Genomic DNA, 72,089 nt, shown 5'->3' with positions numbered 1-72,089 from the left:
CTCATTTTTTTCAAGTCGAAACAAAATTAAATTCGACTTTAAAAAGTTGGGCACATTTTTTAATGCACGAAACTTGACCTTTTGTAATGAAATAGGCCACGTAGCCACTGGAGAGATCTTCGTGCGAGAGATGTTTGTATGATGCATCGAAGACGCTGCAGCCAGCGTTTCCAACTAACGACAACTAAATTTATTCCGCTCAAAAGTTTCCTAGCCCCATCCCGACAGTAAAACCTCTCATTTTACATTGATTCAGCGTCTGCAAACGTTGATAAAAATGCCGGATTTTGCTGTCTGAAATACTACACATTTCCTTAACTTTTCTCACTACAAAAGAAGAAGGACTGGCTAATAGCTTTAATCCGCTTTTTAGCGATATTTGTCCGTTGTCTGTCGACGCTGCATCGTTGCAAAAACGTACGGTACCTTTTGTCTGTTTGGATTAAATTTAATCTCAATTGTTTTTGAGAACTTGCTCAGAGTGATTTAAAAATGGCCATTGTAATAGATAATTTAGGAATAAACTCAGTTGATGAAAAACCTTTGATGCAAATAAAAAAGTAGTAGATTCTAGGCACAATTTTTTTTTCTTAGCATGTGCTGCAAGGCACTCTAAAAACATCGTTTCACTTACAGAGATAGTAGCAATTGATTTCGTTGACCCTTTGGTCGTTCGTTGTCATCCAAGTAGGCCTACCTGCATGTTCATATTTGTCAGAATATTGTATTGTTAATGTAGTTTACTTGAAAATATGAATTGCCAATTCAACAACACTTTTATAAATAAAAAAATTTTCAATTTGTTCTCTACCTGAGGTACCAGTGTACAGTACAAACCTGCTTGAATTAAATTATCAAATTTCGTTCTCAATTCCGAGATGAACGTTCTCAGAACCAAGCAATCAATAACAATTTTATTTTGCAGATTTAAAAATGTTGTCAGGCTTTTTATGTTTTCTGCTGTTCGGAGTATGTGTACGGACGGGGCTGGACGCATGTTGGATGCCTAGAGTTGTCCCACATGGCATGGGTATGTCCCAGCTTTCATGGGACAGTTACAGAGAACAGCAATTGGCACAACACCCCTGTGGGGACTCAAGCAGCCAGGTATGTCGCTCAGCGTTCTTTAATGCATGAAAGCGTAATTATGTTCATTTTAATTGAAAAATTCTAGAAAAGGCGGAAATCCGATCTTGGCATCCAGGCTACGTTGTACAACGTTTAGCGATAAAGCCGGACCCCGGTTAAGTAAACAGTAAGAAATTCAAGATGATTTATCAAAGCAAAAAAATCGATCAGAAAATACGAAGCAGAAAGGTTACGTTTTTGTTGTCTTAGAAGTAAAATTCTGGTTTTGCCGTGATTTGCAGCTATAGGAAAGTGTAGCCCAGTGCTGGTCTTTGTGGTGTGCAAGCCGTGCGATCGCACAGGGCTCGCAATTTACTCAGAAAATGCAGTAGCCTACTGTTTGTTTTTGACGTATTTGATGCATGCTTTTTATGCATATTTATGCAACCAAGTAAAAGTAAACCGATTTTCTTAAAACAAATTGAATCAGTAGCGTAGCCAAGTGAGGGTTTGGGGGTTACCCCCCCACCCTTTTGAAACACGTGTGATGTCACGATATTGAGAATGATACTTTTAGTGTTTTGTGCTTTCCAATTTTCTAATGAACACTAAATTAGTATCGTATAGGATCTATAATGCTCTATACAACTGTTTAGTATCCATAGTAGTCTGCAGCTAACTCGTGCAGTCCATGGAAACACTGCAATATCCATAGCTGTGAAAAATTGCACTGACCTTTCATATATAGCTGATTCCATCAGTGATTCGTTATGCAAAACTTGAATATATCAGAAATGAAGTAAGTTCACTGTCTTAAAGCTTTTTGTCTGACACTCATCAAGATGTATGACGTCTATAACGTTACATTTTCTAAACTTTGGGTTAACTTTAAAGCATAAAACTTAGTGACTTACCGGAATACGATCGTTTTTTTTTTTTTGATCGACCAAGGACAAAATTAATCAATAATAAAACTGTAATAATCTGGCAAAAAAAGCAATCAACCTATGTCTCTCAAACAAAGTTTGCCTAATTTTAAACGAAACGACATTAAAGGAGCGAGTTTTGCCAATGATACCAAACATTCAAATATCTCAGCCAGGAATTAGCAAAAAGAAAACATAGAGACTCAGATTTATTTCCGAAAAATGCCGAAGAAAACATGATCTTATCCTTTTGCTATGCCACCAGACAGCACCATTTTACAGTAATATTTATACCCAAATTTTTGTTGAACATGCTTTCAGAATGCACCAAATTCAAAGTAATTTTTCACAATTTTCTGGGGAGGCCCCCAGACCCCTCCCCGCCGCTGGGTGTGGCCTTAGGTGAACACGTCAGGCTTCGCCCGCCGGCCGTCAACCCCTCCTCCCCTTTCAAAATACCTAGTTACGCTACTGAATTGGATCATTGTCATTGGGGCCCGCAAAGCATATTTTGCACAGAGCCCGAAATACCCTAAAACCGGCACTGGTGTAGCCTAAATATATTTGTGAAGCCATAAAACGATGTTTAGTTATTTTGTACATGACTTCATTGCTGTAATGCATATTTATACAACATAGACGCCAAGACCGAAATATCCTCTCTTCTATAGTGGCTACATCGGATTTCCGCCTTTTGTACATCGGCATTAATTCTTTACTTCTGCGGACAATGCGCCATTCTACGCTAGGAAAATCTTCCGCATTTTCGCGTTTCCGTCTTTTAGTGGTGGTTTTCTGCTTCAAATAAAAAAATTTCTATTCACCTAGTGTTTATTATTTTTATTTTTGATAAAATGAAAGCAAGAAAAATATCTCTTGTTAATCTCTTCCAAGACAGCAAAATCCGTCATTCTACAGACGTTTAATCAATGTAAAAACAACGTATTGTGCTGCTTGGGTTATTTCGGACAACAGTCCTCACATTGATTTGTTTCTAAAAGTACAACTGCTTGGTGTTTGATGTTTCATTAAACAACGTCAGTTTAACGTCTATATACGCAATAGCGGGAGAATCAGGAGAACCCGGTGACGTGTAGGGGAAGTAAGAAGATCATTGAAGTTGTGGATGGCATGTGTGTCCGAGAAACTTGCAGATGGAAAGGATATGATACCCGGTAAGCTGTGTTTACATGATAATCAGGCCCGGATTTAGGGGGGGGCAGAAGGGGCAGTTGCCCCGGGCCCCCCGACTTTTGAAGGGCCCCTCTATGTGGAAAAAAATGTGATTTTGTATTATTTTTTTCCTTTTGGCCTTTAAAGTTTCTGCAAAATGCTGTGCAGTACTGGACTGATGCTACTGTAGACGTAGAGATGGTTTTTCGCACGGGGGCCCCCCGATCTAAAAGTGCCCCGGGCCCCCCATCAGCTAAATCCGGCCCTGATAATAATGTCACTTGTTTGCGGGTTAGAACAATCGACTACTGTTTCCGAAAAGCTTGCAATCACTAATGTTGTGTAAAATAAACATACAGTAGGCTACTTACCAAGAATAGGACTCAAAACTGAAAACAACATAAAAAAAATTACAACTTGAAAATATAAAACAAAGCAAAAAGTTTTGATTCGTTTTCTCTTCCACAAGTCTTAATGAGTAGCCTACAGCGGTATAATTTAGATTGAAACATATAAAGTTATATGACTATATGATGTGAAAATAAAGATATTTCAATTTATCAAATTTCTTCCAACAGGACCAATATTCGTAAACTTTCGTTTAAGGCAGAGCCTGGCCATTATGCTTGTAGGGTTGAAAATGCCCGGCGTGGCTTGCGTGGGAGCGGAGTAAGAAGCACTCCCGGGGAAGCAGATGCCACATGGATACGAAATAATGCAGGTGAAATTTAGAAAGAATTGCACTTTATAGTAAATTACGGCAGGTAGGTTAATAAGATCTACAAATCTACGTGAATGACCGAGGTCTAAGAATAACGCATATCAACAGCGGATGCCAAGCTATATGTTATACTAAAAGACAATTTATTGTCAAGTGATCATAGATATAGCCATTGACATGAGGATGGGTTACTACAAATGACCAGCCGACAACTAACTGATCATCGCTTGGGAAGTCCCAGCAGCCAGGGGCGTAACCAGCACAATATTTCGAAGGGGAAACTGCACCCTTTGTCCCCCCTGACTATGATCTTGCCAGTAGCTCACTTTGTCAATACTTTGGGAACTAACACAATCAACCACACAGTACGGATTTGATTAGATCTGGTGATGTGTACCAGATAGTGGTTGTCTAGGAATAAACTACAAGATCAAGCGACGCTGGTTCTACTCTGGGTGCGTGTGTGTGCTTGAGCAGTGTATTTCATAGACAACTCCCCAATCAGCGGCACTTCATAAATGAAATCATTACAGACAATAACACTTCAACAATCGGAAATTTCACTGTGTTAATCTCAACCAGTGGTTTAAAGCTCTTACAGGTATGCGACACTGCCAGAATTAATTAGATTCCAAAAAGAATTTCTCAGTCCGAGGATGTACTCTCAATCAATCGAATAATAAATTAGTCCAAACATTTGTTGAATTTAAGAGCTTCATGAAGTAATCTTGTCGGGTTAATATTAGTTGTGCAAACACTGGAACATAATTATGAAAAGGCATTTAATACTTTTCACATTATGTATACTTTAGAGCCTTCATTAGCCCCAAATAGATGTCGCATGAGAAGAATAATAACAGTTAACACAGTTGGAAAATGCATCTATATGCAAACTACCACTCAAAACGTCTATGGCTGCTTTATCGACTCTGAAAATCAAACCATTCCATACCACGAACACTGCATGGGTTTATCCGGGAGACGACCTGCTTTGTAACAACATTGCTTTTAACCAAAAATGTCTTGTATTTTGATGTTTATCGGCTATAAAGAATTTTGACAAGCGCAGTCTTGGCTTTCAGTCTGATACTGTACAGTGTACAGTGTGTAGACGCCACAGCTACAAAATACAGCGAAATTACAAGACTTAAAAGACACGCCTTTTGTTTGAAAATTGCTTATATAAACGCTAATCGTCAAATTTGACTTAAAAAGACGAAAAGCTGGAAAAAAAACTTGGAAATGTTTCAATGAAACTGCTTGTCATTCTGCTTGACTCGTACGTGATACTTTGCTTATACAAATTGCTTACACAAAATGCTGTAACCTATTGCTGTCGTTTGCTTAATTGCTATAGGCCTACGTATGGCTGGTTTTACAAAAACATTGGCCACTGCTTGTTTGCAAGACACTTGCAGCAAAAGAAATCTATAAAATCTGAATTGTTTTTCATAACCAGACAGCACATCAACCGTTTTTTTACATTGATTTGACGTCTGCAGACGATTGATTTACTATCTGGCAAGTATCCGGATAAAACCACCCGTCCCTTTTCCACTGATTCCTCATCGTTTGCACTGCGCAAAGTCATGAGAGCTGTTCATGTTTAAATTTCAATACATTACGTCTTTCATGCATCTCGAAGTATTTTTGCTTCTGCATTTTTCAACAAGGTGAAAACTAAAGTATCCATAAGGTGAAAGCAAGTGCATTTGAAAATTTACAGGTGTAACTTGTAAAAGTGTATTTGTGTGCCTATCGCTTAATATAATAAGCTTTGATTCACAAATTAATACAATCCTTTCAAACCAACGAGAAGAATAATAACTCGTAAGTGGTGCAGTCTAGACTGAAATACGATAATTTAAGATGCAAAAAAAAACATTATGTTTTCTTGTGTCTTATTCGATATTGTTGCTTTTGCTTTGCTGCGTGTAACTTAATATGGCGTTAAGGAAGTAGATTACAGTAGACAACGTTTAATTTATTGTGAGTAAAAAGTTTTTTAGTGCATATTTTCATGGACCATATATTGCATTCACTTCTTGGGTAAACTTTATAACATCGATTCTTGCAAATAAAATTTCTTTCTGCAAATAATTTAATTTCTTTTCAAGAAGAAGAATATTTCATTATATTTCATTCTTATGACGCCAATAGAAAATGCCATGGGTTATTTTTAGTACCATCAGGAGCGTAGCCAGAAGGGTAATTCTCCCTTCCCGAAATATTTTGGATGAACATTTCACCTTCTGCTACAGCATCACTCAACATAGTTTTACTATGGACTTAGGCTAAAAGTAGCCTACTCTTACAGTAGAAAGCGTAATTTTAAGATATTTTTTAATTTTCTGAATAAAAAGTTAAATTAGGCCGTTTCTGTTCTACTCAAATCAGATTAAAAAAGTTTAAGACTTTGTGAGTAAGGCTGCAGTTGCGAAAGTGTGGTTAATGTAGTTTTCTTGCAAATAAGATTCAAGATGAAAACGCCAAGAAAGATCAACGCACAAAAAGGCCTAGTTTGACAGCATTGTAGGCTGCTAAGGCAAGATTTCCTGCATGTTTTTTAACGCTTCGGGGACTGTGCCTCCCCTAAAACCTCCCCGTTTTGTCAAGTATGCATTCAGTATTTATCCATATGTAATGACAATATCTGATTACATTTGGTATGAATGTGGCACATGGACACATCCTGCATATTACTGAAAAAAATTATGCAATCTTATATGAAGCCACTAGCCACAGGTTTACGTGTTTGGGCGGAGCTTATGTCATTACAGCAGGGTTACTCAACTAATTTTAACAAAGGTCCGGTTTGACAAATTGTTTAGCGGTCCGGTGAATAAGTTATTTCACATTGTTAGGGAGTCGAAGCCCCCCAGCAACTGGGATATTCACAGTAAAAATGGCTTACTCCTGGCAGAAGTCTGTTTAAAGAAGCCCTGGCTGAAACGTGGCAATGACGTTATTCTTCCAAAAGCTCAAGGTCCACCATCAACACCCAGAAGGTCCGGATTCGGACTTCGATCCGCCAGTTTAGCCCTGCATCACAGTAGTCTTGTTAGAGATCTCTATAAAGCAAATATCGAGCTGTGGAATTGGATGTTATGGAACTGGTGCTTATAAAATAGCCTATCACTTTATACGGTTTGAGCAAATATCACTCACGGTAAATTGGCCCAACGTCTGAAAAATATTTTAAGTGGAAGAGTATATTCAATATTTGTGAAACGAATGAAACAAAAAAATATTTTCACTGGACCCTCTATGCATGGTCACAACGGTAAACCATAATCTCTTCGTGGGAAAATTGTAACATAAGATTCCCAGATTCGTTCGTCTGTATGCAATGACCGAAAGAAACACTTTTTTAAAAACGTCTGATCGAAAAGTGTATTTCTGTAAAAATAGCCAAAGGCTGTCAAAATTGGGGTGCAACGCGATACACCACTAAACTAGTCACTACAATGCAAATTACTTGGGTAAAGACGGAAATTTCGTCCAGCTGGCAAGCACTAAGCAAAACAGTTACATATGCGACCAACTCTCAAGTAACAATTTTAAGAATGACGAGAATACATTGCAGGGTTGCCAGACTGAAATTTGAAAAAAAGGCCAAACTCAACAAGAAAAAAGGCCAAAAATAAGCCAAACTTCAGTTCAGTTCAGTTGTTTTTTTATTTCTGACCATCATATCAAAACAATACACATCAACATAGCAAAGGTCAAGAAAAAGGTAGAAGCGACAAAACGCGAACGTTAAAACGTGCTTGTGATCGAAGTAAGTTATTGAGTTGAAAAAAATTTGGCACGGTCGCAACACCTTCAGAAAAATTTAAGATATAAAGGGAAAATAAAAAATGTTACAAAACAAATAAACATATAGCCTATAGGCTATAACTTTATTAGCCTACATAACTTTAGCTGATATATTGAAGATTTGTATGGACAGTTGCTATGAAGATCGGCCATGGTGCGTTATCAAGAGTGCTGATGGTCGTAAGGGGAACACGTCTTGATGCGTTTAGCTCATAGCAAACTTAAACAAGATAAAATAAGCATTGTAATCAGGGTTGTCAGACTGTGAAAAGGTCTTAATGCCAAAATAATACAAGAAAAATCCGGTGGAAAATTTTCTTAGGAGGTGTTGCGCATTTGACACATGCTGCCAGGCCCGTAGCCAGGGGGGCCTCGCCCCCCTGAAAAAAATGTTGCCCCCCCTGGCAAAATCCCAACATTCTCGAGCAACAGCCACAATTATAATGATTTTGCCAATTTAAATTTTTTCTGCCTTTCCTAAAAACAATTGGACCTCCTTGCTCTGCGGTCTGGCTACGGCCCTGCATGCTGCATTGCTTGAAGCAATAAGCCCCTTTAAATCAATCGTTCAGCGTTAAACACAGTCGGTTTGTGAGTTTCCAGTATGGTTTCTGTCGGCCAGTTGTGTGGTGCCTTATTTGCTCAGACAGTTTGTCACGGATGCCTTTCTCGGTAGTCACGGTGTTAGTTAAATTATGGTTGTAGTGTAGTTTTTTTATGTTCTGAATTAGTTTAGCTCGTTCTATTTGAATTCAAGGCATTATTTGGCTACAACGTTCCGACGTGGAAGTTCATTCATTTCTTTGTAATAAACTCCTACTCGCAAAAAAGCAAGGTATTGTTCTCAAGATCATCCCCACTACACGCTAGTACCCGGGATGTTGCTGTAGCAGCTACAGCTAGGTATGGGCGGATGTTCAGACCACTCGACGTCCGCTACAAAGGCAATACCTTAGCAAGGTATGAAAGGAATGGTCCAACAGGAAAGAGTCTTACTGTAGTGTCGAACAGAGCTGAACACTTTTCATAAGAAGGTCAAATATGAAGGCAATCAATATTAAAATGTCGTCAGTGAATAAAGCTAAATTCATATCGTCATAATTTATGTTCATGTCCTCTAAATTCCTCAATCGTCGTAGGCTACTGCGTGATGTGCAGTCTGACCATGGGAAGAGCTCAACACTTTGCTCTCCTGGGCCGCATCTAAAAGGGCTTTTGCCTAAGGATGGGTTTCTTTTATGTCCGGTTTTCTTTCTCCATCCTATTTTTATTATGATGACTGCTCATCCACATCAATATTGGAACTGGCAAATGCGAACCACAACACTTTTCATTAGGCTATCATTTATTGCTACATGTGTGCTTCTGTTTGTTTTTGGGTTTTGTGGCGTGCTAACTACAGACATACAGGCTACTACATGATTTACTATTCAGGCACGTTTTAAACCTTTCAAGGTTTTGCCACCATTTCCCGTTCATTAACGTCCTGGTAGGCCTATATCGACTATTGTAGTTACTATACTTAGTTAGTATCTTTTTCGTCCCTGACACGTTAATGACTAAAAATAAATGAATGATGTATGTAGGTTGTAACAAGTCTATGATCAATAATATATTTGCTCATCACAAATTTATTTATAACATCACAAAGCATCACAAAAATGGTAGTTTGAAACGCACTCAATTGCACAACCACGAATCACTTGTATTGCTCAACAACTGAATTTCTGAAAGCATGCTCTGCTGGCAAGCCAGCGGTTGTGTTGGACTACCGATCGATCGAAAATGCAGCTGACTTTAGTGACCTTTTGGTCTTTCGCTGCCAGCTTTGTTGTGCGAATTATTTGTGTTTACTGTGTTTTTGTATATTTTTGTTTTTTTCTTACTTTTTCGCCAACAAAACAAAAATAAATTGAACTGAAAAGTGAACACGTTAGTCGTTACATTTCTGTGTAGGCTAGGCCACCTTACTTTTGAGCGTTAACATTATAATTCCAAAATAATGTCTATAACATTCATATTTATCGATATCTTATGACTTGTAGCGGATTTTAATAAATTATAGCAAAAATAATTCTGAAAGTAGCAAGTATATAATAATAAAAGGACTGTAGCAGATGAGTTTTAATCCGCTACAGTGATGACATCTGGCACCACTGGCTGGCTTAGAGGGGAGCGCAGTCTGACTCGGCGTCACATTACAAGTATTTAACAAGTATAGAACATGTATTGAACAATGGTGAATACGGTTTTCATCTGGTAGCCTAAAGTTACGATATATGGGAAATATTGATTATTATGCATTTTGAGGATTAAATTTAAAAAAGGCCAAATTTAAGGCCAAATCTAGAAAAAGGCCAAACGTATAATTTCTAAGGCCAAACGGCTTTAAAAAAAGCCAAATTCGAGAAATTTGGCCTTAAAAAGGCCAATCTGGTAACCCTGATACATTGCAATATCTCAAACGCACGTAGGCAGCTACTGTGACGTAATAATGATAAGCAATGATAAGTTATTCAAGCACCTGTTCAAGTTTGGCTGACACCTGTTCAAGTAATTAAAGATTTAACGATGATGTAATGTTATGCTGCAGCTGCAATGTTTTACAGGTCTTGCAAGCGATAATGCAATCTGCTCATTTTTTAGAAATATTCCATTACGTAATACGCTAAGATTCAGTAGACCTGAACGGTTTTACATGACGTTTGATTTGGTGAACAATTGTCTGGAACAATACATAGCCCAATGTTGCATATTTGCAACAAATTAGGCTATACCACTGAATATTCTGTTTTGGTTGTATCAAGCCTTTTTGAATAAAAAAATCATAAATGTTGTGTTTTTTTCTTGGGCGCTAGGGTTTACAAGTAGAACGAACATAGAGAATATAAGGCTCTCATTAGATTTCAGATTAACGAGAGTAGGGAAGCACGTCCTTTTCATTTGAAAGCCTTTGTATTAACAGCTTCGCCCATCTAGTTTGTGACATCTAGGGTGGAGGTGAGCTGCGTTTGTCAATAACGCAGAAACTGAACCACGTTGGTTTACCGCGTTCATGATCGTTTTGGTTCACTTTTCGATTCAATAAGAAGACAAACCAGGGGCGTATTCTCCATGCATGCACGATGCAGTAGGCACTTTTACGTATTACACTGCCCGAAGAGATATCCGCAACCAAGCGTATCGTATATGAGTATGACATTACTGGTGTTTTAGTCACAACTTTTCTCATAAACTCCATTGTTTGCAGTTGCTTCTTGCACTCAGTTCAGTTGCAGAAAAAATAGTATTAGCAGAGGGTGGGAATCGAACCCATGCAATCGAAATTACTATTCCTCTGCCCTAACCATAGGCAACGTTGGTTGTGGCGATGCATTCAGTTAAATTTCTTTGTATCAAAATCTTTCGATAAAGATGACCAGTTAATCACGTGTTGAGTCATGTCACGCATGATAGCGCTACCAACATCAGCGATGTCGTATGTCACGCATGGTTGCGGTTACCTTTTCGGGCAGTGTAATACGTAAAAGTGCCTATCGCACGATGCACTGCATGGCTTACAATTTTGATGAAATCAGAAATTTTTCAGAAACAACGAATTTATGCGTAGAAATTGAAAATGTTAAAAGCAGAACTTCCTCGCTGTCTGAATTTCAATATTCTAAGCAACTGCTTGTTTTCAAAATTTGGCAACTTTGCTGACGTTGATAATACAATTTGCCTATTTGCTGTTCTTTTACCACACTGTGGCGCAAATGGGACCAAGGCATGCAGATTTGAAATTGCATGTAAAACAAAAATCACTGTCTGGGGATATTCCAATTATGAAAGTTGTAAGTTATTACTGACACTAGCAACGTGTTTGTTCTTTTAATTTAGACCAGGGGTTCCCAACCTGGCGGCCATGTCCCCCTAGTGGGCCATGAGCCTTTTTCAAGGGGGCCATGGAAAATTTTGAAAAATAATAATGTTTTTAATTTATCAAATCTAAGTGCACTCCAACACTATATAACAAAAGAAATAAATTAGAGTTTAATAAAAATACTAGTAGCCTACATTTTGCCCAAATCTTCATGAAATGGCCTTTAATTCCCGGTTGCTTCAAAAATAATAATATAAGATTTCTATGTAAAGTTGTAAACCCCTGTATTTCCCTGACATACCAGATCAAGCTGCTACACTAGTAAAAGATCCTTTGCATTGTCCTGTCACTAATATTCCAGACACTAATGATGGTGCGCAAAGCGAACTTTTGAAGCTGCAAGAAGAGACGGCAATTCGATTGAGCTTTGAGAAAGATAGCTTGACCACATTTTGGGCAAAACTAAGCAAATCGTACCCTAAGCTTAATGAAATTGTCTTGCCATTGCTGTTGCCTTTCCCATCAACATATCGTTGTGAATGTGGGTTTTCAACAATGTTACTTTTGAAGACAAAGCAGCGCAGTGTCTTGAATATTCAATATGACATGCGCCTTGCTCTTTCCACCACCAAACCAGCAATTAAGACATTGTCAGAGCAAAAACAAACTCAACCATCACATTAACTGCCTATGTAATAACTAATTAATGTACTATCATGTTTATTGTGTGTTGTATTTATATCATTTTATCATTCTAACTACCGGTTACTGTATAAACAAGCTTTTTAATTAAAATGATGTTTCTTAATTTTTTCAAAAGGTTGAAAAATATAGAGGGCCATTGCAGGGGCGCCGGAAGCGGGGAGGCAGGGGGGACGATCGCCCCCTGCCCTCAAATTTTCTCTGGGTGGGGGGAAGGGGGGGGGGGGCAAAGGTGCCCTTTCAAGGTCATGTGAGTTACTGAAAATTTTTCAATATAACAATTTCTGCTATTCGCTTTTAGCCTAACTACAATCTTTCATTTTTGTCTCAAAATAATATCCACACACAAAATTCTGTATCACTGTAGGTTACATCATTATAACATAGCATTATGCCCTTCGGTGTCGTTGTTCTTCGTATACCAGTATGTAGTTCTTGTATCATTACTCGATAATGAGCTATTGTGTAAGTCACAAACATAACTTTTTGAAATTCTACCACTCCTTTGCTTCTTCAAAGACGGTTTTGTCACAACTATGTTTGATGTTTACCACCAGCTGTGAAAATCAAACGCCAATGATTCCAGGCACCTCTAAGGACCGTTTTGCATTGCATAGGACCAGTCCAAAGGTTGGGCTGGATGGCCGCGTATTGTTGATGGCTGATTTATGAGAAAAGAAAATGTTCCTAGTGGTCTTGATTTTAGTTAGAAAAAAGATCTGAGTGATACAGAATTGCAGGAAAGTTAAGGAATGGTTGCCTATAAACGTCTTAGCATAGCAAAGAGTGTGAGAACCTGGAAGTTAAAATTTTTTAGAAGGAAAAGAGTAAGTAGCCTAAAGCCGTTATGACATAGAGTCAAATTAGGAAAGGTGAATGCTGAACGCAGTTTTAGCGCCATGAGGAGAGTAAAAATGTGGCTTCGTACCACAATGACAGACAACAGTCAACCGAGTGTTTGCGACTATTAACAAACAGGTGATGGACACCATTGACTTAGAAGCTGTTGAAAATGAGTTCATTCGAGCAACCGACGCGCGTAAAATGTACTTTGGATTGGTTTGATATTTGTCTATATACAATACACAAATTACACATACAGTATACAAATTATCCGTGGACACATTTTATACTTTGCAGCAGATTGTGACGCTATGAATGTGAAATTTATCTTTCGTTTGTTCTTGTTCAAGCTATTTCAATATATTTATTCATTTATCTTCATCTGTCTCACATTGCGATTATATGGCTAATAGGGGTAAAAACGATTAACGAACTGCCCAGCATTATCTCTATATCTTATCTTAAAACTTTAAAAAAGTGCCCTTTTTTCATAATCCTGCCTCCCAGTCAAAAATCGTTCCGGCGCCCCATTGATTTTACAAAATTTTCAAAGGGGACCACAGTGTAAAAAAGGTTGGGAACCCCTGATTTAGACAATGATTTTTTTAGACTATTCCAGTAGCCTATTAGGTTATCGATAAAAAACAGATAAAGGTGGCATTAACTAAGTAAAAATGGTTAACTGCCAGCTCATCTCATTTACTGATACACTAATACTCAAGTTTTAAGAGGCAATGTGTAATTCTATGTTATTATTCAGCTGTTGAGTAATTTTCTAAGCAATATTGTACTAATGAGAAAGTAATATGTGTGAATGCAGGATAAAGATATAAAATTAAGACGTTGCATTGGATTCATGGTGAGTTCCAAACCTCATTTTTTTGCAAAACAGCTCAAACAATTATCAGCTAAGTAAGGCTCAGATTGCAAGAAAACCTATAAAACCTAAGGCAGATTTGCAAACTTTTACTGGGGGGCATGCCCCTAGACCCCACTACGCTGGCTATGACCCTCCATCCATTGCATGCCTCCGAAAATCAACCAGGATTCACCACTGAGACAAACCCATAACTAACCTGAAAAATGGCATATTTCTAAAATAAAAGAACCAAACGTATTGGAGTCCTTAAATGAACTAGCCTATATCAAGTAAACACTTTCAAAACGTATGCACGTATTTTTGTGTATTGGAACATTAGATATGCACGGTATATAAAGCGTCCGCAAAAATAACGTTGCACGGAAGAACTTAACATTTACAGTAGAAGCAGAATGTTCGGAGAGCCGGGTCAATCTAACATAAAAATAAAGAGCCAACAACGTGGATACTGAACTCATGTTCACGTAATAAACTTATGATCACGTTCATGGTTCAATCCTTCAGAAGATAAAAACAATCTAGTTTTTATTCTTTAAAGCACATAAGAAACTGCGACAATATTTTATACCATGCATATCGAATTTCGAATGTTGAAAAATAAATTCCAAGGGCGAGAAAAAAAGTGTTTCCAATTAAATAAAAAAATATCCAAATAGAACCCTAAAAATTTGCCAAAAAAAAAACATCTCACCCGAAGAAGAGTTGTTAAACAATATTAGTTGAAGATAAATCATGTGACATATGTGTTAAATTGTAAGCTACTTCTTTGGGCATTTTGGAAAAGGATTTTCTCCCATAAAGTGATTTATGCTCACACTGTAGACTTTGAGCATGTGTGGCTACGCCCCCCAGACCCCTCATTGTAGCATCAGCTTCATTGATCATCCACATGCATAGGGTTTCCAATTCGTTTCAGAAAGTATGTTTCGGAAGGCAGTGATGCCGAAGTAGGGGGGAGGGGGATATATTCCCCAATATTTTAGCAGCATCCCCTCCCAATAATTCATAAAAAAATATTTGCTATGAAGTTGTAGGCTACTTCGATCTAGTTGTTTATAAGCATCTCGAATTGCTGTTGTTTTTCTTTTATTGATGTTTGATCACACTTCTAAGTTGTCTTGGATTTGACGCTAGACAATGCAGGACCTTCATTGAAGGTATTAAGGACGAGTTGGACCAGGCCACTGGCCACGGCACTGCAGTAATGAAGAAACTGCACAAACATATTTGGGACTTGCGCTAATTTTGAAGCCTTTGGCACTTATAGAGCAATTTAGTATCACGTTGCAAGAAAAGCTTGACATTGATTCTTGTGAAGAGCTGTTTCAAACCTTGAAAATCACTCGAGAGAAATATCGTGATTTGGAGTTTGAGAACAATTACAAAAATGCAGTTTCACTTTCGGAAAAATTTGTTGCTTATTTTATCACGCCTTTGCAAGCACCACGGCAAAGAAGAGTCCCTGAAAGATTGGGTGGAGGCTCGGTGGCAACTACTGCAGACACTCAACTGCATTATAAAATACTTTACAATCAGTTTATGGACAGAGTTATCTCTAAACTGACCGAACGGTTTAAAAGTAGCCTGAATTCCGATTCGGCAAAGTATAAAGAACTTACACGAATTTTCAAGACCGGCTTAGTTCCTGAAATAGTCAAAAATTATCCAGAGCTGAATAGACAATTGATGAGTTATCAAGTTGATTCATTCAGCAAGGCAACAGGAGCAAAATTTCTGTACGATGCTAAAAGAGCTTACCAGGCATTGTCCGAGTTGGAAAAATCTCTCTATACTCAAATACTCCACATGATTAACATCCTCTTAATTTGTCCGGTAAGCTCTGCTGCTTGTGAGAGGTTGTTTTCCACCTGGCTGAGATATAGCCTACTTTGGGACAGGAAAGGTTGAATGCTAGCACTGTTTGCAACATTCACCAAAATATTCTTAATGACATCAGCATAAATGACAGTGCTAATGAGTTTTCAATGCGCACTACCGTAAGACGCAATATGTTCGCCTGTTCGGTTGTAACAAGTTCTTGTGATGTGTTTGAAAGTTATTATTTTTGTCATAAATTTGCAGATGTTCTTCTGTAGCTTCGATTGTTTTCAGTCTCCTGACTAGTGACTTTGTCGTATAGTGCACTAAGTGTAGTGATTCTAGTGAAGGAGAAGGCAAGAAGAAAAGTATCTTACGTTTTTTTTTTGGAAAAACTAAGTAGGCCTATTCATTGGAAGGTCATAGGTTCGAATCCCGCTGGAGGTACCAATTTTTCTTTGCTTGTTTCTTAATCTTGCAGCAGTCATTCACAAGGGCACTGGTAGCGCTTTTATCTCTATGATGTCTTATATGTATATTATGCTGTTAGCAGCTAATTTACCGAGGTCCGGTGATTGTTTAATAAATTTAATAGTAAATACCAGTAGCCTACCACTAAAATTGTGTATAAAAGTATGCATCCCCCCCTCAATGTTCAAAATCGTCTAAAATTTGATAAAGTTGTGATTTATCCTCTCCCCCCCCCAATTCTCAAATAACTTCGGCATCACTGTCGGAAGGGCATTTTTGGGTAAGCAAACTAAGTTAAAACTCCACAGTGTAAACGCCTGGCTCGTAGTTCAGGGTTGTCAAATCAAAAATTCAAAAAAGTGGTAACAGCCGAAATATTTTTTTCAAAATTCAATCAATAAAATATCACAATCCTTTTCAAAGCCAAATGAGTAACAACAGCCGAATAGTAACAGCCAAAATATACATTTTTTAAATTCGATCAATAAAATATCACACAACCTTTTCAAAGTCAAATGAGTGGGGGGGGGGGGGTGATTTTGCATTGCTCACCCCCCACTACAATGAGTGGGGGGGTGATCACCCCCCTTACCCCCCCCCCCCCCTTGGATAGAGCTCATGCTTCCCGTCATCCAAACATTGATTTTTGCACTGAGACGTGCACGACTTGACGCTTCGTGGTTTAATTGGAGACGTGCACACTCGCTAGGTGACCTCACAATCTTTTGTGCTGCGCAAACCACTCTTCTGTGTTTGTGACCAGGCCCGCATTTCGCATTGCACTAAAAATTAACGTAAAAGTTGACTTAAGTTGCACAGTTAAAGTTGTAATCTATCATCGCTATAAGCTACCAAGTACAACCAGGGGCCGCTCGCTAGTGTGTGTTCTGCGGTATGCTACAGCACTCCCTTGAAAGTTTTCAAAAAAAGTTTCTCAAATATCTTAGCGTTTCTTTTGCCCAAAATGTATTTTATGTTCTCTGTTCACAGAATTGCTGACTGTTATAAGTGTAAACTATATTTGGAAACTCTCCGTGCTGTGAAATATTTTTGCGCAAGGTTACAACTAAAGAGACACTCGATTGTGACTTCGTAGAGCCGCGAGTTTTCTTGAATTGGCAATACAAACGAATAGCAAAACGATGTGCTGTTTTAAAACACACACCAGCAGAGAGACGAGTGTTGAAGAAAAAAAGCAGTGTGAAAAGTCGATGGTTAATTAGTATTACGGTAGTCTTAGTTACAGAAGAACGCAAATAGGGAGGCACTAAAAAAACTGACACTTTTTGGGATAGGTGATTAGGTCTAACTTACTCCCCATCCTTGGAAAAAACTGCTTGAATTAAATATGTCATGCAATAAGCAACGTGTCTACATCCAAAATGTAAAGTGACATAGGCCACCGGAGAATTTTTTTGGAGTGGGTAATGAACAAAAACAAGCGTTTTCTCTTTTATCATTAGAACGTGTTATTTACATATGTTTGTTGATCGTCCCCTTTAAAATATTACACATTTGCGAAACTCTTAAATAAGTCAAGTTTTACTTAAACTTTTATCACAATTTAGAACTAAAATATGCTCAGAATGCACCAAATCAAATGTAATTTTTCTGAGGGAGACTCCCCCTTCCGCTGTTGCATTCGCCTTCGGCGGACACGTGGCCAAGCTTCGCCCGTCCGCAGCATCCCCATTTCTAGGACTCATCAGCAGTGTTGTACGTTGACGGCGCCAACTTTTTGTTGACGCTGAGGCTAGCGCCGTCAGTTTATTTTTCAGTTGACGGAAGTGATAGCGCCGTCAACTATTTGCCGATTTTAAGCGTCAAGCGCTATGCGTCATTTTTTATTTTCATGGAAAAAAAATGAAAAATCTCGTTTCACAATTAGAGTTTCACCTATGGTTTCACAATGTATTCTGGCCAGCGCGACTCATCCGAATTACCGGCTTTTGCGTTAGTTGGAATGGCTCCCTGGAATACACCCGGAAGAAGTTCGCCAAATGATGATCAGTCTAGGGCCATTTTTATTTTGACCTAAAAAAAAATTTTTTTGACTTTATTTTTATCAAATTTTGACTTTATTTTGACCAAACGAAATTGCTTATTTGTAAAGGTCACATTTCTTCCTTGAATTGATACTAGTTATCCAAACATAATATTTTGTCGATTTCAGACCCAAACGTAATATTTTGTCGAAACGTCAAGGTTTTTATGGATTATAAAAAGTGCGTCGTGTTTTTCGCCGATAGGAAAATCTCCACAAATCTGTCTAACTTTTGCTGAAGAGGATTTAGCTTGGCTATTCCTAAAATCCAAACTGTTGATTTTCGAAAAGACTACGTTTGTGAAGATGGAGCTTTTTATAAAAAATATTTAAATACGTAACAATGAATAAACAATGGGCAATTTGCGATAAAAGGTACTGCTGATCCGTCAGCATTGTGACATATTTCCTGCTTTATAGGTTAATATGGTTTAATTGTGTCGCAGTTCCTGATTTACAATGCTTCCACGAGGATTTTGACAAAAATTACTTTCAAGAAACACAAAAGTTTGTCAAAAGCCATAATTTGACAAATTTTGACTTTATTGAAAATTTTGACTTTATTGTCAATTTTGACTTTATTTTGACCTATAAACTTCTTAGAAACAGTCCCCTAGGTGCTAAAAATAACTTTATTCTTGGATTCGTGGATAGACGAGGTCCTTAAAAATTTTTGACTTTATTGACTTTTGCGGGCCCTAGTGATCACCCATGTATTGAGAACGAGAGATCAGAGACAGAAAGCGAAAAATCCATGATCGGCTTCGCGGAACGTTGAAGATACTTTATTTCAAGAGCTTTGTGCCTCTGAAAAGAGCGATGTTGGTGCAGTGAACCTGGTTAAAAGATTTATACATGCTAAACTATCACAGCACGTTAGGAACAGTGATACCTTTCCGAGTAAACGTTTTCAATTTATTCTTGAAATACAACACACCAATACCAACCAGCGCTGCTGTGGAACGCATGTTTTCACTTGGAAAGGACAATAGCTTAGGCTATGCGTCCCAAACGCAGCAAATTGTCAGACAAACGTTTTGAAATGCTTGCTTTTTCTGTAAGGAAATAACTAATAGGCTAAGCAGCTAATTACAATACAGTCTCAAAACATAATATCTGCTCTTTATTTTTAGCTATTGTTAGCCTAAACTTGGTTGAAATATTTCCGTTTTATGAGACGCTGGCAAAAAATAGCGCTAGAAATTAGCGCTGACGCTGACACCGTCAATTTCTTTAAGAGCTTACGCAGTACTTTACGCGGTAAAGTTTTTAGGCAATTCGCGCTGACGCTGACGCCGTCAATTTATTTCAATGACGCGTACAACACTGCTCATCAGCCGTCACTGAATACAACCCTTTTTTCAAATTGCTGTTACATCTACTTGGTGCTTATACTTTCGTGTGAGACAGAAGTGCTTGGCAAATATAAATGAAATATCACAGCAAAAACATTCCAAATTGGCTTACCGCTCCCCATTTTCCAACATGCCATCTCGCCGGCGGACAGGTATGGTTGCTGCAACGACGCTTTGTATCTGGTTTCAACTGGCTGTCGCATTTGCTCGCATTGGTATATCTTAACCTTTTATTGTTCGACATGCAGGAGACCACTCTCGTTTTGAATCCATTTCCACAGCTAGGTTTGCACTGTAAGTATGGAGCATAAGCAATGTTTACTTTGTGAATTCTTTTTATTCAGGTATTTAGTTTTTTGTATTTGAAGATACTGTTAATGAAGCCAAATATAAACTCAGTACCACTGAAACGGGCATGTCTTCGCATTGCAAATCTTACTCGCCGGCGGACGTTTGTCTGTACAATAACTTCGATTGACGAATTTGTCTTTGGTTTGAGTTAACTTTCTCATGCATACCACGCTTCGTGTGCGATGACCGCTTCCGCATGTTCGACTGCAATCAGACCATGATCCTGCTGACCACCTGAAAGTAAAAAAGAAGTTTTTGATTAAAAGAATCGGCTGGGTGTGCACAGACAAATGCATATTATGTAATAAAACCGTTAAAGTAAACACTAGCGCAGTGTTTCTTAACCTTTTTAGCGCTCGTACCCTTTAAGTTTTCATGAAATTTTCTCGTACCCTCTGTCAGTGCCGGTCTTATGGTATTTCGGGCCTTGTGTGGAATATGCTTTGCGAGCCCCGATGACAATGATCCAATTCAGTAGCGTAGATAGGTACTTTGAAAGGGAAGGGGGTTTTTGACGGCCGGCGGGCAAAGCCTGACGACATGTTCACCGAAAGCGACACCCAGCGGCGGGGGTCTGGGGGGCTTCCCCCAGAAAACTTTGAAAAATTACTTTAAATTTGGTGCATTCTGAGAGCATGTTCAACAAAAATACCGGTACTTGCTTGTGAATCGAATTTTTTCCATTGGAAATGACAAAAATTACTGCATTTTCTAATACGGATGGTACATTACAGTATGATCTACAATCTCTAATTTTCTGAGTAAGTTGCGGGCCCCCTAATTTGCGGGCCCTGTGCGATCGCACGGTTTGCACACCCCAAAGAGCGGCACTGCCCCTGTCTACAATGGCCAACGGAAGCAAATAAAATTGTAATTAATAGGATTTAAACTCAGTGTATTTATAACTTCCGTGTTGAATGTATGCATTAAAAACAGTCTTGTAAGTTCAACAATATTCATCAGTTAATTTACGAATCGCTATTTTGTTGATTAATGTCAATGATCATGTTGAAACGATGTTCTTTCTTTGAGATGGACACACGCATATCATCTCATGGATCCAAACGATTCCTCGGCTTAGTTTTGATGTTTACAATAGTTGAGAACCCAGTTTCACATAGGTAGGTTGTCGCAAAAGCCACAAGGATTTCTAAAGCTTTTTTGCTAGCTGGGGAAATGTGTTGAGTTGTGCACACCAGAAGGCATCCAACTGCATTGGATCAAACTCCATTTTGCTTTTACTACTAGCATTTTGCTTTTATTTTATTCAAAAAATTTTAATACTGTCTCCTGAAATGAAAGTCTCGTTTGCTTTAATAATCTTCAAGGCGCCCTGGTTAAGAAACGGTGTTTCCTTGCAAGCCTGCTTGCAAAGTGCAAAGAATTTCAAATGGCTTGTCTTCCGAAAACAAAATTTTCTTTTTTTTGCAACCACTTAGAATTAATCAGTTTAAACCGCACACCTTTAAAGTTGAAAATTGATGCAAATTTTTGATTTTCTTGTCATGGCTGTTCGCGATTTGTAAAACTTTGCGTTTGGTTCTGCATTTAAAGCGAAAAAACTTTCCTCTCATTGTAAAATTAAAATTAATAAGTTGAACCGTCAAGTGTATGGCATTCCATCTGAAAGCAAGAAAAGGAAATACAAATGTTTTACTGGATTTTGTTAGGATTAGGAGTAAAATCAGCAGTTTACAATACCAGAGAAAGATCGATCTTTTGTGCATAATAACTTTAAAAATGAAAGGTGTGCTCAAAATTGCTTAAGCTTATTCAAATTATGTTGTCTTTTTGTTTATTTCATCATAAACAGTCGAAGTACAACCTTTTGTATTGCTATGTTAGTGTAATTTCGTATTTGCAAGTTTGCAATGGCCGTAGGTTACGTCCGGTAAACAAAACTTTTTGAGAAAGGGTCAGATGACTGTAAAAAGAGATGCTCTTGGGCCAGAGAATCATTTTGTTCAATTATCTGCTACTTGTGATGGTGATTGAACAGAGTACGCAACACTTGACACGTTACCAGTAAGCTGTTTTTTTTAGAACAGAGCCTTTGCAGTAAAGATGTAAAGCAAGCAAACCGGTAGTTGAATTGACAAGTAGGCTAACTATGAGCATGTAGTGATCATTTAGGTCTGAATCTGATGTTAATAGCGCAATTCAGGTCAGCCTATTAGGCTATAACAACATTTATTAAATTAATATAGCCTATGTGACAAGTGTCATTTTACGTTAAACAGAGATTATTTACAATAAACAGAAGCCCTTCTATTGTCAGATGTAAAAAATTCCTTCGTATCTCTTTCTTTAAATATTCCTGAAAGAAACCTAACATAATTAAAATAAACTCAAACGTTTTCGACAACAGGCTACTTCCTACTTGTGTCGTCATCAGGAATTACTTTAAATCTGCAATATACATAAAATGACAATACAAAGATAAATCTGACTAGTCAGTATTCACTATATAACTGTAACAAACAGTGGCGTAGCCAAGAGGGGGTTTGGGAGTTTCAACCACCCGTTTTGGCACGCGTGTGACGTCACGATATTGAGAATGAGGCTTTCAGCAGACTCTTTGTGTTTCTATAGCAAAGATTACCTAATTTTAAACGAAACGACATTAAAAGAGCGAGTTTTGCCAATAGCCTACCAAACATTCAAATATCTCAGCCAGGAATTAGCAACAAAAAACATAGAGACAGCTTTATTTCCGAAAAATGACAAAGAAAACATGATCTTATCCTTTTGCTATGCCACTTGACAGCACCAATTTACAGGAATATTCATACCCACATTTTTGTTGAAAATGCTCCCGGAATGCACCAATTTCAAAGTAATTGTGTCGTCTTAGGCGAAAACGCCGTCGGGCTTCGCCCGCCCTCCGGCCGTCACCCCCCCCCCCCCCCTTTCAACATTCCTGGCTACGCCACTGGTAACAACACTCCGAATTACTGAAAAGTACAAACTCAATAAGTGATACAAAGATGATTACGAGTAAATAACACGCCGGGAGACAGATCACTTGAGTGCAAAATATAAACATATGACATTGTGACAACAATTAGAACACACACCAGAGGAAAGAGGAGCCGCAGCCAAATAATTGCTTGTTGGTTGGTTTGGTTAGTTTTGAATCTTTATCTTCGGACTGACAAAGCCTTGATAGGTTATTTCTTGTAGTTCGCATGGTCTAGGCTACTTGTAGAGACTCTTGACGCAGGGCCGGTCACCAAGATTGACAGAGTGAAGTTTCTGATTGTTGAGATGTAAAGAATCAGGAAAAGGTAAAAGATTGTAGAGAATCAGCAGTGAGTTGTTTGTTCTCCAGGTCTAAATGTAAAAATTAAAAACGAAAAAATTAGGCTTGGAGACATCACATTTTGAGGAAAATTTTGTAGAAAATTTGTTTGTGGTCATTTTGATACCAAGATGAAGGAAATCAGTGAAAAACTCGAAATAAAAACGCAATTCAAAGAAGCATGGATTTAAGCAAGCTATTGTGGCATGAAACAGCTCGCCGTGCCACACTATAACCAGAGCCACTAGCCCACTATAGGCTATACAGTGGCTCTGTTATAACATTAGTGAAATCGGCAGCCTTTTTTGCTTTATAGATATGTGAGATTTCCAAGCCAGGCGAATCGGTAAAGAAAGCATTAGTAAAGAAAATTTGCAAGACAGCAATGTTGCCCATCTAAATTTTTTACCACGGCAGTTGGCCCAACCTTCATTTTGCACCTCAACCAAGACTCAAAGAATTTTCAATTGTAGCCCAGGCTTGATGCTCTACTAAAGTCAAGAAACTTATTTATTTGAACCCAAAATTTAGAAGAAAAAGAATCAAGACAGGACTGTAATTTTTTGTATGTTGGAACGCTTTTTTGTTTTGTTTAAATTTATCTTATTGTCCCGAATTTGTGAATCTGTGCATCAGCCTAACTGCATGTTCAAGAAGTAGTGCTGCCGCCTGCCAGACCTTTTGCCAAAAAATTATTTGATTTTTGTAAATCATTTAGAAATTTAAACTGGAATTGATCAATCAAAATGTATTCAAAGAAGTACTACATTATGTCTGTATTTAATTTTACCTGTTTATATTTACGTATTTTTTTCTAAATTGTGTGGTCGCACTGATCCGGCTTCCCGTAATTTTTACCTTGCTGAGTCTTTTATGACATCACATTTAAATTTTTTTAATGTTTCTAAGGATTCGCAAAGCGAAAAGTTCAGGAAACTTGTCACTTTTTGAACTTCTTTTGTGTGTAGTAGCCTAAAGTTAGAAACGCCCTTGTTGTACAGTAGCCTACTTGCAAGTGGTAGGCTAATTGTTTTTTACAAGTTTTCTACATTTTTGCACCAACAAAGAAAAAATAAATTGAATTGAAGTGTTGTTGCCGGGAATTACTCCATCCATTAGGTGCCGTTGAATGGAGAGCAGTCCTTAGAATGCGTTGCTCAAGCGCACACCCCGAGAGTCGAACCAGCGGCGCCGCTTGATCTTGAAGCTTATTCGTTCACGAAGTCACGCGCTAACCAACTGAGTTATCGACTTGCTGGGTAACGCCTAGAACATCACACAACTAAGGCGAAAGAGCCATGATGTCCATTGAGTCCTGTCCAATGGGGTAGCCACTTTAACAAGTCGAAATTCTGCCACTGAAATTAACTAGAATGCAACCGCCAACCAATCATAAGCTACGGTTTAAGTGACGTAAAAAATGGCGAAAGAAGATCATACAAAGCAAATTAAGTGATGGATTTTTTGTCAGCTGGTTGGCTTAGGGGTTAGGGTTAGGGCTAAAAAGCAGTCATTTCATTGACGCGCGTTCGATTCTCACCACTGCTATTGCTCTTTTTCTTCTGTAATTACCAAATAAAGTTCAAAACAAGCATTAACTCTCTGGATGAGTGCTAGAAGGGTCACAATTGGACGGTAGCCTCTTATAACACGTTCTGATTGGTTGGCGGTTGCATTGTAGTCAATTTCAGTGGCAGAATTTCGACTTGTTAAAGTGGCTACCGTCCAATGGTGCCACAGCCAGGGTTGCCAGATTGGCCTTTTTGAAAAGTGTTTGGCCGGACAATTTTTGTTTGGCCGCTTGGCCTTTTTTTGGCCTTTTTTAGTTTCCCGATTGGCATTTGTTTGGCCTTTTTTCTTTTGGTTTTCATAGTTCTTTTGGTTATCCCTAGCAACAGTGAAAAGTTTTGGTGTAGCGTTTTACATCATGCCCATTTCAAAGACCTTGCTAACTATGCTTTAACATGTCTCTGCATCCCTGTCAGTAATGCAGTAGTAGAGAGGATTTTTTCATTACTTACTGCAGTAAAAACAAAACCACGAAACAAAATGCAGACTGAGCTTTTGGAAGCGATTTTGCGAATACGAACGGACATGCTGCTGAATGGAAAATGTTGCACAAACTTTGATGCCAGTGCCATAATGATAAGGCGTTTCACATCTGATATTGTTTATGGTGAAACTAGCAGTAACGAAATGGCAGAAGCGTTAGCATTCCTAGAATAAGGAGTGTTCATTGTGGAAGGATGTTGGACATAAATGCAACAGGATGATGCTTCGCTTAATGTTATATACAGTGATGTACGCGTATACAAAAAATATTGACGCCGTCAGCGTAAACGCAAACGTTCGAAAAACCATATGCCGTATGCGTCAACGTAACTTGTAAAAAAAGTTGGCGGCGTTCAGTTGAACGCATACACTAGCGTAAACTCATTTTGTTTGCTAGGTGCCAAACATTCACACGGTATAAACCACTCGAAACAAACAAGTTTTATTTTGAATTTCCACAAAGAAACACAAGCATCTGAAAGTGTTCATCTGACATTTTGCTGTGTTTTGGTTCCAATACGTCTTTGCCCATTGAAAACATTCTTTGAACTGCAGCGCTGGAAGGTATTGGCGTGTTGTAGCGAAAAAAATACATTAAAAAGTATGCGTTGACGCTATGCGCTCAAAAACCGCGAAAACTTTACAGCGTAGCCTCAAGCGCAAACTATACAAAAAAATGTGGCCGTAAGCGTTAGCGCAAACAAAAAGTCTACGCCGCAAGTATGCGGCGTAAAATTTGCGGCGTATACGTACATCTCTGGTTTTCATATTTCAGTTGTATTGTAATTGTTTCCATACCTATCTGTTTGTATTTTATGGATTGCATTTTTTCAGGAATTTTACTAAGCAATATTCTTCTTTAACAGATAACATGTAGAACAATAGAAACTGGGTAAATATTTTCTAATTTGTTGTTGAAAACAAGTGCAAAAACACCACTGATTTCAACAAAGAGAACAGAACCTCAGGTTTGGCCTTTTTTTCTATAATTTGGCCTTTTTTGGGGATGCATTTGGCCTTTTTTGTTTTATCAACCTGGCAACCCTGGCCACAGCTTGTGATTTAGCACAAGATCTTGTGTTTTCACTTTTGATCTTGTGTTCTTGTGCTTTGCGATCGATTTTTGGCTAAATCTTGTGTTTTTTGAACAAAATCAAATTAGTCGTTGTTGCCAGTGGAGTTTGGTAGATAATTAAGGACTGGTTTTGACTAAAAGGTTTGACTAAAATCTGCGTTTCTGGCACTTAGGGCATATTGACCAATTTTACACATTGAGTTATAAAGCCTTACAAGATTAGCTAAAAAATTGATCTAAAGAGAGTAGGCTACGGTATGTGCTCGTAGTCAGACTCAAGAGGTTGTGTTGCTAGATAACAAAAGCAGCGAAAAGAATACATCAATACCAAATAATGACAATCATTCACCAACTTCCAAAAAGAAAAAGTGGTATATATAATATACTGTGAAACAGCCTTTTAATTGTCAAAGGTTGAATGATCCTGACTTTAAAAGTTGGATACAAGAAGACAAAACTGATCGATTACGATTATGTACCCTTATTTAATAAAGTGTAAATCTTTTTAATAGATAGAACTAATAATATTGCATTTACGGTACTTTCCTTCTTCGTCTACTTATTACATAATTGCGTTTAAAAAGAGAACAGGGATTAGTAGTTAGTACCGTAAGCTTGTATCTTCTCTAAACTGTTGATTTCAGAGTCATGTTATTCTTCAAATTGGCAGAAAATGGGTCGCAAAGGTTCAATTTTGCAATCTTGTGCTTTTGTATCCAAATCTTGTGCTTTTCTATGAAAAATCTTGTGCTTTTTCTGAATTTGCTGTGGCAGCATTGGTCCTGTCTTTGTCATGAGTTACCAAGGGGGGTGGGGGGGACTTGTATACCTGGGACTGGTAGGCTATATAAGTCTCCTCCCACCTCCCTTGGTAACTCATGACAAAGACTGACTCAATTCAATTTTCTCTTTCGCCTTAGTTGTGTGCTGTTCTACGTTTTTCCGACTTGTTGAGAGACGGAAAATTACGCTTGATGCTTAGGGCTTCCATGATCTTAGTCTGGTATTCAGACCTGCCTCGAAAGATGATTTTGAATTGGTCGATCGAAACATTGTCAGTGCATCTTACTCAAGTGGCGATGTGCTCTTTAATTGCACTTTTAATTGTTAAATTGTGTTTAGTGCTCTCCATTAAAATTGCTGACGTTCTCTGCATTAAAATTGCTGAGGTTATTCAGATTTATAAAAAAGGCGATCCTAACAATTTTACAAACTATTGATTAGAATCTTAAGGCTACTTGTTTTCTTTTGATAAAACTCGGTGGTTTTTCTGTGATAAAATAGCTGCTTTTGGGCTTGTTTTATTACTCAGTTAACATGTAACGATTGGGCTATTTTTTGTGGCAATTAGTCATTAGTCTGGAAATTTTAAAAACATCTGGTCGCACTCGATTTGTTGCCACGAACTGAAACGGTGGATTTTGTGAAAACTTCAAGCGTTGGTTTGGTCGGCTGTGTTATTGCTGGATTTTTTTCCAATTTTATAGCTCACAAATTTAGCACTATGTTTATTCGCTTCCCAAATCCTGCAGAGATTAAAAAAGAATCAGTTGCAGAAATCTTTTAACGAGATTCTTTGGGCTAATTTTTCTGGTTTAGTGTTTCAACACATAGCCCGCCCCGATAGCTCAATTGGTTAGCGCGTCGCTTCTGGAACGAAGAAGCTTCAAGATCAAGCGGCGCTGGTCCGACTCTCGGGGTGTGCGCTTGAGCAACGCACGTTAAGGACTGCTCTCCATTCAGCGGCATCTAATGGATGGAATAGTTCCCTGGCAACAAGACTTCAACAATCGGAAACTTCACTCTGTCAATCTCGGTGACCGGGCCTGCGTCAGTGATTCAAAGCCTCTACAAGTATGCGAAGCTGCCAGGATTAAGCTCTGCAAGAAGCTTTCCCGGTCCGAGGATAAAGATTCAATCAATCACATCGGCTGTCAGCAGACATGATACACGTTCACGTTGCAAATATTGGCAAAGCCTGGCTGTGGTGATAAGCTACCAATTGAAATGAAATTATACCTGGGAAACAGTTAAAAGCCTCTTAAATAGACATAAGGATTTGTGAAATATTGTTGTAAGTAGATTAAAGTTAAATTAATATAATTTAGTTATTGCAGACTGAGGTACGACTTATCAGTTGCATGTAATCAGTATGAGTTCCTATTTGAAAATGGGACTTGGTCTTGGCATTAGCCATCCTATAGTTTTGGATATTGGAGAAGCTTACACAAAAATAGGATTTGCCGGGGAGTCTGAGCCACGAGTAATAATTCCAACCACAATACAACAAGTTGGTAAGAACTTAAAACAGTATAATATAGCTTATGAAAGAAAATAAATTGACTTGACTAATGATTGTACTTTGTACTTTTTTGCTGCTACATGTTTTCAGTTTAATCTAACTTGGATATTTTTTGGAGCTTTTATGACAATATGACATAGGTAGTATCAGCATACAGTTACAAGACAATGGATATGTAGTTCATTTATATGTAGCTTGAAATGAAACACTAGTTGGTCAACAGAAAGTTTTATCCGGAGAGCTTTATCCTTCAACTTATTTTTGAACTTGATGTTAAAAAGTATTTTTTTACATGCATACCGTATATACATATTGTTTGTTATCAGAGTTTGACTAACAAGAGTTAGCACAATGCAGACTTGATCATCAGTTTTTGCTTTAAAACATTACTATAGTGTTTGACAAGCATTTCACACCGATTGAGAATTTATATGGTTATATAAATTATGTACAAATATTTTTAAACCCTGATGCGCTAGGTAAAATCTGGGCAAAGGTTTGGTGCAAAAAAATCATGCAAGTATCTCATGAGACAAAATTTCACTAGCGTTTAACTATGCCTACCAAACATAAATGTATGTTTTTTTGTTAATAGTACAGGTGGTGTTTTAGCTACAACATATTGTTATTATGAAAGCATTTTTTTGTTTAGGTGGCCCAGTGACATACATTTTCAAGACGGACCATAAGTCAGTTATTGGTCATTATCAAGATATTGGTCTAAAGAAAAGCATCACAAAATTTTTAGAGAGAATCTTTTTTAAAGAGTTACAAATAAGCTCCAAGAACCAACGAGTGATTCTTTGTGAGTCCCTTTTAAATCCAACAAAGATTAGACATCTGATTGCTGAAATATTATTCCGTAATTTTGAGGTATTTTGTTGGTTGAACTTTTATTCTTTTTTTAAAATTTGTTGCTTGATTGGTGTCATAAAAGATAAGTTTTTGCCTCTACAGTCTACAGCATAGCAACATATTTATCTTGGAACTATAGGTTTGTTAGTATGATTTTGTGAAGATTATTGGCATAACATATATATTGATGATGTTTGTTCAGTATGTATATATATAACATTTCTTCTGGTTACTTGACACCGCATAGATGTTCAGTTACTTTGGTTTATATTAAACATCAATTTATCAATGATTTACCAATCTTGGTAAAGATCTTTGTAAAATCTGATCTATTTACATTTAGTTGGGTAATCTGTAGTAAATGTATATTTGAAAATTATGTCGTTCTTTGAACGTCAATTTAATGTTGCTTGCCTGATTTGCCATTTTTGGGAATTGTTGAATAAAAACTTGTAACCTCATGTCGTGTACATATTTGCAGGTTGCATCATTGGTCTTTGCTCCAAATCACCTTTTGTCATGCTTCACTGTGGCAACAGGCACAGCCATTGTTGTTGATTGCTCCTATGGGGAGACAGTTGTCATTCCTGTTGTTGAAGGAACTCCTTTATTGTGGGCTTGGCATTCTGCACCGGTACATTACTGTTTCTATTCTTAATAATCATGTGTTGAAAAGTTAAAACTTAAAAGGCCATTTAGCGTCAGGTTTAATCTGGCCTTGAGATTCTTGGCATCAGAGCAATTGATGTGATATCGTCTCCATGACATCAAACCTGGCGTGTGACAACATCCTACTCTACTATGCATTATGCAACTATCCACTCTAAAATTTATGTTTTTTCCAAATATCTTCCCATATTTTCAATCATCATGAGAACTTTGTGAGACAAGTTATTGTTAAATCTGTGGTTGGAACGGCAATGCTATCCATGGGCCAATAGCTTGTAATTTTAACAACAAACATATGTATATATTCAAAGATTGGAGGTGCTGCAATTCATGAAGAACTTATGAAAAGTATAAGTGATAATGGAAAAGTGCAAGTCAATCATAACCCTCCAGATGCCGTCTCAAATCGGCTCAGTGAAAATGTGTTGGAAGACATTAAAGTGAGTGATTGTGTTGAAGTCAAGTTTCATTAATTTTGCGTCGTTGGATGTGTGCAGTGATATCAATTGATTTGTAATACTAGTTGGTACTGTATCTCATTTATTTATCATTGGCAACATCATAGCAATACAAGTTTCTTATTTTTCATTCCAGCTAGCCAAAACCTTTTTACATTGATTCAACATTTACGCATGTTAAATCAATGTAAAAAGGATAGACTGGCAGTGGTATACTTCACTCCGTTCTATTTTTGAAAATTGAAAAAAACTTGTTTCCCTTCAAATTCGATTCTCATAATAGGCCTGCGTTTACTTCATTGAGTTGTTGGCTTATTCTCAATGATTTGCTCCACTTGCTGAATAACAGCCTCCCTGTATTGATGTGTTGCAGGTAAAAGCCTGTTTTGTTGCTGAATATGAAAGAGCAAAATTGATACAGAGAGGAAAACAACAGGCCTTACTTCAGGTGTGGAGAATAGGGATGCTTAAAAACATTTTTTTATTGTATTTTTTACGTTTTTCTTTCGTTTTTTACACTAGTGAATCATTATCGTTTCATACATTTTTTCAAGCAACAACTGTTTTCATTTATCACAAGGAACTGCAAAATAAAGTGTTAAATTATAGCTGAGCTGAATAACTTATTACAATATAAATTAGTTCATTGCAGTTTTAACTAAGTTCTGTAAATCTGTACGGTAAGTCGGAAATGTGGTTGCATGCTCAGCATGTGGTACCAATGAACCACCCAACTTAGAGTGCTACCAATGATGAGGACTGTTCGGTTCCAGTCGTGACCATGTTAACAGTCAACCTCTTTTGTTGCTTGTCTTAATTTATTTTATTAGTTTATTAATTTCACAGAAAGAAGACGGTTCTTCTATGTTACCTGACGCAGAGCTCCCTAAACCAGCGTTACCTGATATGGTGTATCCACTGAATGGCAATACAAAGCTAATCATACCCGGGTCAGCTCGAGAATCTGCCCCTGAAATTCTTTTTCAGCAGGTGAGGTTCATATTTCGCATTTGGAGGTTATCGTGACATTTGTACTTCATAACAGCCTTTAAATATAGAGGGTGGTTGTTTAAAACTTACGCGCCATTTAAAATTGCACTTGGATCTTTTCCACCTATTCAGATAGCATAAGAATTTGCTGTCTGGCCAGCAAAAGTAGTTAGTTTTACATCATTTTAACGTGTAAAGACGTTACGTAAATTTAAAATAAAAGATTGATAAAAGTGATCTAATTCAGCTTGCAAAGGGACCATTTTTACATTGATTCAACGTCCCTGCAAATGTATGCCTAAATCATGCACATAGCCTCAGTTGAGGAGCATATTATCATTATCATCCCATTGAAGTGTAAAACTTTGATCATACAGGACAATGATCGGGTGTCAGTTTCCACTCTTGTAATGGATGCGTTGATCCATTGTCCTATGGTAACTCGCAAGGATCTTGCGGCAAGCATACTTGTGACAGGTTTGTAAAACAATGTGATTTTACAGTTTTAACACGTAGTTAGTATGGTTACGGTACAACCCTAGTACAATGTCAACAGGGGTAAACACCACCAGACGGTACGTTAAAATTTAACGTTACATAATTGGTTTGTTTAATAATTGGTTCAGATTACCTTTGAACTAGTTGAAATATGTTTTTTGATGATATGAAGACGCCTTCAATGTGATTTGCTGCTTGCACTGGGATTCAAATAGCTTGTGTTTTGTAAAGTTTCTTATTCGTAGGTGGAACCAGCATGTTACCCGGTTTTCGCCATAGATTGTTATTTGAGCTAAAGGAGCTTGTAGAAACTGAAGAACGATACAAGAGCAAGGTAAGTGTTTACAATCGCTTGTCAATCGGCTTGCTGTGCCCTGGCCTGGAATCGAACCCACCTACATTACGAACCAACGACTTTCATAACAAGCAGCCACTTCTGTTACATGCTGCGCTAACTTGTAGTTGTGCTAAATATCGTTGCGAGGGTTTGTTAGAATGTAACACAAAATGAGCAATTGAATTGAGCGATTAATTATTTACTTATTCAATGCATATCTTTGCGCAGTTATCAGCCATTGAATTCCGCGTTCATAATCCTCCCGTCCCGGCCAACCTGGTAGCGTGGGTTGGAGCGGCAATATTCTCTTCCCTTGACACTTTCAAGCGGAGATTAGTAACCAAAGAATATTTTGATCAAGTAAGTAGAGACTACCGATAGTAAGGTCCGCACTGTAACACACGGATGTATAAGATTGCGTTGCAAGAAAACGATAAAGATGATTTATGCCGATGAAGATTGGAGATGCATAGTTTGGTTTTTGTGGCCTTCCAAAATTTACTTTTAATTTGTGAACTGATTGACAAGTTCAGTATTAAGTTGACATAACCGCATCCCTGACAGCAGAATACGTCTACACTACAGGTAAATCAATGTAAAAATGACGGATTTTGCTGTCCGATATGGTAAATTCTAGATTCTCTTGCGATTCGTGGATTCTGGATTGTGTTGCGGGTCTCAGGTTTTATACCTTTATTTGATGAGGTAAAGGATGCTGACGACCCCAATAACAGCAGCACTGGGATGGTAAATTCAAGATTCTCCTCCTAAACCTCCTTCGCCTAATCTCGTCTAAATAATTTACTACCAGAGGTATGCTTGGGTTTCACAAAAACGCATAGGTCCAACGTAGTCACCTGCAAGGCTGCAACTATACTTGGTGCCAGCAGAAAAATATTCTCCAGTTTTGCTTAATATGTTTTTTGGTAATGCTGAATTAATAAAACATGGGTTTACCACCTTGGATATTGAAGGTATTTTGTCCATGGCCATGCAGAAGGGTAATAGTCTTCTACTATTTTTTTGCTCTACAGCACAACGGGAAGCTCCCGGACTGGTGTGGTCCTCCTTTTCTTGACAAGATGCCTGAATCACCGACCAAGTCTTTGTCGCAGCCCTTCCCAATTAAGCCAAGATAAAAGATGTTTAATTTTCTTCAAGTCAACTTTGCAATTCACTTCATGGTGCATGCGCTAATACTTGTTTGCATGGCGCTTTTGCGTAAGTTTACATTTTTGTAAAGTCTTGTAGTTACGATCAGAAAGTGATCTTGAGAGGAATCTTACCTACTAGGTATTTTTGTGTTTTGAAGCATTTGGCTTGACTTACCGTGATATTTCTGAACAGCTCAGCTGCATCTACTACACTTTAAAATCTATGTGCTGGGAACTGACACCTAATGGTATTCTCCAAATATTTATTACCGCTTCCATTTCGGTCTGGACGATTTCTATGATATATTTTGCAGCTTTTCCCTATGTTCAGCAGCCTTAAGAAGGCCCGTGGGCATTTCTCTCTAAAGCAGCTCATTGTCATTGTTCATAATCATGAGAAAAATCAAGGCCTACAGTCGAAGGGGCGCCACTCCGCAAACGAATATATTTTCTGACATCCCTTTCTGAAAACGTTATATGTTATTCAAACAATCTGTTTTGTTTTGTTATGTATGCCACTCAATCAGTCTATGTGTGTTGCGCACGCTAGTGATATCGCAGTGAAGTTGTTTAAACCGTCTTGTCCTGAACGCCTGAATGTCTACTGGAGGGGCCACCTTTTAGGAGCATCACTTTACTTTTAACAGTGACCCTGACAAATGGATAAGCCAGACATAGTGAAACTTTCTTTTGTTAAAAGTAATCTTGGAATAACAACCTTCCTTACCCTTATTACTGTGGGCTTCGTTTGTGATCTCATTGTGCAAAAGTTGTGCTTCTATGTTTTGTTCCTCTTTTCCCATGATAATACAAGATTCATATCTGCGCGTGGAAACACAGCAAAAATCTTGTGTTTAGATATTTGAGTTCAGTCGTTTATTCACTCATCCGTAGCCTACTTGCTGAGATTAGGTGTGAAGTGCAATTGCCACTGCAACCTACTTACTAGTTTTTCATTTGAACTACAATATTTCTATCAAATCAACTGCTTTGAGCCACAATTTTTCTATCTACTGTATTAATCCGCATCCATAGCCCAGTAGCTATGTTAAGCGCCTGGCTTTGTGAACTTGGATCGCCAGTTCTACTCTCGGGGTGTGCGCTGGTTGGACCAAGTAACATGTGGTACGGTAGCTCAGCCTACGGGTTTTCCATGATGATTTACCGTAGCTCGTGCAGTTGAAGTATCACAGTAGTGGGTAGCCTCCTAATTGGTCAGCCACATCAACTACACAGCAGGGCTTGTCAAACTTTCTTTTTGTGCAATCTCATTTCGGAAAATGATATCCTATGCGGCCTTTGATGGGCAGTTTCCGGTGTAAACTAACCGCTGTAGGCCTGAGCCCTTTTTTAATTTGTTTGACGATCCCAAAAATTACGTCTTGCGATCCTGTTTGGGGAGTCCTGACCCAGATAATACAAGGATTCAACGATCTTTTGTACGCTACATCTTCGTTGTTTTGTCTTAGAATTAGGAATCGGCATAAAATCAGATTGATCGGTAACATGTTTGTTCTATTTTGTAACACAATGGTAAAATAACACAGCAAACGAAAAAAACACAGTTAATAAAGAAAAACAATTCACTCTAATTAAGTGATCTTTCAAATAAATGATATTGTAGCGATACATTATTTCGTAAAATAAGGTTTTATTTCCTTAAGATTCTGTAAATTTTTATGTAACCATTGCTCTTGAGATAAATGTGAAAAAGGAAGCTGAGAATGAAAAATAGAACGTAGGCGTACGTAACAATTTGGATTAGGTAGGCCTACTGCTAAAATGTCATAAAACGTAACCTAATATTGTCACTATTCTGTAATGTTTAAATTCATTATAGGCCTACCTCAGACTCGTAACTAGGGGGGTGCATGGCGGGGGCGAAGCCCCTCTGGAAAAATGTTGGCGCCCAGAAAAAATAAAATTAACTCTGTTCGTTGACTTTTCAGTTTTATACCCAATTTTCTTGTGTTGTTTAATTGTAAACATTGTGTATTTAATGGTGTGGTCGAATGTTGTGTTAAACAGACAGACTCGAGATTTATTGCTGGGAAGATCCAGAGCACACCAGTTTTCAACTCAGTTAAGCAGTGTGATAGCCGATCAGTCTCCAGAATACTGTGCAATTGACTGCCACTAAGCGTTACTAAAGTACCGGACAACCACCTTGGCATTTGCGTTCTAGGTATACTTCCATAAGGTAGTGTGCTGTTTAGTCTTCTAACATTGTTCCTACTTTCAGGAAATAAAACGTAAAAATCTATTGGCGCGAACTTTTACCTGTGATTAATTGTGTAACAACTTTCCATGTCTAAAAAAAGAGACAAAATCAAGGGCAAATTGGTCAGAAGATGACCTAGGCTCTGCTCTTGGGGCAATTTCAGCTGGATGCTTCCAGCGTGAAGCTTCCCAGAAATTTAAAATGCCACGTAGAACGACATTAAGTCTGGATGCAGGAGGAAGAAGTTGGGCACACGTCCCACACTGAGGGCAGAACAAGAAAAGAAACTTTCGAATAGAATTATACGATAGTGAAATCAGAATGCCTGTGACCACCAGTAATGTTGAAATGTTATGTGCATGATTAGGGGAAAGTCGGGTTAGTTGACTCACCGTCAGTTTCTAACAAGCCATGCGTAAAGGCGTGAAAGTTATTCCGTGGTTTTATTGGTCAGATCATTCAATGACGGCCATGAAAGGTTCACATGTCTGAATGCAAGGGTTGAAAAGTTATGCAAGAAAGTATGTTTTTGACTACTGAAAGTAAAATTTGATAGGGGTAGTGCGTAAGGTTGTATCTCTTATTGTCGATGAATGTATGAAATGATTTTTTTGGAATGTTATACCTTAATTATTATTGCAAATTGTATATAACTTTGGTTGGTCTTCTCAAAGCAGAAAATCAAAGGCAGACATTTTTTCTGATTAAGGCACTGACAGGTTAGTTGACTCATTGGCGATCGTCCTAGTTGACTCAGTGAGTCAATTAACCCTACTGCAGGCAACAGAACAAAATGGCATATTTTTGTAAGGCTGAATAGCTTGTATTCATTTGTAATACCCGATTGGAATGTTTAGCTTACAGAGAACTTCTTTCATAGCCTAGTAAACAAAATCTACATTATAATACTGTAAATCTAATATATTGCTGCTCAGTCATGGGGAAAAATATACGTAAAACTAAAAGAGGAGAAATTCCAATACACGTGTTTGAACAAGCTTCAAACGCTATGCGTGCTGGTGCATCTGGGCGCAGTGCTGCAAAGCAGTTTGGAATCGACCAAACAACGTTTCGACAGTATTTGAAAAAAGCTTCCAAAGGGTCACCAGAGAATGTAAAAATGGGATACGCAAACCACAGACAAATTTTCACATATAAAATGGAAACAGATTTGGCGGTACACTGCATTAATTTGGTAAAGCAACATCATGGACTGTCCATGGATAAAGTGAAAATGCTAGCTTACGAATTTGCTGAGCAAAACCAAGTCAACGTTCCCAAAAACTGGTCCGACAACAAGAAGGCAGGAAGAGAGTGGTTGTGGTCGTTTATGAAACGCCATAATTTAGCATTAAGAACACCGGAAGCAACAACACTTGGAAGAGCAACATCATTCAATCGCACCACTGTTGGTATTTTCTTCAAAAACATCTCTGACGTCATGGAGAGGTATCACTTTTCTCCAGAAAACATATACAATATGGATGAGACAGGGTGTTTTACCACACAAACTCCACTCAAAGTGATTGCCTTGAAAGGAGCTAAGCAAGTTGGTGCCGTGACTTCCGCTGAACGTGGAACTCTCGTTACAATGATTGACACAATAAATGCAATTGGAAACACAGTCCCACCTTACTTTATTTTTCCCAGGGCTCGCTTTGTAAAGGAATCCATGCTAGCTGGGGCACCACTGGGTTCTGCTGGATGTGCTGCAAAAAGTGGGTGGATAAACGAAGAAATCTTTATAAAATATCTTGAACACTTCATCCATTTCACCAAATGTAGTATTGACAATCCTGTCCTTCTGATCATGGACAACCATGCTACACATATTTCTCTCATGGCTTCGTTGATGGGGAGAAAACACGGGATCGTGACGGTGACCATCCATCCTCACACGTCGCACAAGCTGCAACCCCTAGACCGCACAGTCTATAGGCCATTTAAAAGGTATTATAATTCAGCTCTAGACAACTGGATGATGGAAAACCCTGGAACAACATTTTCTATTTATGGCATTGCTCAACTGGTGAAACAAGCGTTTGAGCTTGCATTCACTCCAAGAAATATTAAATCTGGCTTTCGAAGCACTGGAATCTGCCTACTCAACCCAGATGTTTTCACCGATGACGATTTTGCTCCATCTGCCATTACAGATCGACCACCAGTCGCTTCGGCAACGGAATTGAATTCGAGTCCCACAGAGCCGACAGAAAAACCAGTGCCTGGAAGAGCCATGGATGAATTAAGTGATGCATGTGAGGAGGTGGCACCAGTTGTTTTTTTAGAAACTGCTACAAGGGGAGTGTTAGCATCTTCTTGTCCCTAAAATGAGCATGTTGGCGATTGCAACTCTTCTGCCTCAGCGCCAAGATCTAAAGAAGCCGAGACACTGGAGTCGCTTGTTCGTGTTGTGGCCTACAAGTCTCCCAGTGACATCTTACCGCTGCCAAAAGCTCCAGAAAGAAAACAAAAGAGAAAAGGGCAGATCACTGATTTTAACAGACACTCCAGAAAAATGTAGACTTGAGAAAGCAGCAAAAGAAAAAGAAAATCAGAATCAAAAGAATGCCCCCCCCCCCCCAAAAAAAAAAACAAGAAAAAACAATGTAAAGACAAAGAAAAGACGAAACAAAGTAAAGACAACTCTGCTTCCAAGTTCTTCAGAAGAGTCTGGTTGTGACAGCATGATGCTGCTAGATGCCGACAGCGACATCAGTGATTGCGTATATGACCAAGATTATATATGCTGCATTTGTGAAGACACTTGGGAAACAGCAAATCCAAAGAAAAATGGGTGAAATATGTTTGCTCTGGTTGCTGCTTCTGCTGCCTTGCTGGGATGAACTCTCGCGCGTCCAACGAATGTTCCAACTGGGCACATCTTGAATGCGGGTCTGCTACTATTCGGTGAGTCCGATTCGGTGAGTCTGATTCGATGAGTTCCTAACTTCTAACCCCTAACCTTAACTCCTAACCCCTAACCCTAAAACGGCAATGATAATTAGGCTACGGTAGCCAATAATTAAAAAAAAAAATTGAAAAAATCCCCCGTTAAGGGATCGGACTCACCGAATCGGACTAACCGAATCGGACTCACCGAATCGGACTCACCGAAACGGGCCATTCCGCTTGAATGCACAGACACATCAGCTTATTTTTTTTGTCAACACTGTACATAGACTTCGTTTGACCAGTGCAGTAGCCAGTGTGGCACCAAACAGCAAAGTCCGCTTTCGGGATTTTGCTTTATTTCGATACCCCAAACCTACAGTAGGTTGCTTCTGACAGAACACAAGGGTTGACTTGCTTTCGGTGAGCAACCCAAGACCGGGACAGTAGGTCTACATATTAGTAGATTTGTTTTGAATTGCAACCAATTGTAGTATTCGTTCGTTAATTACTACTGTATTTTGTTTGCTACTAAAGGGTGGTTTCAACTTCTGTCCGGCAGGAAAAAGCCCCATCAAGTGTAATACTGTATGGATGCACCAGCTGGAATTATCTCAATAGTACAAACACAACAGCTGATTCCGTTTGTCAACCATTAACTAGGTGCTACACACAATTCCTTTAATGCCAATACATGCATTTCGCGTAAATGTCCATTTACTATATACCAATTCAGCATGAGTCAACTATCCCACAGGGTGAGTCAATTAACCCACATCATCAGGTTAGTTGACTCAATTCGGTAACAGTTTTGAAGCATTTGAAAATTATACCTGAAAGCTCATTATCGCACTGAAATAAGTCCTAAAGTTAAAGTGAAGCTTTCTTTATATTTGCTGTAGTTTGCAGCTTGGTAAAAAGAAACTGTTTGGAATTAGATGCATTTAAGTAAAAAATGAGTCAACTAACCCGACCTTTCCCTACTGAAAGAAAAATAATATTAGCAATCGTTTCAATGGAACGAAACAATCGGCAGGATGGTATTGGATACAAAACTTTCTAAAACACAGCCCACACATTTCCAAAAGAAAAGCTCAAATGATGAATCCTGGCCGAGCTATAAAATTAAATAAACATGTTGTTACTGATTATTTCAAAACCCTCAATAACACACTCGAAACACATGACTTCTTCGATCAGCCAAGCAAAATTTTCAACACAGACGAAAAAGGCTGCCGACTGACAGCAGCAAGTCTTACCACAAAAAAAGAGCAAAGAGGGTTCACTTGGTTGCACCAGAGCATGCAGAGAACGTCGCTTTTTGAGTGCTGCAGTGCCACAAGTTATGCTATCCCACCTATGGTAACATATAAGGGCAAGAGATGTAAACCTGAATTTGAAGACAATCCTCCTCCAAATACATTGGTTGCAATGTTAGAGAAAGGCAGAATGACAACTGAGCTGTTTTCTGCTTGGATTAAAGATTTTACTGGAACCGCAAGTAATTTAAGCAAATTCACTGATGAAGAGTTTAACAAATGGAAACAGGCATTAGGAGATCCGAAGAAAGATTTATTGCAACATGATTCGTCATCTATGCATGCTAACGCAATGACGGCCTGGAAACAAAATATGAGAGTGGAAACAAACTCGCCTGTATTTGGGCCGGAAGCACTGATGTTTGGGAAAAACGTTGCTACTATGTGAAATCTATCAGAGAAATAGTGCAGTTTCATGAACTGAGTTTTCGAGGTACTTCTAACAAAGTTGTGCATGAAGAAGGAGGCCTGTTCATAAAGGCCTCCTTCATAAACATGGCCTCCTTCATGAAGAAGGAGGCCATGTTTAATTACACCATGAATAAAGAGTCCAAGTTATCACAGATTGTCAAAGAAATTCCTAAAAACTCCACCTTGCGATCTGGTGTTGTAGCCTATACAACAACGTTATAGACTTGGTGGCAAAAATGGTGTCGGAACAGGTAGCACAAGAAATAGAAGATTCATTGCTGAAATATTCACCCTGCTGGCTGATGGAATTCGCAATCTGGAGAATCTCTCATGTGCTGTACGTTATGTGCGAAAAGGTATACCAAAGAAACATTTGATCAAAAGTACAGAATTGTTGGATGCTAATGCACTGACCGATGTTCTGTTACCAGTCTTGAACGAGAGAGGCGTAGATAGTGCTAAAATGGTCTCGCAGTGTTACGATGATGCTTCGTGCATGAGTGGAAAACATGGTGGTGTGCAAAAAAATGGCAGAACAGGCTACAGAGAAAGATATCTTATATTCACCGCAAAATCACCGACTTCACCTTGTAGTTGTTGATATCGTTTCCGGTATCAAAGAATTATCTCAATTTTTTGATGAACTTAATGTATTGTACAATCTTTTTGGAAAATTCAAAGTAGACAAAATCTATGAGAGCACTAAGCTAAAACGTGTCATAGCGACAAGATGGTCTGGTCATTATGATGCAACAGTAGCTGTAGTGGAAAATTACATAGAGATATTAAGGGCGTTGGATGAAGCCAGTGAGAATTTAAGGAATTCATTCGATGATGACACAGTAGCTACAGCAACTGGATTATGTAGAACAAGGGTCCGCAAATAGTGGGTCGTGACCCAAATTTGGGTCGCGAGACTATCCACTGTGGGTCGCAAAACAGTTTAAATTTACTATCAATAGGCTATAATTTGTTTGACAAAAATAAATACAATCATATACTGTACTCTGTGATGTGATAATTCATACAATTTTGTAGCATACAAAAAAATTTATACTTTTAAAGGTTGCCTAGTAGCCTAGTCTCCGCTTATTAAGACCGCGGTTAATAGGTCCATTCGCTTATTAAGTCCAATTTGGTCCATTCAAGAATTACTGAAAGTATGCTATAGCCATAGAAGTGGCAGAGAATCGTCCTTCGCTTAATAAGCCCAAAATTGTCCGGTCTGGATGTGGGCTTAATAAGCAGAGACGACCGTATTGATATTAAATTGCAAAGTATTTTGCGCAAAATTATATGCTTCCGAAACGTTTGGGAGTCGCAAAGCTTTGGAACGATTGTTTCATGGGTCGCGCCAACAAGTATTTACAGACCCCTGATGTAGGATACTAAAAAGAGACAGGTTCCAGTTCTGCGTTCTGTTAATGACAAAAGTATTCGGAATTTGGAGCCAGCCGATACCTACCTTCAGATACACAAAAGAAACATAAATAAATCGTTAAAGTTGATTAAATGTAGTGAACTAAACGACCTGCAAAACAAAACCTTTGGGAACAAAAATTGCATGACAAAAAATATGATATTTTTGTTAGAGACGGAGACAGAACTTTCGACTAACATAAAAATATTAACAGAGCAGATTCACGGACTCATGAAAAATAAATGCCGTGAGTTGATAATAGAATATGCATTAAGAAACCATGTGACTGTTTCCGATTCTTGGCAACAAAATAGAATGACTGAGTGAACATTTTCAAATGTTTTTTAAAGAAAGAAATCGCCCATCTAACACCAAAAGCTATATTGTACATCACCAGCAAGTGCTTTTAATCGCTATACTGCTGCCAAGTTTACAACAACTTATCTAGTGTTATGGACCTGCATAAGTTTAAATGCCAAGACATATATAATGTAGATGAAACGGGTTGCACCACTGTGCAACAACCTGAAAACATCGTTGCCGCGCAAGGGGTGAAACAAGTCTGATCAATCTGGGAAGAGAGGTAAGCTTGTCACTGTTGTGCACGCAGTTAATGCAGCAGGAAGTGTTGTTCCGCAACTGCTGATATTTCCAAGAAAAAACTATAAAGATTTTTTTATCAAAGACTTTCGAGTTGTATCGGAGGAGCCAATCCTAGAGGATGGATTAGCAAAGATCTGTTTGTCACTTATTTGAAACATTTTATAACCTATACCAAAAGTGCAGCAAAGAGAAGAAAGTGCTGTTAATATTTGACAACCATGAAACGCATGTCTCTTGCAGCGATCGACTTAGCCAAGGAAAATGGTGTTATACTATTAACAATTCCACCTCACACAAGTCACAAACTGTAACCGCTGGATGTAAGCTGCTACAAGCCATTCAAGCCGAGCGATTGATAACTGGATGCTGTACAATCAACATATTCTCACCCTGGAAAGTTTGTCACAAAATATGACATTCCAGGATTTGTCTCAATGCTCAGTTGTAACTTGGTCTTACTGTTCAGAACATTGTGCCTGAGATTCAACAAACGGGAATTTATCCAATTAACCAGGATGTGTTCTGTGAAACAGAATTTGCTCCTGAAGCAGTAAGAGATCGAGATCTTCCAAGTATCAACTTCAACCGAAACTGCTGCTCCAGACGGTGAATCAAAGGAAATTTCTCCCGATATGCAGAAACCACCGAATCCATCAACTTTCGCTGGTGCTGTTGCTCCTGATGCTGACCTCAGTGGAGCTTCCAACGCTATGCAGGAAGCATCAACTTCCCATGTAAACGCTGCTTCAGATATTGATGAGCGAAGTTTATACATTCCTGCAGACATCATTCCATCACCAAAGCAGATCAAAAAAAGGTTTTCAAGAGGAGGAAGGCAGTCGAAGATTGTGATGTTGATAATGAACCTAATTTTGTTTACACAAACACAAAAAAATGAGCCTAATCTTTAAAATGAACTTGCGCAATAGATAACAAAGCTTGAACGGAGGTTAAGAGACATCAGAATAGGGATGCAGGGGGCAGTCGCTCTCCCACTACAAAAAAACATTTGGGCTTGAATTTGGGCAAAAATATCCAGATATTTGGACAAATTGTAAAAAATGGTAAAACTGATATTGGTGGTGAATCTGAATATACATATGAATTTTGCAGAAACTTTCAGTACGGTAATAAAAGTAAACCTTTGATCAAAACCGTGGTCAAACAAAGGATAGATATACCGTTTTATCGTTTTATTTTCACAAAAGTTTAACATTAAACTTAGTCAACACTTTCTCTTTGTGTGATCATGAAAAGAATTTCTTTTAAGCAATCTGTATTTCCTGATAACTGGCCTGAAAGTATCTGGCTAAAAGATTCTTCTCTACTGACAACCAAGCAAGTTTAAGCCATGTGGATAGAGTTTGGTTGAAGGCATAACCTTGTAGTTCAATCATGGAAGATGCAGTTATTTGAATCGCAGTTAAGGAAAAAGCGTCAAGTAGTTGAGGTTATTGTCAAGTAAACATTGTACTTAAGCAGTGCAAATATGTGGATGTCAATCAGGTGATTTTGGAACACTTACTGACCAACGCAATTTTGTGCCAGGCCTTTTTTAAGCGCCAGTAAAAATTGATTTTGATGAGAAAGAACAATTACTTCAGTTTGGCGCTCTAGTAAAAATTAAGAATCTCTCGTGCAACAAATTTTTAATCATTTGACTGCAGTTGTAATCCTATTAATAAAAAATCAAGAAAACAATCTATTTCCAATGAAAAATTTATCGGAAATATTGTTCGAACACGATTAGGTAATGGAATAATTATTCCGAGTATGGTACCTCTCCTTGGAAAGCCCAAGTTCTTGCTGTGTCTGGTGAAAATAAAGAACTTCACCGGGAAAGAAAGTGTGTGGTTTATAGCTGCACAGTGCACAACTAACAAATTTACTGATTTAGACGATTACCCAGTAGGCAAGATCAAGACCAAGTGAATAAAATTGCACAATAAGCGTTCTTCAGCATACTTGATCTCAACAGTGTTATCATCAACTTGCATTTTTCAAAACTGATCGAGTAAAATATCATTCCAAGTGGAATTACAGATGACATCATTGATCGTTATTCTTGTAAAAGTACTTTTGTTCAATTATAATATTATACAATGTAAAGGTGTGTGCAAAACAAAACTGGAGCACAATGAAAATCTGCATCATTTCCTGGATGTATATTGCTAAAGAATGCAGTTTTATTTTTAATGAAAAGAAATGCAAGTATCCATGTGAAACGATTGATCTTTTACGGTACATATATACATAAGTGTCGGTTTTTTCTTAGAAGAGAGGAATTCTGGGTGGGCGAGAGTTTTCAAACAGATTTCATTGAATGTGTATGTTCGCAAATTTGCAATGGTTAGTCTTTATCACAAAGACTGTGTTTAGCATCGCTGTAGCAATTATTATAAGCTTTATAATAGGTTTGATTTTTGCTTTCTTGGGCCTTGCGATGTTATGAGCGCTGCTAAACTAAACAAACTTCTTTTATGTTTTCCTTTGCGACCTAAAAAGTGCGTGACTCGTGACCTGTTATCTTTAAAGTGGCGCCTTCGGATTTGCCCCATTTTGATTTGTTTGTCCTATATTTTGCCCACCCTTGTTTCACGGTCGAGTGGGCGTCACCCACTCGGCCCACCCTATTTCGACACCTATGCAAGTATGCATATATAATAAAGTTCAAAATAGAAGAAATCCCAGATCCAAAAAGAGTAAGGCCCCCCTTTAATTGCTTGTATCCCAAGTTGCAAAAGCTATATATGGTATACGCCAAACTGCTAAATTATTTGCATATTATGCAAGTTGGATATATACCACAGTATTCAGATAAAATAGAGCTTTATCTGCATCTTGAATCAATGGATATGATGCAGCTTCCTTCAGAGTTGGAAAAGAGCATCAACACATGCAATTACAGTACGCTATGGTTACAGAAAGTGGATAAAAAGTTGTTTTAAAAAGTGTTGGTGAGCAAAAGGACCTTGGCGTGATGATTGATAACAGCCTAATAACCTATCCTTCTCACCTCACATTGACAAGATGGAATCTAAGACAAACCGTATCGTTCAGGGTTGAGAAAAACCCGGGTTTTTTTAAAAAAGCCCAACCCGCCCGGGTTTTTTTTAAAAAAACCCGGGTTTTTTTGGGTTTTATTGGGTTTTTTTAAAAAAAGATGCAAAAAAAGGTAGATTCATGCTTATTTCACCTCAAAACTACTTTTTACGAGTGAAGTGCCTTTCACTCACAGTACATGCTTGCATAACTCAATAAAATAATGCACTAGGGCTGTTGTTGCTTGAATGTTGCATCATCCATTAGTTTCAAGATCAAGTTGGATGTTGCATCATCCACTGATTTCTATACCAAGTTGATGCTACTGTGGTAGAAATCACATTATTGCATCATTTGTTTAGATTTGAAGGCAAGGAGCATTTATGCCATCATGTTTAAATATTTTTTATCATTTATATATTATATATAGTAATCGATGAGCAATTGAGCGATTGCGTGGCCAATTAGGCAAATGCTCTGAAACAGCCATGCGTTAGAATCCAGAATCTGTAATTGGTAAATAGCCTCCTAAATTGCATTTCACATCATATATAGCCTACAGACTACAGTAGAGTAGTACTTTCACCAATTTAACTATAAGGCCTTCTTGCATAAATGAGTTTTAGTGTAGTATACACAAAGTGACATTACTTGATTTTTGTGTACTGTGCAATATCCACTGCGTTTTCAGTTTATTCTTGGAAATTACTTCACAATCACATCCTTAAGTCCTAATTTAAAGTTTGTTGTAAGTGCCTTGTAGCGTTTTTGTAAATTTTTTTAATTTTCCAATAAAAACTGGACAAATATGATGCTCTGGGTTTTTTTATGGGTTTTTTTGGGTTTTTTTAAGTGGGTTTTATTAAAAAAACCCACCCGGGTTTTTTTGGGTCGGGTAAAATACCAACAACCCTGGTATCGTTGGTATCATAAAGAGAACCTTCACTTTTCTGAATGTAAATGTGTTTCCCATACTGCACAATACATACACTAGTCAGAGCAATATAGGAATATAATAACATCATCTGAAACTGTTTGCCTATTTGTGTAAAGAAAGCTGAAAATTTAAATGAATTCAAAGCTCGCTTGAAAACGTTCTATTTCAATGAACATTATGACTGAAAGTACCGTATTAATTATCACCATTGTCATGTACAGTGCCCAGGAGCATAGTTTGACTGTGGATGTAGCGCTATATAAATATTGTTATTATTATTATTATCTGATGGCAAAGTTCCAAATATCAAATTACAACAATAGAAGCAGTTCAATGAAGAGCCACAAAACTTGTACATGGTTTTGAGAGTTAACCTAGATCCAGAAAGGCTGTGAAAACTTGGTCTGCCCACCATTGAATACAGAAAACTCAGAGGTGACCTTATTGAAACATTCAAATATATGCATGGCTTGTATGACGTCAATGTCAAGAATTCATTCTCACTGGACCAGAAAAACATCACTACAAGAGGACACAGGCTTAAGCCGGAAGACAATGCCCAAGTGCAGAAAAAAAATTTTCTATTTATTTTTAGAATCAGCAGTAAGTTGTTTATTCTCCAGTTCTAAATGTAAAAATTGAACTCAACAAAAAAAGTAAGCCTGGAGGGGTCAACAAACAAAGTAAGCCTGCTACTATTCGGCGAGTCCGATTCGGCAAGTCCGATTCGGCGAGAGCCTTTTTCGGCGAGTGCCCTATTCGGCGAGTTTTAAAATTTTTTAAATAAAATTATCACTTCTACCTTTGCTATGTTGACGTGCATTGTTTTTAATATGATGGTCAGAAATAAAAACAACTGAACTGACATGACAAATTTTAATTTAATAGTTCAAACATTTTATATTTATTCCTTTCTGCACGATTGCAAGATTTAGCGACGTTAAAACGATGTAAAAACGGCAATTTTAATTAGGCTACGGTGCCCGATAATTTTATTTAAAAAATTTCAAAAACTCGCCAAATAGGGCACTCGCCAAAAAAGGCTCTCGCCGAATAGGGAACTCGCCAAATCGGACTAGCCGAATCGGACTCGCCGAAACGGACCATTCCGAGCCTGGAGACATCCCACTTTGAGGAAAATGCAGTAGAAAATTTGTTTGTGGTCATTTTGATACCAAAATGAAGGTAATCAGTAAAAAAGTTGAAAAGACAACGCAATTCAAAGAAGGCTGGATTTAGGCAAGCTATAACATTGGTGAAATCAGCAGTCTTTTTTGCTTTATTATAGATATGTTAGATTTTCCAACCAGGCGAATAGATAAAGAAAGCAAGGTAAAAAACATTTGCAAGACAGCATTTTTGTCCACTTAAACACTTAAATCTTTTAACCACGTTAGTTTGCCCAACCTTCATTTTTCACCTCAAACAAGACTCAAAGGATTTTCGATTGCAGCCCAGACTTCATGTGCTACGCAAGTAAAAAAAACTTATTATTAGAACCCAAAATTTAGAAGAAAAAGAATCAAGACAGGACTGTAATTTTTGTATGTTGGACCTCTTTTTTGTTTTGTTTAAATTTATTTTATTGTCCCAAATTTGTGAATCTGTGCATCCGCCTAACTGCATGTTTAAAAAGTAGTGCTGCTAAACCTTTTGCCAAAAATTTATTTGATTTCTGTAAATCCTTTAGAAATTTAAACTGGAATTGAATAATTAAAATTTATCTAAACAATTTTGGTAAAGAGGTGGCTTTCTTCAACCATAGACAGATAAAACCAAGCAACCACACGACATTTAACATAATACATTAAAGTGAACATAAACTATAAACTAGACATGTTTTCAGCCATAGCATACACAATTACACATGTTGGCCCTTTTCAAGTGCCGTAACGAAAAATAACTGATTTGACATAGCATTGAAAATAAATAACTGATCTACACAATAAATTGAAAACAAAATGCATAAGAATGAAACGGCAAAACAGAGGAGAGAGGAGAAAGGCACATCACATGGCGTTTTTTTGCCTCACCGAATTAACAGCCATGTGATGTGCCTTTCTAATTTTTCCAAAACTGAGATATTGCGTACACCCCACAATGTTTCTAATTTTCATGTTGTGTTTTGTTTAAGCTTACCACAGCAAGTTCTGTTCCCAATATTTTTAGTTATTTTCCATGTATTATTGTATATGATACTGTTTATTGTTGGCAATATTTAACAGTGTATCGAACTATTTAATATATAATAATATTAATAATTGTTATTGTGTAGCCCACTGTTATTATTACTGTACCAACACTAGCATTCAATTACACTGTTAGCATTGCCCATACCAGCACTCCAGCAGTCACTGTCTAATTGATGCATATGACTACCAATATTGCTTTAATCTGATAACATAAGTTTTGTATAGTTTGTGTCTTTTTACCTACCCTCACTGATATTACATAGCTGTTTACTTTTGCGTTTGTATATATCACTGTTGATACCAACTGTTAACTTCAAAATATTAGTTATATATAGATATATACAAAGCTCACTGCTTGCAGTTTGAGCACTTTGGCAAGGTTGGCAGTAGTACTATTTTTGGTGCTTACGTACCACAAATAGGAAAATGTCACATGGAGGTAATACGTTCATGGCCATTCCAGTGTAAACACTGCACTGACGAGACCGGAAGGTCGAATCGAAACGGTGTGCACTGTCTGCAGTTAGATATATACTTCAATATATCGTTATTAGTTATTGCCTTTATTAGTTTTTTTACTGTACGATTTATAATTAAAAGATGAATAAGCATTCCGCTTTGCAACATCTCATATACATATTGTTATTATGTATAAACACAACATTGTCTACTCACATAAGTCGGTCATTATTCAGACTTTATTTCATTTCTCAAAGTTAAACTAGATGCTTCATTGTACTTAATAAAGTTCTGGATTTCTTCAGTTAAAATTGGTCGATCAGGGAGATAGGAAAGCAATTCAGAAATTAATTCCTCTGGTGTCCATCCAATCGTTTTAAAGGCGAGTAGATTAATGTTGTAGACAAACTGTTTGTGTTCCTTATATTTGGCAATATACCTTTGTTCAAAGTAAAATTTCTGGTCATCCCAATAAACAATCTAAAAAAAAAAATTATCAAAAAAGTTTCCAAAAAAATTAGTAGCTGTGCCAAGTTTCTAAAAGCATGCTGATATAGTAATGCTTTAAAGTATTATTGCTACCGGTACCAAGATTTTTACATAGAAAAATAAAATAAGCAAAATCGTTCACTAAAAAAAAAAAAAAACTTGCTGACACTTCTTGTAAAGCATTGTGTCAGTGATCTTGAGATGAAATAGAGTTACAAAGTAAATGTAATATATACCCCATAAGGATAGACCTCTAATAACTATTAAATAGAGGGAAAATAGAGGAATATATATATATAACAAACAAAAATACTTGCTACTCTTCAAAGACTTTACATATAACCATTAACCTGGTTGATTAACCAATCTCACAAAAAGCCAATTATAAAACAAATACCACATTTTATTTTCTCTTTTGTTATTGTAGGGTAGTCGCTAGTCAATTGAAAGAACTATATATATATATACTTAAACTACAACAAATTTTGAGAAAAGACTCAGTTTTAAAAAAATATGAAAAATCATTATGATATACCCCTATGTACGGAATGTATTGCGCATGGGATTGTAAGGCAAAATCCATCTGCTTATAAAATAAGTTCTACACAGAAAGATGTGTTACTTTCTGAAAAAAATTGTGTTTATTGAATCAAATATTATGTTAGTTTGTAAAAACCGTGCATTAACATAATATTTGATGCTGGTTTGGTTTTTGAATCTTTATCCTCGGATCGACAAAGCCTTGATAGGTTTTAGACAGAGTGAAGTTTTCCGATTGTTGAAGTGTTTTTGTCGGAGAATCATTCTATTCACTACGGTAGGTGCCACTGCATGGAGAGCAGTCCTGAAATGTGTTGCTCAAGCGCACAACACCTCAAAAGTCGAACCAGTGTTGAGTAATCTTGGGCCGAGCGTGCAACCACTGATCTAATGGGGTGGACTAAATAAATCAAGAAATAGAAATTTCAATTAAAGTTATATGCAAGTTTTGGACTGAAGCAACCACAAACTAATGATACAACCCATCCATTATTAATTACAGTAGGTACCTTGGTTAATATTTTATATCGTTGGAAAAGTGTCAAAGACTTTCTATAACGACCAGTTGAAGCCACAAGCAAAGGACTTGGATTTTTACTTTGCCTGTATAATCTTAGCATTCCACTCTTGTGATAAAATGCCAATCTAGCAAAATCCAATTGCAGTTTATAGCGGGAGTTGTTCATATGGCAAAGAAGATCCAAATCGGATGGCATGACTATACCTATATAATATAATATAAAGATTGATACAATGCACTGAGATAAGACTAGCCTACCAATAAAATTTGTAAACATATATTCATACGTATAACAATGTGGGTAAGCAATTTTTATTCTCAGCTAGATTTGGAGTTTCAATATTTTTGTAAACACAAAAACTCTGTGAAGGTACTGCGATTACACCCATAGAGTGGAGTGAAAAAAATTTTTGTTTAAAAATAAATTGAAAAAAACGGGGTTCTTAAATCCCGACAAATGACCTAAAACTTCAATAAAAATTGACTTTAGGGGTTGCCCCCATTTTCCAGCCGACAACCCCCCAATTTCTGCGCGCAAGGGGGTAAAATTGCCCATCTCGGCAACCACTGGTCATAGAGTCATGATATATAGCTCAAAAGCTGCCAAAACATCATAAGCTGCCAGCAAAAGCTGTCAATCCCATCGACTGGATTGACAAGAAACGAGAAAGGCATTCCCTCAATAGTGGGCTACCACAGGCTGAAAATAGTAAACAAATGCAATCGATTTATGCTTACAAACTTGAAGAACAGCTTATAATACAGTAGAACTCGGTTAATCCAGATTCGATTTGACCGGCGATTCCATCCGGATTAACCGAATCCGGATTAACCAAGTTCTACTGTACCATAGTTAATCTATTTACCTGAATACACATCTTCTTTCAGAAAGTTTGATGGATCTGGCGTGACAACAACCATAAGATATATTACTTCCCATAGCGAACGGGTTATGGAAACAATAAATGGACTGCTGAAGAAGAAAATCGTGCCAACAAAAATCAAGAATTTCGTAAGAAGGGAAGTCTGAACTACTGAATCCAGGGCCGCAGCACAGAAAGTTAAAAGTGACATACCAACAATATACATCTTCATTATCATTTAATTTCAGTAAGCAGATATTATATTTAGGCTCTTCAAAAATTTGCAAAAAATTTAAGTTACTAGTTTTAATTGTCAACATCCACGAAGCAAGTCTACAAATCTACGCCAATCTGCAATCATTTTATGCTTTTACTTGTTTTGCTTCAATTTTAATAATTGAACTATAGCTGCAAAGCACAAGCTCCCGTCTATCCAGTTAAATGTAACCTAAGTCCAAGTAGAAGGTCACATTTAAATGCTTGTGTTAGCTGAACATCTGACTGCAAATCTAGCAGCTCCATCTGAAAATTATTGGGTACTGTGTCAGTATCGAAATAGGTGTTCTTTTGATTTTTTTTTATCACAGTGTCATTTCAAACCGGCATTCAATTCTCAAGTAAAATTGAGGTGTTACTATTATGCTGATCTCTGAAAATGTTTGGTTTTGAATCTTTATCCTAGGACTGACAAAGTCTTGGATAGATATTCCTGGCAGTTTCGCATACTTGTGGACCTGTAGAGGCTTTTTGATGCAAGGCCAGTTACCGAGATTGGGAGAGTGAAGTTTTTGATAGTTGTTAAAGTGTTGTTGCCGGGAATTATTCCATTCACTAGGTGCCGCTAAATGGAAAGCAGTCCTAAAATGCGTTGCACACCGCGAAAGCCAAATCAGTGCAAGCCTTAAAGCAGCCGGCGGCCATGGCCGCTAAGTAGTGCTTGAATGACTGCCGGTGCTACCTCCTCAGTCGGCCAATTCGGCCGCCGGTTTCTTCTAGAATAGATAATTATTTAATTTTGCAATAGAATGATCGTGGATTAACTGTCGAAAATATCTAGTATCAAAGAGTGACGCAAAATTAGGTCAGCGCGTCATAATCACCACTGTTGTATTGTGCAGAAACATTTGCTATTGTATGGATTATATCCAGCTGCGATCACCAGCACGTCTTGTTTGTAATTCCCGACGTTTATTTTAACAAAGTGTTAATCCGAAGTGCTAATTTACATCGGCTGGCAATATTGTCGTTTTTATGTCGATTTGATGTTGTCAGACATTGAATCGTCGTTAAAAAGGAGAACTAACCAGACAACAAAATTCGTCATTTTTACCCTGATTTAACGACTGCAAACGTAGAATCAATGTTGATATCCGAGGGGAAAACACACATCTTCAGAGTTGAGAAATGTTTCCACTGTAGGTTAGTGACTCCACACCCTCAATGGTGACATCATAACGGTATAAATGGTCATTAGTCAGGTTTTATGAAAGGCAGTATGCAGTTGAAACAATTTGCTGAGCAGCGAGCAGTTGAAACAATTTAGTGTCGTTAGAAGGTCCCGCAATACCGGATTACAATCCCGATAAAGCAATTATTGCGTGGTACAACAATTCTATAGCAATACGTCGCCCAGACTTCAACAACACTAAGTGATCATTTTGGCATTGCTGCAAGTTTAATTCTATTTACTTGTGCTATCGTTATTTGTATTTTGGCCTCCAAGCACTCAGATTTGGCCGCCGAGAAGGAGCTTTCGGTAGGCCACGATGGCTGCCGGGAAAAAATACGAGTTTTAAGGCCTGCAGTGCCACTTGATCTTGAGCCGGGCGCGTAACCACTGAGGCGGCAGTTAATTTTTCCGGACAATTAATCTTTCCCGAAGGCACGCACAACAAGCAAACTTGCCTACTTTTCTCCACATTGCATCACTGCTGAAAGTCAAGCAGAAGCGTTATAATAATATAATAATGGTGTTGCAAGCACAGTGGTGCTTTTTCATCTTCATGATAACTTACATATGGTAATATTAAATAAAAAAGTAAAATAAAAAACGAAATAGACTACCAACAAGAAAGGAAACAAGAGAAAAAACACCAAGAAAAACGTGTCAATACTATCTAGAGCAGTGGTTCTCAACGGGGGCGGTACCGCCCCCTGGGTGGCGTTTTGATTTTGCAGGGGGGCGGTATGATTACTTCGGCTTAAAGGGGGCGTTTTGATTATTAGGGGGCATTCTAGTTTAACTCATCTACCGGAAGACTACCGCCCAGCATAACGATTTCGTTAAAGAGCTCGTATCTTCATGGTAGCCTTTTCTACCTCATACCTGGTGGAAAAGGGATTCAGCTGTGTTGTTCTGCTACATAACAAACAGCGAAACCCACTTGACATATCCAATTATCCATAAAAGGTGATTTTCGAATCTTTCTCACTGGCTTTACACCGGTTGCGAAGAGACTGGCACTTTCTCACCAAGCCCAAGGTTCACACTGACTACCAGTAGGCCTATAGGCTACTGTTTTCATGCTCGCAAATATATATTTGCTTTTCATCAAGTACAGTTACCAGTCTCTAAAACCCTTACAGCCTGTTTCACCCTAAAAGGGGGATCATCAAAAGGTCCTTATTCTAATAGAAATATAATTCTATTTCAATAAGGACCTTCTGATAATCCCCCTTTAAAGGTAAATCAGGCTGTAAGGGTTTTAGAGACTGGTAACTAGCCTATATTTGATATAATTCGCTCTGCTTGGCTTTTTGCTTGGCATTGAGCACTTTTTGTAGTATTTATTGTTTTATATTCGCATTTCGTAGTTAATCGTTTTTGTTGGGGGGGCGGTAACATTTTGCCAGTTCATGAAGGGGGCGTTGGGCCAAAAAAGGTTGAGAAACACTGATCTAGAGCATATATACATACATATCTTATAAAGGCACAGCATAGAACACTAAAAATCAAACAAAAACACCTAGGGCTGGAGACACCATGTACGATAAAATATAACTGTCAGTAGAGACAGTTATACAATACATCATATATATATACAATACATTACATAATGGGCTACATAATGTATATACCGGTACCATACTGTACAAGTTACAAGATGTAGTGAATATCAACATTAGTCAACATTAGATACATTTCGTTATCAACGTTAGAGGCGGCCAGTACTTGCAAAACAATTATGACTACCCAAGTGGGTCATATTTAACTTCTCTATTTCTCCAGTGGTGATCCAGTCTTGCTTTGAAGCTGTTCAAACTAAGTGCTGTGACAATTTTCTCGGGTAACTTATTCCATTCATTAACAATCTGATTCAGAAAAAAATTCTATGCTTTGTTGTTTTGAAGGTACTGCTTTTTAATTTAAGTTTGTGACCTCGAGTGTTGTAGACACCTTCATGTAAGGAAAAAAGTTACCGTACTTTTTATTAACATCATAAAAACTTTGAAAATACTTGAAAGTTTGAATCATGTCATTTTGGGGTCTTCTAAATGTTAGTAAATGCATCTTGTTATGAATATCATTTTTGAAGGTTTTTGGTATGAAACGGGTAAAGGTCTGTTCGAATAACCTGGTACATTCGAGGTGAAAAATCGTTGGTCTGCCACAGGGTGCCACAAAATATTTTCTCTTTTGAAGGTTGCCGTAAGCCCAATAAAGTTGGGAACCGCTGTCGTAGCCTATCTAACTTTCCCAAGATCCTGATCCAACAAGTAGGCTAACTAGGCTAGTAGGCCAGGCTATAATGGCCTAAGTCCTGATTTAATAGTTTTGAAAATCAAAAACATCCTGTCCTGATCCTGCCAATTTCCAATGATTCTGTGATTGTCTTTGCTTCTTGGAGACCTAAATACATAGTCAGTCCTTAATCTTTTGAAAAAAAGTTACTCAACTCATTCTTAACGACTTAATGTCAATGTGATTTAACATCTATAACAATGCCATTTACTGTAGAACTCGGGTAGGCTACACTGAAACTACCATAGCTTACTCTATGTTACATGGGCCTGCCCTATAGGCAACATATCATATAGAATAAAATCTGGCAAGCTCTTAGGTAATTTTATCAGGGATATTAGAACACCTTGTTCTAGATATCCCTGAATTTTATGCACCAATCAACATTTGATAAGCTGCAAAAATTTTTGAACCCTGTTTTGATAAATCAATTCTTTTTCACAAAAATCAAGATCCTGTCTTGAGACCAGTGCTTCCACTTTTACAAAGCTAGATTACCACTTGTATTACCACATTTGTCCTCAGATTACCACATTTTTTACTGTGATTTTTTACCCGATCTTAACCGTATTTCGACTTACTTTTACATTAACACAGTGGCTATTTTTACCCACTTGTTGCCATACTTAATAGGCTGTGGCTATATTTACACTATATAGTGTAATAATAGCCTCAATAGTGTTGCCAGATAAGGAATTTTGCCGTAATTTGAGAGAAGTTTAAAGCTGTTAAAAACAAAAACTTGTATTTTAGAATTTTTTTTTAGTCCTGGGAAGATCAAAACCCTAATCTTATTCTTAACTCTAACCCTTACCTTAACCCTTCCTAACTTTAATTCTAACTCTGGCAACACCTGATTATGGAAAAATAGCCACTTCCTAGTTAATATCAGGTGTTGTCAGAGTTAGGATTAAAGTTCGTAAGGGTTAAGGTAAGACTTAGGAATAAGGTTAGGGTTTTGATGTTTACCCAGAACTAAAAATTTTTTTAAAATGCAAGTTTTTGTTTTCAACAGCTTTAAACTTTTCTCAAATTACGACAGAATTCCTTATCCAGCAACGCTATTATTTGGTTATATTTACACTATATAGTGTAAAATAAGGCCTAAAACAACTATACTCAGTTTATTAACAAAACGTCTGAAATAAGAAAGCAAAGAACCGGTACCAGTAGCTTAGCCAGGAATTTTGAAAGGGGGGGTTTTGACGGCCGGCGGGGGAAGCCCGATGGCCTCTTCGCCAAAGGCGACACCTAGCGGCGAGGGGTCTGGGGGCCTCCCCACAAAATTTTGAAAAATTACTTTAAATTTGGTGCATTCTGAGAGCATTTTCAACAAAAATGTGGGCATAAATATTCCTGTAAAATGGTGCTGTCTGGTGGCATAGCAAAAGAATAAGATCATGTTTTCTTGGGCATTTTTCGGTAATAAAGCTAAGTCTCTATGTTTTTTTGTTGCTAATTCCTGGCTGAGATATTTGAATGTTTAGTATTCGCAAAACTCGCTTTTTTAAAGCAGTTTTGTTTAAAATTAGACAAACTTTGTTTTAGAGACATAGAGACTGAAAGCATCATTCTCAATATCGTGACACCACACGCATGCCAAAGGGGGGTTGTAGCCTCTAACCCCCCCCCCCCCTGGCTACGCCACTGCAAAGTACTGTATTTGACACCGCAGCTAGAATCTGAAAGACATCTTGACTATGAATATGATCACATGGTCACCCTACCTTCAAAGTCAAAAGTCAGGACGCATTCCAAAATCAAACCGAAAACAGCGGAACATGCTAGTCACATGCTGTTATAAGTAGTTTTTTGCAAATCTGTTCGATTTTGGAGGACAACAGTTTAAATGCTCTTATTTATTGATAATCTTTTATGTCAAATTTTCAAAATTTATAATTTCCACATTTTGGAAACGTTTCCACACAAAATTCCCATATTACCACATTTTTACCACAAATTTTTCATTACCACATTTTTACCACAAGCATGATGAAAATTCCACAATTGTGGTAATTACCAGAAAAGTGGAAGCACTGCTTGAGACACCACCTCAGGGTTGTCAGACAGCTTTTGAGAAAAACAGCCAAACAATGTCGAAAAAAGGGCCAAACTGGGTAAAAAAGAGCCAAATTGTGCAATAATGTTAATAACGTTGCTAATAAAACATAATAACGTTAACAACGTCAATAACGTTACAACATTAGTAGTCTAAGCGTAAAACGCGAAAATATAGGGCCGCCCGGAATAAATTGCGACCTTAACAAATTTGGTATCGTTGGAAAGCTTAATTCCTCTAGTTTAGGATTATCACTCTCCTCCAACTAGAAACCCTTGGCAAAAAAAGTTGTGGCCGTTTTTTAAGCAACACCTTGCGCCGCTAGTGGCGCAGCTAATCTAGCTATGTTTTCAGCAGAAACAGCAAGCCGAGTAAAATTCTGGCAGTCGAAGACGTTGCTCCGGTGACCACTGACCAGCTTATTAACCATGTAGTGGTATCCATCTTGAACTCTGAGCGTTGCGCAAAAAGAAAAAAAAATAGCCATGAGGTTTGTAAGTAACTAGGCAGTACTGAGTAGGTTTGGGACAGCAAAGATTCTTGATCTACCACTCTGCACTGGCTGCAGTACTAGCCTAAATATCACAGAACTGAGTACCGTACCAGGCAAGCCTACCGTAGTTTAATTTGTTTTGGGAACTATTTGCAAGAACATCATCATCGGTACCTTAAGTTGTGTCAGGTTATTCATTTAATTTGGTTTGCAACAGAAGTCAAAACGTTAGATATGGTACCGGGCAGGAGGCGATACACAGGTGCACTAGGCCTATAATTGTGTACAGTACGGTATGCTGGGCTATGATGAAAGTTAAAGGAAACAGGTCTAAATGTTCTTTACATGCAGCATGTCTTATCATCTCTAGCTTATGTTAAATTTTTGAGTTTTCCGTTGTTCTTATAGTTGAGTTCTCTTTCATTTAACATCTTGGATTTTAAATGGCATGGCATGCAGGTGTGAAGTATTTGTACCAATGAATGCAGTATGGTAGTAGTAGTAGGCCACTGTTACCAGTGCACTGGTGCACAAACTGACAAAGGAAGGGTGTTTATTGAGACCTGGTAGCTTCTAGTGATATCCATGCAATAACATATTCAGATATAGATTAAGTTTGAAAGAGCAAATGTTCTGTGTGGCCATTTTTTTCCCAGGTCTGATGTTAGTTTTCTCTCTTTACAGCTTTAAAGATTTTTATGAAATACCGGTAATGATTTCTAAGTTGTATAGCTTAGTTTATTAAACAGTTAGAATTGATAGACTAGTTTTCAGATGTTATGGAGATAATTGAATAATGGAAAATCAGAATCAAAATCAGAATCATTGAATAATGGAAAATCAGAATCAACAACAATCAAGCTTTTGTACGCGCTGCACAAGACCTTCTGGCAGCCTCTGGTGGAAGCCCTAGCAAACAGTGGTGCCACGCGGCGTGGTGTGAACAATGGTTAAGCAGCACGTACCCACTTCGCCAAGTATTCAGATCCCCGTCCGAAAACCAGCTGGGACATGGCCTCTCTAGACTTGCCTCATCAAGGCGTAACCGTTTGCTCACTGGTGTTGGACGCTATGGTGCAGACATGTTGCGCTGGGGCTTGGCAGAGAGTGCTGCTTGTGAGTGTGGCGAAATGCAGACGGCAGCCCACATTATCAAGGATTGCCGGCTATATAGACCACCCCATGGTATGGAAGGCCTAATTTCCATCGATGACGACACCAGGCAGTGGCTAACCAACGGATGCCCTGACATATAGCGACAATACGAGAGAAGAAGAAGAATCAAGCTTTTTATAATGAAAGTTTATGCATCAAATGCCAATCTCATGATTTATCGAAGCTACAAGAAGTGAAGCGAGGTGGACTGAAGACATTAATTAGCTATGCACAAAACATTGGTGACAGTCATCTTTATCAATATCTAAAAGAAAAAGAAGAGAGCGAAAGTAGTTGTAAGGTGCATGAGGTGTGTCAAAAATTACTTGCTGCTTGCTCATGCTTGGAGTGGATGTGATACAACTTCTGCAATATATCAACAAGGTACCAATATAATTAATCAGCTTTGGTAGCAGTACATTTTAATCTTGCTTTCAGTGTCTTATATATAGTGTTTGTTACAGTGTTTTATATATTCCTGAACTGCTTACCATGCATGTCTGAAAGTACATTTTTACCATTTTCTGATCAGCTTTTAAAAGATATGCAAGAATTCAGATGGCAGTCATTACCAAATCCACTCAATATTATTCTAATATTGTAATACTTTTATTTGGAATGCCAATGTATGGAGTGTATGCACACATTATTTGGTGACAATGATTAATTATGTCATCTGTCTTGTTGCTTAGGAAAGCTAAAGATTTTCAATTACCTGAAGAAGGAAGAATTTCAACAATCTGCTGATGTATTTGGGAGATTAGATTCTACACGTGAGCAAATAGCTGATGCTGGAAGAGATTTGTTATTGAAAAGGTTAGTTACTGGGACTGTATTGGTGCACAGTTAATTAAATAAGAAGAAATGAAAATGTTGCTGAGTAGCCTACCAGTCTGAATGAGATTCACCGATAGTAATACTATATTTTGTTGATCCATCAAGCTTTAGTGCAAAACCTGCCGATTCACTTGGCCAACTACGGTACGTCAAGTACAATTAGTACATGCAGATGGTTGCAACAGCTTTATGGCAGCAAGACTTGATTTATCTAAGTTGATATAAAACTGTTGCTTCAGGTATGTCAGTGGAAGCATCTTGACACTGAAATCTTGGATCTCGCACAATGGGGATGGAAAGCTGACGCAGCAGGTGCAGTTATGCCAATAAAGGCCAATTTAGATCCGCCACCAGAATGGCTATTGAACGTTGTACGATGCAAATGCAAAGAAGGAACAAAAAATCAATGTGGTACAATGTCTTGCAGCTGCAGAAAACATGGCTTAAAGTGCGTAACAGCATGTGGAGAGTGTCGTGGGGAAACTTGTTGCAATCTCAGTTGTGTACAAGAAGACTGCCCTGAGGATTGCGACATTTTGATCATGTTTCAATAAATGATCTGTTCTGCCAACAAATTAAAATCAAAATTTTACAAGTGCTCCAGTGATATTAAAAATGTTCTATTCCGTTCATTTTGTACTCCAATGTATGCATGTCATCTGTGGGAAAATTATCATCAACGTAACATTAATCGCCTGCGTGTTGCCTTCAATAATGCATTTAGAATTATACACAATTTGCCTAAACATTATAGCGTACGTGAACATCAAGTCTTGTGCAACATTATAACATTTGATGCATTACTTCGGAAATATGTTTTTTCTTTTGTTGGAAGATGCGAAGTATCTTCTAACTCTATTGTTGCCTCCCTGATGAGGTCCGATTGCCATCGTATATCAAATTATCGTCTTCATTATAATAATTCTATGTATGCTGATATCTAGTTTTGATGGCTGCCATGTCATCTGATTGTTTTTATCTTTCTGAATACTTTCAGTTCTTCTAACTTGCAACACTACCGTAACATTGTCTGTAAACTTGTAACATTAGATAGCCTATTTAGTGAGATTTTGTGCATTTGCAGTTTGTGAATTATTTCGTTGTTGTTGTTCGTTATTTGTGCATTTGCAGTTTGTGTATTATTTCTTTGTTTTGTATATTGACAGCTTTGTCTGATGCAAATAAATATTATTATTTGTGTAGCCTATTGCCCAAATTTGGGCTACCCGAAAGATTCCACTGGATAGTTTAGCTGTAGGCCTACTCCTCAGACATGGCATATCCACTAGCAGTGTGAATCGAATTTTCACCGTCGACAAGAACAATAGTTACACGCCTTGGGCAGTGGCCGAGTGGTTAGCGCGTTGGGCTCGCAGTCGAGAGCCTGCATGTTCGACTCCAGCCACCCGCACTTGCTGTTGTTTCTCTGGGCAAGAAACTTTACGATAATTGCCTCTACCCAGTGATCGATTTCGAGTAGTACCAAATTTAAGTCATGAGTAGAGTAGACAACCGGAAACAGACCTTGCAGTCGGCTGCAGCGTGGGTCAAGTGTACGTCGGAAGGCGTACAGCCGTACACCGATGCAAAGCGCTCAAGTCCGCTATCCCGCAATGCAGGATAAAGATAATAAAACACTCCACGGCATAATTATTGAAGTAAAGTTTTAAAAACTTTCGCATTTTTTGTATAATGCCCATAATATACTCTCGCCACTTGCAGCGTTTAGTTTCGTCATTAAACCGGACCTGGGGTCAAAATGCCCCCTTGAATCATTATATGAAGCTCCGATATGTCTTTAAAAACGATTTTTTAGAACAAATGTATTGGATCTGCAATTATCAATGGGCTGAGAGTAATAGGTAAGCAATTTCAATTTGATGACGTCAGAGTGACGTCACTTAAATGTAAATAATATTTTATCAAATGTGAGTTGTCTCTTTCTTATACACATAGGGAAAAAAGTTAAAAATGAGCCTAAAAACTTGTGCAAAAGGAAAAATACAGTTTCGCCACTAGCGGCGCAAGGTGCTGCTTCAAAAACGGCCATAACTTTTTTTGCCAAGGGTCTCTGATTGGAGGAGAGTGAAAATCTTAATCTAGAGGAGTTAAGCTTTCCAACGATACCTAATTTGTTAAGGTCGCAATTTATTCCAGGTCAATACGTTTTACGCTCAGACTATAGCGGTAGCCACTTTAACAAGTCGAAATTCTGCCACTGAAATTGATTAGAATGAAACCGCCAACCAATCATAAGCTACGGTTTAAGTGAAGTAAAAACGGCGAAAAGAAGATCATACAAAGCAAATTAAGTGATGGATTTTTTGTCAGCTGGTTGGCTTAGGGGTTAAGGTTCGGGCTAGAAAGTAGTCATTTCATTGACGCGTGTTCGATTCTCACCACTGCTATTGCTCTTTTTCTTCTGTAATTACCAAATAAAGTTCAAAACAAGCATTAACTCTCTGGATGAGTGCTAGAAGGGTCACAATTGGACGGTAGCCTCTTATAACACGTTCTGATTGGTTGGCGGTTGCATTGTAGTCAATTTCAGTGGCAGAATTTCGACTTGTTAAAGTGGCTACCGACTATAGCCTACAAGAACAATTCCAAATCTTGATCTTCTACAGTGTTTCCACTCGAATCTTTGGCATTGGCAATTGGCATAAACATTGTCAGCTAAACACTTTCTAAAAAATCGTCATAACACTTTTCAGTCTCAATTTCCGAATAACACTTATTTAAATAGCTAGTTTGATAGTATGTGCCAACTGCTTCCAAAAAGAGCCAAACATTGAAAACAAAGGGCCAAGGGGCCAAACAATTTTTATTGGGCCAACTACCTCTAAAAAGGCCCAAATTTCGCAAATTTGGCCCCAAAAGGGCCAATATGGCAAGCCTGCACCACCTTCACTCTGGCAGAATAGTTTTTCCGCTTTCCGCCTAAAAAAGTTATCCGTGAATAAGTGCGAGGCATACACTGCGACATGACATACCTTCGAAAAATCTTAAATAAAACTTTATTCCGCAACACGTACCACTTAAATCTTGCATGCATCGGATTCAGTATTAAATTAACTTTCCAGAGATGTGCATCAATAGGTGGGCATTTAGGAGGAACGTCCAGCAGAACGGTTCAAAATGGAGGATATTCTTAAGACATACAAGAAAATAATACGATTTTGCATAAAAAACACATCTCCAAACATCTTCGAATAAAACTATGTTCCGCAACACGTGCCACTTAAATTTTGCATGCATCGGATTCAGTATTAAATTACCTTTCCAGGGATGTGCATCAATAGGTGGGCATTTGGGAGGAACGTCCAGCAGAATGGTTCATAGATGAAAAATATTTTTACGATATTCAAGAAAATAATACGATTTTGCATAAAAAACACATCTCCAAACATCTTCAAATAAAACTATATTCCGCAACACGTGCCACTTAAATTTTACATGCATCGGATTTAGTATTAAATTACCTTTCTGGAGATGTGCATCAATAGGTGGGCATTTGGGAGGAACGTCCAGCAGAACGGTTCAAAGATGGAGGATATTCTTAAAAAATTCAAGAAAATAATACGATTTTGCAAAAAAAAAACACATCTCCAAACATTTTCAAATAAAACTATATTCCGCAACACGTGCCACTTAAATTTTGCATGCATCGGATTCAGTATTAAATTACCTTTTCAGGGATGTGCATCAATAGGTGGGCATTTGGGAGGAACGTCCAGCAGAATGGTTCAAAGATGAAGAATATATTTAAGATATTCAAGAAAATAATACAATTTTGCAAAAAAAAACACATCTCCAAACATCTTCAAATAAAACTATATTTCGCAACACGTGCCACTTAAATTTTGCATGCATCGGATTCAGTATTAAATTACCTTTCCAGGGATGTGCATCAATAGGTGGGCATTTGGGAGGAACGTCCAGCAGAATGGTTCAAAGATGGAGAATATATTTACGATATTCAAGAAAATATGACAACTTTTGCATAAAAAACACATCTCCAACCATCTTCGAATAAAACTATATTTCGCAACTCGTGCCACTTCAATTTTGCATGCATCGGATTCAGTATTAAACTACCTTTCCAGGGATGTGCATCAATAGGTGGGCATTTGGGAGGAACGTCCAGCAGAACGGTTCAAAGAGCATGCATCAGATTTGGTATTAAACTACCTTTCCAGGGATGTGCATCAATAGGTGGGCATTTGGGAGGAACGTCCAGCAGAATGGTTCAAAGATGGAGGATATATTTACGATATTCAAGAAAATAATACGATTTTGCATAAAAAGCACATCTCCAAACATCTTCGAATACAACTATATTCCGCAACACGTGCCACTTAACTTTTGCATGCATCAGATTCAGTATTAAACTACCTTTCCAGGGATGTGCATCAATAGGTGGGCATTTGGGAGGAACGTCCAGCAGAATAGTTAAAACATGGAGGATATATTTACGATATTCAAGAAAATAATACGATTTTGCATAAAAAACACATCTCCAAACATCTTCGAATAAAACTATATTCCGCAACACCTGCCACTTAAATTTTGCATGCATCGGATTCAGTATTAAACTACCTTTCCAGGGATGTGCATCAATAGGTGGGCATTTGGGAGGAACGTCCAGCAGAACGGTTCAAAGATGGAGGATATATTTACGTTATTCAAGAAAATAATACGATTTTGCATAAAAAACACATCTCCAAACATCTTCAAATAAAACTATATTCCGCAACACGTGCCACTTAAATTTTGCATGCATCGGATTCAGTATTAAATTACCTTTCCAGAGATGTGCATCAATAGGTGGGCATTTAAGAGGAACGTCCAGCAGAACGGTTCAAAATGGAGGATATATTTACGATACGAAAGAAAATATTACGATTTTGCATAAAAAACACATCTCCAAACATCTTCGAATAAAACTATATTCCGCAACACGTGCCACTTAAATTTTGCATGCATCGGACTCAGCATTAAATTACCTTTCAAGGGATGTGCATCAATAGGTGGGCATTTGGGAGGAACGTCCAGCAGAACGGTTCAAAATGGAGGATATATTTACGATATTCAAGAAAATAATATAATACGATTTTGCATAAAAAACACATCTCCAAACATCTTCAAATAAAACTTTATTCCGCAACACGTGCCACTTAAATTTTGCATGCATCGAATTCAGTATTAAACTACCTTTCAAGGGATGTGCATCAATAGATGGGCATTTGGGAGGAACGTCCAGCAGAACGGTTCAAAATGGAGAATATATTTACGATATTCAAGAAAATAATACCACTATTGCATAAAAAACACATCTCCAAACACCTTCGAATAAAACTATATTCCGCAACACGTGCCACTTAAATTTTGCATGCATCGGATTCAGTATTAAATTATTTTTCCAGAGATGTGCATCAATAGGTGGGCATTTGGGAGGAACGTCCAGCAGAATAGTTAAAACATGGAGGATATTCTTAAGATATTCAAGAAAATAATGCGATTTTGCATAAAAAACACATCTCCAAACATTTTCGAAAAAAACTATATTTTGCAACACGTGCCACTTAAATTTTGCATGCATCGGATTCAGTGTTAAATTACCTTTCCATGGATGTGCATCAATAGGTGGGCATTTGGGAGGAACATCCAGCAGAATGGTTCAAAAATGGAGGATATATTTAAAAAAAGCATGCAACATCCTGGAGTTTGGCATTCATTTCAGTATATGAAGAGTAGCGATGGTGAAAGCGCAGTATTGTTCATAATGTTCAAGACCAATCTGTGGCTTGTGAGATCCATAGTAATGTCGGTATTTTTTAGAAAATTGTAGCACTCAGCAACATTTAGAAACGCTTTGCTTACGGTACTAAAGAGTCGCCCACTCAATAGGCTGCACGTATTTTTTGAAAATTTATGAGGTGAAATAGAATCGCAGTTAAAAACTTTTTTACTGCATAGTGAAGTGAGGTGGCTTTCAAAAGTCAAAGCTTTAAAATTGCTACCCAATTAACGTTGAAAACCGAAATTGTAATTTTTCCAACATAATAAAGTTCAGTCTTGGTCCACCATTTTCTCAATAACATCTAGCTTTTGAAATTATGTCAAATTTGCTTGAAAAACTAAACGAATTTAATTTGTCCCTCCAAGGAGTAAACATCAATATTTTGCATTGCAGTCTAAAATTGATGAGCTCATCAAAAAATTGAACATCTGGAAACAAAATTTCAAAATGATTTATCTAAAATGTTCTCACTTCTCCTATACCGTTCCAACCTAAGCAACATTGAAACCGCCTTGAGACCAGCTTTAACTAACATTGAACCACGTGTGGACGACTTGCTTTGTAGCAGAAGACAGTCACACCCATTACACCGAATAAATGTGTTTGCTTTTTTGTTTAGTTTCCTACCCATACGCTTCGTTGTGAGGGTCAGAAACAAATAAAAAATAAAAACAAACTGAACTGAGTGCCGGTAAATTGTTTTACGTTTGATCTAAGCTTTTTAATAAATTCAACAAATGGATATTTCGCACTGTTCATCATTTTAATCGTAAGGGAATACCGAAAAATGCTTGGAGATTAAAAGGGGTCGAGCAAAAAGTTTGGGAAGCCCTGCTCTAGACTACCCCTGCTCTAGACTATAGACTACCGGTTCTCGCTTCAACACGCCTGTAATCTGCAAGCTCACGTCAATCGTGTGATGGCGGACTGGTTAACATGTTAGATTGACACGCTTGAAATTCTTGCTTCAAATCTCATCAACGCGATTGTAGGTTTAGCGTTCTAATTACATTTTGTTCGCTTTATTATGGGGTTGGGATGTGAGGATTAAGGGTTAGAGGTAGGGGGATAGGACTAGAGTGCTAGGACGGGAGTTGAACTGGGAGCCGAACAGTTTTGTCAACGCACTGCCTTCAATCAAATGGTACAGCTCAGTGTTACTCAACTAATTACCCCGAACAAAGGTCCAGTTTGACAAGTCGAAAATTTTTAGAGGTCCGATGAATAAGTCATTTCACAAGCAACTACAAAAGTTGAACAATCTGTACCAAGCCACTTTTTAGGTAAAATATAACTCGAAAAGATTCTCACTTCTCATTTTCTATTTGAATAAGACCTTCCGATGATCCGTTAAGTGAAACAATTTGTAAAGGCTTCAGACAGTAATAACAATACTTGATTTAATTTGCTCTGCTTTGCTTTTTTGCTTAGCATTGAGCACTTTTTGTAGTGTTAATAGTTTTCATTGTTTTAAATCGAAAAGACGTATTATTTTCTTGAATATCGTAAATATATCCTCCATCTTTGAACCATTCTGTTGGACGTTCCTCCCAAATTCCCACCTATTGATGCACATCCCTGGAAAGGTAAATTAATACTGAATCCGATGCATGCAAAATTTAAGTGGCACGTGTTGCGGAATATAGTTTTATTCGAAGATGTTTGGAGATGTGTTTGTTATGCAAAAATCGTATTATTTTCTTGAATATCGTAAATATATCCTTCATCTTTGAACCATTCTGCTGGACGTTCCTCCCAAATGCCCACCTATTGATGCACATCACTGAAAAGGTAATTTAATACTGAATCCGATGCATGCAAACTTTAAGTGGCACGTGTTGCGGAATATAGCTTTATTCAAAGATGTTTGGAGATGTGTTTTTTATGCAAAATCGTATTATTTTCTTGAATATCGTAAATATATTCTCCATCTTTGATCCGTTCTGCTGGACGTTCCTCCCAAATGCCCACCTATTGATGCACATCCCTAGAAAGGTAGGTTAATACTGAATATGATGCATGCAAAATTTAAGTGGCACGTGTTGCGAAATATAGTTTTATTTGAAGATGTTTGGAGATGTGTTTTTTATGCAAAATCGTATTATTTTCTTAAATATCATAAATATATTTTCCATCTTTGAACCGTTCTGCTGGACGTTCCTCCCAAATGCCCACCTATTGATGCACATCCCTGGAAAGGTAATTTAATACTGAATCCGATGCATGCAAAATTTAAGTGGCACGAGTTGCGAAATATAGTTTTTTTTGAAGATGTTTGGAGATGTGTTTTTTATGCAAAATCGTATTATTTTCTTGTTTATCTTAAGAATATCCTCCATGTTTTAACTATTCTGCTGGACGTTCCTCCCAAATGCCCACCTATTGATGCACATCTCTGTAAAGGTAATTTAATAATGAATCTGATGCATGCAAAATTTAAGTGGTACGTGTTGCGGAATAAAGTTTTATTTAAGATTTTTCGAAAGTATGTCATGTCGCAGCGTATACCACGCACTTATTCACGGATAACTTTTTTAGGTGGAAAGTGGAAAAACTATTCTGCCAGAATGACGGTGGTGTTGAGACTCTTGTCCTTACTTACCCTACCAGTTTTCAATGGGGTTGCCAAAAATTAATATAAAAAAGAGCCTAAGTTTATGCAAAAAGTAGCCCAAAAGGAGCCCAATTTTTTTGGGGGTTCTAAAATGGAGCCCAAATTGGAGCCCAAGCAAAGAGATAGGCTATTATACAAAATTCTTCAAGAACGCTTGATCATCAGTCCCAAATTATAAGTGTTTTTCCAGTTCTTCACATCTTTCAGACAGATTGGCAACCATGCATTCACTCAACTGTTTGTTAAAATATCAATCAATCATTCAATCATTTAATATTTTTCGTCATTAACGCGTCCGGGACGAAAAAGATACTAACTACAAAAATCAATATAGACCTACCAGCACGTTAATGAACGGGAAACATGTACCGGTTCCACACCAAGCAACACAAAAAATGGTTTAATTGCTTTTCGTGATGAGCTAACTAACGCATCAAGAGTGTTCCCCTCAAGACTATCAACAGTTTTGATAACCCACCTTGGTCGATCAACGTAGAAACTATCTTTTTTTTTACTCATATAAATTGTTAAAAAAATTTCACTAGCCTTTCTTTTCTCATCTTTCTACATTTCTAAAAACTTTATTAAGGCGTTGCGACCATGCCATATGATTGTCCTGCTTTGGCGTCATGCACGTTATAGCGTCGGTGTTTTGTTGCTTCTACCTTTTTCTAGACCAGGGGTTCCCAACCTTTTTTGCTGTTTGTACCCCTTTGTCAGGTCAGAGCATTGTTCGTACCCCCAAAATTTTTGATTGATTTTTTCGGGTATTTATTGCTAAATTAAATTGCTTTTATAGCTCAATTAAGAGGCATTCCATTATAATTCAACAAATCCAAATAACCACTAAGTCTTCAATTTTGATGACTAAAGCATATGTTATAGTATGTGAAAAATGCATCTCGGCAAAAAAAAAATTTTGAAGTTTTGTGGCTGTCACCAGGTGGCGCTGTTGATGTGTCCAATGTTTTTTGATTTTAGGGTTATATTTGAGGTAGATAGTCGGTTGAAGTGTCTATTCCACCATTTTTCATGATGCAGAATTCAAAAATGATGTCAATTTTAGTCTACAAGAATTAGCTAAGGAGTTGTGTGGCATTTAAAAAAAATTGGGGGACCAAATGCCAACCCCCAAATTTCCATGTGGGCAACAAGATATCCTAAAAAAATTTTTTGTTCTTTAAAGTTTCTTGCGTATACTTCATGATAATATACTGTTTATTTATGAGACTTTTGTCCTTTTTTTACAATGCAACGTTTTATCAAAGACTTGCATGAGAAGTTATATGATCTATTAATGCAACATTTGAATGATGCGTGCTTATGATGTTACAATAACAAATTACAGATTTCCCCAAAAAACTTTTTTTGTTGTGAAAATTGCCCGGGAAAACCAGCCCTTGTTTCAAAATTGCCGTCAAATTTTGTTTTCCCGGGCAATTTTCACAATGAAAAAAAGTTTTTTTGGGATATCTGTAATTTGTTATTGTGACATCATAAGCAAGCATCATACAAATATTGCATTAATAGATCTTTGATATAAGGTTGCATTGTGCAAAAAGGACAAAAGTTTCATAAAAAATATTATACTATCATGAAGTATATGCAAGAAACTTTGAAGAACAGAATTTTTTTTGGGGATATCTTGTTGCCCACATGACAATTTGAGGGTTGGCATTTGGTCCCTCAAATTTTTTAAAATGCCCCATAACTTCTTAGCTAATGCTTTTAGACTAAAATTGAGACCATTTTTGAAATCTGCATGATGAAAAGTGGTGGAATAAACACTTCAACCAACTCTCTACCCTAAATATAGCCCTAAAATAAAAAAAAACACTGGGAACATCAACAGCGCCACCTAGTGACAACAACAAAATTTCAAAACGCGATATCTCAAAAACCGCTTGTCCAATTTTCAAAAAATTTTTTTGCCCAAGTTCAAATTTTTAAAACAACAAAATATATCAAAACCAACATTTTCTGAAACCAAGTGGTTACATTTCTTTCTAAAATTTGTTGAATTATAATGGAATGCCTCTTAGACGTTAAACCGATATTTCACAATAAAATGCAAAAATTACCAAAAGAAATGAAATGTCAGTTATTTTGTTTGTCACTTCTCAGTGAGATATTTGTTGCTGCTTCATTGATGAAATTTCCTCCAACAATGGTTCGATTTTACTGGGTGCAACCTAGTTCGTACCTTGAACCATTTGTACAGTCAGTTCGTACCCTGAAAAAATCGAGAGAAAAAATTAAAAAAAGCCGAAGTCGCTGATTGAAGTTTTCCCAAACAATTTGAAACAAATAACAAACTCGAGGGTTAGGGTTAGCGGAAACTGCGGTTAGCGGAAACTGCAAAACTGCGAAAAATGTTTGCGGAAACTGCGATCAGCGAGGGTTAGAGCATAGATTACTCTATAGGTAGGGTAAAGGTTTGCGGAAACTGCAGAAAAATGTTTGCGGAAACTGCGATCAGCGAGAGATAGGGTTAGAGCATAGAATACTCTATGGTTAGAATTTAGGGTAAGGGTTAACGGAAACCGCGGTTAACGGAAACTGCGGAAAAAATTTTGCGGAAACTGCGATCAGCGAACTTCGGCTTTGAGCTATTTTTTTCTCAATCTTTTCAGGGGGAAAATTTTAAAATGATTGCGGAAACTGCGATCAGCGACTTCGGCTTTTTTTAATTTTTTCTCTCGATCTTTTCAAGGTACGAACTGACGGTACGAACTGTTCATGATACGAACTCGGTTGCATCCGATTTTACTCAAGGCAAGCAACACGTAAACCATTTTCCAGTTGCAGCTTCCATAACAAGACTTGGGAAAGATTCATAGCAACACACCAAAAATCTTCTAACTTTGATTTGTCAAATAGCAGTTTCAATTTTTTGGCAGCTACCGAATTCATTTCGACGATGTTCTCCTTCAAATTATCCTCATCCGACATTTTTGTTAAATCAAAAAGAAATGGATTTATAATCCAATGCTGGAAATAATTCAATTCACCAGCAAAAAAGTAACCATCGAAAGAATCAACCAGCATCTTCAAATGGGAAATAATTTCATTTTTGACATTTTGCAGCAAAGAGTTATTTTGCAATTTGATCAAGACAAGGAAAATTGGCAAGGTTTCCATTTTCAGCAGCAGCAAGTAAAAAACACATTTTTATGAGACAATGAAGCTTCTTATAGCCTACTAAATACAACAATTATTTGTAGATATATATATATTTTTTTTTAAAGCAAAGAACGTAATGGCATAATATCATTTACAATTCCAAAATAAAACTGTTCTGTGGAATCTGTTCTGCGGCCCAAGGATCTTTGTACCCTTGGGGGACTGGGGGTACGAGTACCCCCGGTTGGGAACCTCTGTTCTAGACCCTTGCTATGTTTGAAATATATTGTTTTTCGTTGTAATCGTCAGAAACAAACTGAACTCATGTCCACTGCATTTTCATGAAAACCTGGATCACTTCCAGGATTGCCAGATATTTAAGCCTAAACATGCACATTTTTGAAAATTGGCATCTTTATACGTACCAAATTGGTAACCCTGCCTGACCGAGGCCTCCAAAAACACTACTCCTCAATGAAATAACTACGAATTAGGTAAACATCTTAAACATGATACAATTTTTACATAAAAAGTTATATTATATTTTTTTAAAAAGTAGCCCAATTGGGCGCCAACCAAAAAAGCGCGCCCAACGCGAATTTTTGGCGCCTGGAGAAATCAAAATAGCCCA

General features: G+C 37.6%; 3 protein-coding genes and 1 long non-coding RNA gene across 4 annotated transcripts; 3 read left to right on the top strand and 1 right to left on the bottom strand.

Moving 5' to 3' along the window:
* Positions 1 to 929: 929 nt before the first annotated feature.
* On the top strand, positions 930 to 6,260 carry LOC145774717 (uncharacterized). Its single transcript, XM_082586012.1, has 4 exons — positions 930 to 1,107; positions 3,060 to 3,169; positions 3,746 to 3,888; positions 4,701 to 6,260. Exons 1-4 carry the CDS (start codon positions 934 to 936, stop codon positions 4,883 to 4,885), a joined length of 612 nt encoding a protein of 203 aa, XP_082442138.1. The 5' UTR covers positions 930 to 933; the 3' UTR covers positions 4,886 to 6,260.
* Positions 6,261 to 28,573: 22,313 nt separating this feature from the next.
* On the top strand, positions 28,574 to 34,563 carry LOC145774363 (actin-related protein 10-like). Its single transcript, XM_082585596.1, has 10 exons — positions 28,574 to 28,755; positions 29,416 to 29,636; positions 30,100 to 30,252; positions 30,599 to 30,727; positions 31,119 to 31,193; positions 31,592 to 31,735; positions 32,113 to 32,212; positions 32,479 to 32,567; positions 32,799 to 32,930; positions 33,605 to 34,563. Exons 1-10 carry the CDS (start codon positions 28,614 to 28,616, stop codon positions 33,707 to 33,709), a joined length of 1,290 nt encoding a protein of 429 aa, XP_082441722.1. The 5' UTR covers positions 28,574 to 28,613; the 3' UTR covers positions 33,710 to 34,563.
* Positions 34,564 to 48,189: 13,626 nt separating this feature from the next.
* On the bottom strand, positions 48,190 to 51,978 carry LOC145774659 (protein THEM6-like). The gene is made up of 3 exons (XM_082585954.1): positions 51,636 to 51,978; positions 50,759 to 50,973; positions 48,190 to 49,700 (listed from the first exon to the last, which is right to left on the bottom strand). The coding sequence occupies exons 1-3, from the start codon at positions 51,868 to 51,870 to the stop codon at positions 49,449 to 49,451; spliced, it is 702 nt and encodes a 233-aa protein (XP_082442080.1). The 5' UTR covers positions 51,871 to 51,978; the 3' UTR covers positions 48,190 to 49,448.
* Positions 51,979 to 59,424: 7,446 nt separating this feature from the next.
* Positions 59,425 to 60,481, top strand: LOC145773994 (uncharacterized). The gene is made up of 3 exons (XR_014289988.1): positions 59,425 to 59,465; positions 59,774 to 59,897; positions 60,158 to 60,481. It is a non-coding gene; the product is annotated as an uncharacterized LOC145773994 (long non-coding RNA).
* The last annotated feature ends 11,608 nt before the right edge of the window (positions 60,482 to 72,089 follow it).

The sequence above is a fragment of the Aplidium turbinatum genome, chromosome 7 (assembly GCF_918807975.1).
Source record: "Aplidium turbinatum chromosome 7, kaAplTurb1.1, whole genome shotgun sequence".
Lineage (NCBI taxonomy): Eukaryota > Metazoa > Chordata > Ascidiacea > Aplousobranchia > Polyclinidae > Aplidium > Aplidium turbinatum.
This window is presented reverse-complemented; position numbering and strand designations above follow the sequence as displayed.

Bases quoted from the DNA above. Each gene is read 5' to 3' on its own strand.
- LOC145774717 (XM_082586012.1), top strand. From the start codon at position 934: ATGTTGTCAGGCTTTTTATGTTTTCTGCTGTTCGGAGTATGTGTACGG. The intron at 1,108-3,059 runs GTATGTCGCTCA...TATACGCAATAG, and splicing joins GTGGGGACTCAAGCAGCCAG to CGGGAGAATCAGGAGAACCC. The intron at 3,889-4,700 runs GTGAAATTTAGA...TGTATACTTTAG, and splicing joins ATGGATACGAAATAATGCAG to AGCCTTCATTAGCCCCAAAT.
- LOC145774363 (XM_082585596.1), top strand. From the start codon at position 28,614: ATGAGTTCCTATTTGAAAATGGGACTTGGTCTTGGCATTAGCCATCCT. The intron at 31,736-32,112 runs GTGAGGTTCATA...TTGATCATACAG, and splicing joins CTGAAATTCTTTTTCAGCAG to GACAATGATCGGGTGTCAGT. The intron at 32,568-32,798 runs GTAAGTGTTTAC...ATCTTTGCGCAG, and splicing joins AAGAACGATACAAGAGCAAG to TTATCAGCCATTGAATTCCG.
- LOC145774659 (XM_082585954.1), bottom strand. From the start codon at position 51,870: ATGATAATGAAGATGTATATTGTTGGTATGTCACTTTTAACTTTCTGT. The intron at 50,974-51,635 runs GTAAATAGATTA...TATATTATATAG, and splicing joins GAAAGAAGATGTGTATTCAG to GTATAGTCATGCCATCCGAT. The intron at 49,701-50,758 runs GTACCTACTGTA...TTTTTTTTTTAG, and splicing joins GATATAAAATATTAACCAAG to ATTGTTTATTGGGATGACCA.